This window comes from Triticum urartu, chromosome 2 (assembly GCF_003073215.2).
Source record: "Triticum urartu cultivar G1812 chromosome 2, Tu2.1, whole genome shotgun sequence".
In the NCBI taxonomy this organism is placed as follows: Eukaryota; Viridiplantae; Streptophyta; class Magnoliopsida; order Poales; family Poaceae; genus Triticum; species Triticum urartu.
Window position 1 is genome coordinate 277,535,505 of NC_053023.1, and position 72,089 is coordinate 277,607,593.

Below are 72,089 nucleotides of genomic sequence, written 5' to 3' on the forward strand. Positions count from 1 at the left end.
CATTAGCGGCAAGTCTCTTTTCCCGTTCCGTAATGCATCATCCCGCAACTAACTCATTAGTCACATTGCTTGCAAGGCTTATAGTGATGTGCATTACCTTGAGGGCCCAGATATACCTCTCCGATACTCGGAGTGACAAATCCTAATCTTGATCTATGCCAAGCCAACAAACACCTTTGGAGACACCTGTAGAGCACCTTTATAATGACCCAGTTATGTTGTGACGTTTGATAGCACACAAGGTGTTCCTCCGGTATTCAGGAATTGCATAATCTCATACTAAGAGGAATATGTATAAGTCATGAAGAAAGCAATAGCAATAAAACTTACTCCCTCCGTTTCAGTTTACAAGTCCTGTGCGTATACCTAGGTTGCCAATTTTATCACCGTAATATAACTATATAACACAAAAATTATACCATTTGAAACTAGAACATCTTAAGTTTATAATGGTATGTTTTTTGTAGTACGACTTCTATTAGGTTGGTCAAATTGACGACCTAGAGGTACGCGCACGCCTTGTAAACTGAGAGAGAGGGAGTAACGATCATTATGCTATGCTAACAGATGGGTCTTGTCCATCACACCATTCTCTAATGATGTGATCCCGTTTATCAAATGACAACACATGTCTATGGTCATGAAACTTGACCATCTTTGATTAACGAGCTAGTCAAGTAGAGGCATACTAGGGACACTCTGTTTTGTCTATGTATTCACACATGTACTAAGTTTCCGGTTAATAAAATTCTAGCATGAATAATAAACATTTATCATGATATAAGGAAATATAAATAACAACTTTATTATTACCTCTAGGGCATATTTCCTTCAGTCTCCCACTTGCAGTAGAGTCAATAATCTAGGTTGCATAGTAATGATTCTAACACCCATGGAGTCTTGGTGTTGATCATGTTTTGCTCATGGAAGAGGCTTAGTTGACGGGTTTGCAACATTTAGATCCGTATGTATTTTGCAAATCTCTATGTCTACCTCCTTGACTTGATCGTGGATGGAATCGAAGTGTCTCTTGATGTGTTGGGTTCTCTTGAGAAATCTGGATTCCTTCGCTAAGGCAATTGCTCCAGTATTGTCACAAAAGATTTTCATTGGACCCGATGCACTAGGTATTACACCTATATCGGATATGAACTCCTTCATCCAGACTCCTTCATTTGCTGCCTCCGAAGCAGCTATGTACTCCGCTTCACACGTAGATCCTGCCACGATGCTCTGCTTGGAACTGCACCAACTGACAGCTCCACCATTCAATATAAATATGTATCCGGTTTGCGACTTTGAGTCATCCGGATCAGTGTCAAAGCTTGCATCAACATAGCCATTTATGACAAGCTCTTTGTCACCTCCATAAATGAGAAACATATCCTTAGTCCTTTTCAGGTATTTCAGGATGTTCTTGACCGGTGTCCAGTGATCCACTCCTAGATTACTTTGGTACCTCCCTGCTAAACTGATAGAGGCAAAGGTGTCCCGATGTTTCGATGAGATGGTGGCTATCGTTTTCTGTGGGAGTCGACCTTGATGATACGACTACGAACGTGCGAGACGTCGCGCCTTAGCAATCGCTAAACCAACTTCCGAGGGGTTATTGACCACGCCGGAGCACGATCAACCTGACCACGAGGGCCTATTTCCTGCGAGCAAACGAAGAACAAGCAAGAAACTGAGATTGCAATCTGGATATTCCGAATATAAGATGAAAGCTTTATTGATCAAGGTGGGGTTCTGTGACGTCTTGGTCTGGTCGTTGGACACAAACGAAGTACGCGAAGTTGCAGCTATGGCGAACTTTTAATCTAAACAAAACCCACAGTCTAAACGACGCCCTAAGGGCTGTATATATGGAGGAAGAGAGGGGAATTTCGTGGCCCTTGAGGGTGGGGTCCGAAACCAACCCTAACTCTTGTTTCCCCACACATACGGACTCTAAAAATAGCCTATACTTAAGTATTTCGAAATTACATGGGCCTGGCCCATTAATAAGGTGACGCAGCACCTAGAATAGCCTATGGACGAATATTATGAAGTGGCATCTTGTATATTTCGTCCATGGCTTCATGCACTCCTTATGGCGGCTTCAAAGTCCTGAAATCATCACTTGTAACTCCGTTCTTGATCCCCTTGCGCATGCCATCAACTTCATGCGTGTTCTTGCTCCAATGTTCATCCTTCTCCAAGCTAGGCCCTTCATTTGAAAGCAAAACAAATGTATCCAATTTAGGCAGCATCATAATCTCATGAACATTAGAATCATTACCAAGAAACGAAAGTACCTGGTAATTTAATTGGCGTGCGCGAGCTCTAGTAATTGGTCCAGTATATGTAACAGCAGGGGCTGTGGGTGTAACAATGGTATTGATGTCCTCATCACCAACACCAATGAAGCCACTGACGCTGTCATGGCCGAAGCAAATGTGGAGCCTCCACCAACCCAAGAACCAGAAGTCAGTGAAGCCAATGATGCCACTGCTTCTGTTCCTGCACCTGCTGCTGGTCCTCAGTTTGACTATCATATTGAGCACATGCCTCAAGTACAGAAGCCAATGCCAAGGTTACCCAGGTTTCCAGGTCCTGCATCAGCACCTGGATCCTTCAATGTCAACGGCTTCAAAGCAGACAACACCTTCTTCAATAGCTCCAAGAACCCCTACTCAAGGGAACAAATATCTTCTGATCGGTTCTGGAGCTATCCGCAGCGAAGCTATTACTCCTGCATTCTGTACAATCAAGGTCGCATCTTCCCACATAAGCGTCTTGACACCAAAGCAATAGCTGGTCTGCCTTGTCTGGAAGAAGCTCTGGATTGCTTCAAAGAGGTTGGATTGTTGCCTTTTGTCACCGACCAAGAGCACTGGAACGAAGAGTTGCTGCTCCAATTTTATGCCACACTTCACATCCGTGGTTACAACAGAGATCCGAAGACTTGGGTCCTGGAGTGGAAGACAGGAAATGTTCGTCACGAAGCCAAAGCCTTTGATATCATTGAGCTCACTGGTCTGCCCACTCCTGGAGATCTCTATGAACCTGGCTGTCAGCTTCACAGTGAAGCTATAGAGAACATCTTTCAGAAGCCTGAACCGAACATGAGTCAGATGCTCAGTATGATGAAACCCTTGCCACAAGATGTTGCATATCTTAAGGAGTTCTTTGTTGAAGACCTTGAGTATCTGCCAAGGACTATCTATCACATCATAAGGCGAACTCTCTGGCCCATCAAAGGACACTCTCCACATGCCAAGCTGGAAGGTGCAATGAAGACTTTGGTCTTCTATATTCTTCATGGCAAATGCTTCAATGCACAGGACTTCTTCATCCGCCAACTTGCTGCATCAGGCTCTGATCTTTTTGGCTTGAAGTTCTACGCTCCATGGATAATGCGGCTGATTAAACTCTACTCCGCTATCTCATATCAGCCATCTGCTCGCAATCATCGGATCTTTCTGCCTGATGTGGATATGTCCGTTAAAGCCATTTATCCTGAGCCTGCCAAGGAACCTCTTAGTCTTCAGAATGCGGAGCATCAAAGTTTCACTCAGAACATTGAAGGAGTTGAAGCAGTCACTCATGTTTCTCCTTTGGCTGGAACTACACGTGCACCTCATCGTGCTCTTACTGAAGCCACTGAGAGCACTATTACCCAATGACCCAAAAAGCAATCTCATGTTCTCAATGACCGAGAGCTTCTGGTTGCTCTTCATCAGAAACATGATAGGCATCATGACTGGCAGAAGTGCCAAATGCAAAGCCTCTTGGTGGATGTCAACCGCATTCGCAATCTTGCCACCAAGAATGCCTTTGTAGCCCATGAAACTTGTCGGCGTACATGGAAAGGGCTGACGCTTATGAGCTCTGAGGATGATCTTCAAGAGGATGGCTTCTCTGAACGCTTCAAGTTTGACTCCACACCTCCCCGAAGGGTTATGCTGCGACGAACTCCATCTCTTGAAGACTCTGAGTTTTCTTCCTCTGCGGCAAATGTGAATGCCAGAGTGATCGAGGACGAAGATGATGCCACTTCACTGCCCCCTACTTCTGCATGCCTCGACACTGCCCCAAGTTCTTCTGCACCGCCAAACACCACCGACGACCCTGCTGCTTCACCTACTCTTCATGGGAACGAGTAGATGCTCTATTTCTTCAAACCTTTTTGGTCCTCACTGACAAAAGGGGGAGAAGCATATGAGTTTGATAGTCTTCAAGCGGGTCAATATGGGCAGTTACTTTATGTTTTGCCTAGTGTTTACAACTCTCGTTTTGATACATTTGGTTGTTTGAGTTGTAACACTTAAACTCATGGTCGTCTGCTACTTATTTGCTATTTTGCGATGCGACGATAAATTCTGCACTTAGATCATTTGCAAACGTCCATTTTCCATTATGCATGTCATTATCTTCACATACCTTTACATTCATGATGAATTGTCATCATAAGTTGAAGAGGATCTCCACAAGTACAACCTGCCATGTGCATTTGCATTCCAAAAGCAAATTACTTATATGCACATCTTCAGGGGGAGCCCTTGCCACTTATGAAGACAATTCCTTATCCTTTACAATTTCACATATTATATTCCCCGTTGAAAACTTCAACTAGTTTGTCATCAATCACCAAAAAGGGGGAGATTGTAAGTGCATCTAGTGCCACCCCTAGTTGGTTTTGGAGTATTGACGACAAACCTAGTTGAGGGACTAATGTGTTTGTGAGAATTTCAGGATAACACAGGTACAAGTCCCTCATTGATTCGGTTTTCTTACCAGAGATGACCCATAAAAATGTATGAAGACATTGAAGTCAAAGGTGGTATGTGAAGACATTCACATTGAAGACTATGACAAGAGAAGACATCGCATGAAGACTATGGAGCGCAAAGACTTAGATCTTTCGTAGTTCTTCTTCTTTGTTGAGTCATAGGAACCACCGTACTGTTAAGTGGGGTCCAAGAGAACCAGTCAGAATGACTGAAGTGATGCTTAACCAAAACCTATGTCTTCGAGTGAAGACTATGAGAGCGAATCTTGTTCAGAGTTGGACAAGTCAGCTTTGCTTGTAGCCCAAGTAAAGTTGCCGTGTGTGTTTGAAATCTTGTAGCCCAAGTAAAGTTGCCGTGTGTGTTTGAAATCTGACCGTTGGAACACGTCTCAGTTCCTTAGTGACCCAGGGTCATTTCGGACAAATCAGGTCGGGTTGCCTAGTGGCTATAAATAGCCCACCCCCTACAACCATAAACGGTTGGATGCTCAGAGTTAAAGTACGGCTTTTGTCGTTTGAGAGCAACCCACCTCGAAGCCTTTGAGAGAGAATTCCTTGAGAGGATAAAGCCCTAACCACCCAGAGCCAAAGAGTGTTAGGCATCACTTAAGTCTTCTTGTCTGTGTGATCTAAAGACTTATTACACTTGAGGACTGTGAATCCTCCAGCCGGTTAGGCGTCGCGTTCTGAGCATCCAAGAGTCATTGTGGATCGCCGGTGAACAAAGTCTGTGAAGGTTTGGAAGTCTACCTTGAAGACTTACCAGAGTGATTGGGCGAGGACTGGGTGTCTTTAGCTCAAGGGGAATAAGGTGAAGACGAGGTCTTCTGAGTTGAATCTCAGCCTCCCTAACCAGACGTACAGTTGTCACAGCAACTAGAACTGGTCCAACAAATCATTGTCTTCAACGAGTCACTGGTTTCATCCATCCCTTCACTTTACTTGCTGTTGGTCTTAGTGAAGTTATTGTATGATTGCATTATCTTCTGTCTTCACTGAGTGACTGCTTGTTCTGATTGGCTTCACAATATCTTCCTACCTGATCCTTACTGCCTAGCTGCCATTAGTTATTGTGCTCTCACTTCATTGAATACATGACTATGGTTTACCTAGTGTAGTCTACCATCCGCTGCATGATAATAGGTTTATTTCTATCGTTTGTCTTCGAAACTTACATGTTTTGAAGACTTTCATAAAAATTGCCTATTCACCCCCCTCTAGTCGATCACTAGCACTTTCAGCAACCAAGGACATATATTTGATTTTTCAACCAGTGTATATGCACTGGAGAATGTGCATGTAGTTCAAATTTGAATTATGCACATAAAATGCCTGGAAAACCCAGTTAATGTATAAAAATGTCCAAACGAGCCCCGAAAAAACCAGGTATCTCAATGTTTGCGGCCGAGTGACGGTGGCAGGGTGTTTGAAATTCATTCCCATTTCTTGCATGGGACCTAAGCATGCAACCAAGGACACATATTTGATTTTTCAACCAGTTTATATGCACTGGAATGTGCATGTAGTTCAAATTTGAATTATGCACATAAAATGCCTGAACCAGTTAATGTATAAAAATGTCCAAACGAACCCCGAAAAATTCCAAAATTAAACATCTTGTTGTTCTATGTTGACACTAGAAATTTGAAAGCAATAAGAGGCAACGGATATCGTTTCGTCCCCAAAGGTGGCACGTTCCCTACCGAAACCATCACGCTTGTTGTGAGAAGCTCTGGTTTGTGAGAAGCTTATACCCAAACCTGCCCCAAATGGGACAAAAAATTTACCACGGCATGTTGATGCCGCTCCATGATAGCATGCCAAGTTTCATGAATTTCAGACGAGTTTTGGATTTACTAGAATTTAAAAAGGTATCTCAATGTTTGCGGCCGAGTGACGGTGGTAGGGTGTTTGAAATTCATTCCCATTTCTTGCATGGGACCTAAGCAACCAAGGACACATATTTGATTTTCAACCAGTTTATATGCTATGGAGAATGTGCATGTAGTTCAAATTTGAATTATGCACATAAAATGCCTGGAAAACCCAGTTAATGTATAAAAATGTCCAAACGAACCCCGAAAAATTCCAAAATTGAACACAACACTCTTGTTGTTCTATGTTGACACTCGAAATTTTTTGAAAGCAATAAGAGGCAAAGGATATCGTTTCGTCCCCAAAGGTGGCACGTTCCCTACCGAAACCATCACGCTTGTTGTGAGAAGCGCTGGTTTGTGAGAAGCTTATACCCAAACCTGCCCCAAATGGGAATTTTTTTACCACGGCATGTTGATGCCGCTCCATGATAGCATGCCAAGTTTCATGAATTTCAGACGAGTTTTGGATTTACTAGAATTTAAAAACCAGGTATCTCAATGTTTGCGGCGAGTGACGGTAGGGTGTTTGAAATTCATTCCCATTTCTTGCATGGGACCTAAGCATGCAACCAAGGACACATATTTGATTTTTCAACCAGTTTATATGCACTGGAGAATGTGCATGTAGTTCAAATTTGAATTATGCACATAAAATGCCTGGAAACCAGTTAATGTATAAAAATGTCCAAACGAACCAAAAAATTCCAAAATTGAACACAACACTCTTGTTGTTCTATGTTGACACTCGAATTTTTTGAAAGCAATAAGAGGCAACTGGATATCGTTCTCCCCAAAGGTGGCACGTTCCCTACCGAAACCATCACGCTTGTTGTGAGAAGCTTGGTTTGTGAGAAGCTTATACCCAAACCTGCCCCAAATGGGACAAATTTACCACGGCATGTTGATGTCCATGATAGCATGCCAAGTTTCATGAATTTCAGAGAGTTTTGGATTTTTAGAATTTAAAAACCAGGTATCTCAGTTTTGCCAGAGTGACGGTGGAGGGTGTTTGAAATTCATTCCATTTCTTGCATGGGACCTAAGCATGCAAAAGCACATATTTGATTTTTCAACAGTATATCACTTGGAGCATTGTGCAAGTAGTTACTTTTAATTATGACGAAATCTAACAGGTTATGTATACAAAATAAAACGCATGTAATTCAAAATTTTTTTGACGGACACACTAATCGTTGCATGTTATGCAGATAAGTTAGAATTCAAACACTTTGAAGTTGTGCCATTAATAATTCAAATAGCCGCAAATCAGTGATCGACACAGTTTATTATATCCACACACCGTGTGAGATGTGCAAAATATTTGGAGCATGTGTGTAATAGTAGCCTATGGATTACGCCGAGAAGGTGCGTGGTAGTCCACGGGCGTGTCAGACTAGCTCGACTCAAGATATAATTGACTGGTATCATCCATGCAGTGAAGAGATGGGACGTGGAGACGTGTTGAGGTCAACTTGGGGACCACTCCGGCAGAGGCGGTGAGCGGCAGGAGTGCAAAGTTCGTGAGGGCGACCGTGTTGCGTCGGGCTGGCAAAGGAGCAAGGCCGTTGTTTTTCAGGCAGCGGCAGAGCATTGTCAGGGGTAGCATGGGAGAGTGGAAGAGCTGTCCAGTGGCAGGGCTTAGCTGAATGGAGGCGCTAATGTGAGGCGTAGAGGTGGGTCTTCGACATAACGAGTTCTCTTGACGGTGGCAAACCAGGTAAAAGATGAATCAGGATTTGAGCGCGTGTTCTTGCGGTACTTGCAGACTGGAGCTGTGAGCTAGTGAGGCCGAGCTCGTGGCGGCCTATTTACCAAAGAGATGGCGGACACGGATGGCGAGATGCTTGCCGAGTATGGTGAATGATGCCATGGAGCCCTTCCCCAGGAGACCGTCGGGCGCGAGCTGGACATGGAGGCGGCGGCGGAGATCGACGAGCACCAGCCGTAGTAGTACTCTTTGTTTTGTTTAATTAAGAGTGTCTTTAATTTGTTAGAGTAATGTTTAGGTCAGCTAGCTCTATTTAATTGCTGAACTTGCTCGATTAAGAAGTGTGGGTGTTGTAGTCTCCTTTGTGTACCCATGACATGGAAATCCTTCCCTAGGAGACCGTCGGGCGCGAGCTAGACATGGAGGCGGCGGCGGAGATCGACGAGCACCAGCCGTAGTAGTACTCTTTGTTTTGTTTAATTAAGAGTGGCGGTCTTTAATTTGTTAATGTAATGTTTAGGTCAGCTAGCTCTATTTAATTGCTGAACTTGCTCGATTAAGAAGTGTGGATATGTTGTAGTCTCCTTTCTGTACCCAAATTATGCAATGACGTGGATGACCACTGTAACCAGGGAAATTCGAACCAAAATTTTTCACGTTCAAACTCAACAAACACGGGTTAAGCTATCTGAATCGTTTGTCATGTTCACATATCGTACACGGTTCTGAATAAGGGACCGTGTCTGATGACACTTTGCGCGCCAGTTTTTTCGCTGAAGTGATTCCAAATTTTTGGCTTCCGCGGAAATATATACCTCCCCGCCCCCTCCCCTTACCAAAAGCCACATTTCCCCTGTTTTCGCCTTCCTTTCCAAGTTGAAACCTTCACTCCTTGTTTGAAGCGCTGCCTCCTCACCGGCAACCCTCCTCCACACTGCTCGGCCTCGCCTATCCAGGCAAGTAATCCACACCCGGCCCTATCCTCCTTCTCCTTCCACATCCCACATGCCCCGACCCTCGGCGCGACACCTTCCACCCAAATCACCGACCCCTCCACCAAATAAGTGTCGCCCTAAGCCATGGTGCACGCAGTATAGCCAGGATCCCAAGGACCATTTGGCAGTGGAGAAGCAAATCGCGGCCGCACGCGCAGATGAGGTCGCGATGGCTGCCATTCGTGTCGACCCCCAGATCTTGGAGGAGTACCTCGCCGTCGAGGCCACCATCGACGCCTCGCGCACCGACGATGTGACGCGGTTGGTTGTTTGGTTCAATTCGGCAATGTGATGTTCAATTGTTGTGGATGCATTCTGTTATTGTATACAATGTGAGAAATAAATCAAATTTGGTTGTACTAAATACATCAGAAACAAATACAATTGCTATATTTCCATGTTGTTAAGCATGCTTGGTTTGGTTAACTATCTGATCTTCTATTAGGAGTATTTTATATTGTGCAATGTGGTGCTCAGTTAACGTTTGGTTCATTTGTTGTGGTGTTTAGTTAACTGTTTTGTTTGGTTCAATTCTGCAATGCGATGTTCAATAGTTGTGGGTGCATCATGTTATTGTATACCATGTGAGGAATAAATTGAATTTGGCTGTAGTAAATACATGAGAAAAAATACAATTGCTATATTTCCAAGTTGTTAAGCATGCTTGGTTTGGTTAACTGTCCGATCTTCTATTAGGAGTATGTTATATTGTGCAATGTGGTGCCCAGTTAATGTCTGGTTCATTTGTTGTGGCGTTTAGCTAACTGCTTGGTTCAATTCTGCAATGCGATGTCTAATTGTCGTGGGTAGAATTTTGTATTGTTGTGCATGTGAGGAATACATCGAATTTGGTTGCACTTAATACATGAGAAACATATACAAGTGCTATATTTCCTAGTTCTTAATCATGCTTGGTTTGGATAAATGGGTTTTCCATGTGGCTTGAATTAATCTGATGAATCTGCAATGTGCTTATTTTTCATCAAAATATTTTACTGATAGCATCCGAACCCTTACTTAACCTGATGACTAACTACCTTATATGTGTTGCAGGGAAACAATGGGAAGCACTAAGGTTTACAATCAAGGTTAGCACGTGCATGGTCCATTGTCTAATAGCACATTATTGTGCAATTGCAGGAACCATTCTAATATTTAGGTTTTTAACAATTTAGTCTTGCACATGTAGGTCCTGCTGTCAGAGATTTTGACCCACTGTTCGACCCTTTTTGCATATGAGGAAATGAGTTGTCCATGAATATCAGTCAAGTCAAGAAACTCAGAAAGATTGTTAGGATAAAGAAATTACCGACAAAAAACAACAAGATCTTTGTCTGCACAATGAGGAAGACATCAGTTCACTACAGGATGGTACTAACTATTATACCTTGCCTTTTTTTATTCCTTTGCCCCATTTCCAATATAGAGAAGATATTTATGCACATCCTTGTTTTTAGGCCTTTCCAAAGCAGTTCACTGATGATTACCTCTCAAACCACCTGTATGGTCAGGAGGCGAGGAAGCTATTCATACAACACCCACGGTTCAATATTGAAGTGTTCCTGAAGAGGATGAAGGATGGACGGTCAATCATCCACAGGCACTGGCCTAAAGTTACAAAGACCTTCAACATCAATGAAGGCTCAATATTCGCCTTCTGCTTTAGCAGTTTTCCAGATGAGATACATCTGTGTATGTACCATCTATGATGCTAATTTCGAAAGGTTATAGATGTTGCATGTCAAACTCGGTGCTGGTGTAGTTGTGTAATGGGGTAGCTGAGTGCTGAAGCTATATGATGTTGTACTGTGATGTATTTCAATTATGAAAATGAAATATATTGTGTGCTTAATATGAAATTTCAATTAGATTAATAAATGGATTATTAATAATCGGATAATTAGCATGCTAATTGGGTTTTCTATTGCAAACGGTTATTGAGAAAACACCATGTGCGATGCATTCAATAACACACACAGTATCTAGGAATAAACCGTGTTAGATTAATGAACAATCACACACGACATCCTCTTGAAAACTGTTTGCGTTAGGCCACCTGGCGCAAACGTTTACCACATAAAAACTATGTGTGATGGACAGCCCTTGACACACAGTTTCTTCTAGGCACCGTGTGTGATGCATTCAATAACGCAAACGATAAAATTGTTAATACCGTGTGCAATGGAAACGCTATCACAAACGATTTAACCGGGAAAATTGTGTGTGATGTACTTGCGAACATAAACGTTTTCCTTGGAGCGACTGTGTGGGATGTATATACGAAAAGAAACGTTTAGCGGTGACTGATTATGTGGGATGTACTTATGACCGGAAATGATTTCGCTTGTATAATTGTATTTTTTAGCACTACTGTACGTATTTCTGTATTTGAGTGCTCGACGGTCGCACACGACCTCATTTTACCGAGCGTGTGTGCCAGGAGGGCATATCCCTGATGGTTTCTGGGTCGCGTAGGAAGGACCCCCCTATCGCCCACACTCACTAGGCGACGGTTCCAAATGTCGTCGCGGAAAGGGGTTAAAATCGTTTGTGTAGCACCTCGCTGTACTAGTGCATTCTAGATGTGTTATTCTCAAGATGAGTGTTTATCCACATCAAAAATTCTATTTTTATCACTTCCCTACTCGAGGACGAGTAGCAGTTAAGCTTGGGGATGCTAATACGTCTCTAGCGTATCTATAATTTTTATTGTTCCATGTTGTTATATTATCAATCTTAGATGTTTTATAATCATTTTATAGTCATTTTATATCATTTTTTGGTACTAACCTATTGACATAGTGCCAAGTGTCAGTTGCTGTTTTTTCATGTTTTTTACATCGCAGGAAATCAATATCAAATGGAGTCCAAATGCCATGAAACTTTATGGAGAATTTTTATGGGCCAAAAGGAACACAACGGGCCCTGGCTGCGCCTGGGGGTTGCCCCGAGGGAGGCACAACCCACCAGGGCGCGCCAGGAGGCCCGGGCATGCCCTAGTGGGTTGTGCCCACCTCGGGTGCCCCCGGACCGCCTCTTTGCTCTATAAATACCCTAATATTCCCAAAACCCTAGGGGAGTCAATGAAATATTCATCCAGCCGCCGCAGAGTCCAGAACCACCAGGTCCAATCTAGACACCATCTCGGATGGGGTTCACCACCTCCATTGGTGCCTCTCCGATGATGCGTGAGTAGTTCTTGGTAGACCTTCGGGTCCGTAGTTAGTAGCTAGATGGCTTCATCTCTCTCTCTTGATTCTCAATACAATGACCTCTTGGAGATCCATATGATGTAACTCTTTTGCGGTGTGTTTGTTGGGATCGATGAACTTTGAGTTTATGATCAGATCTAGCTTTTTATATCCATGAAAGTATTTGAGTTTCTTTGATCTCTTTTATGCATGATTGCTTATAGCCTCGTATTTCTTCTCCGATATTTAGGTTTTGTTTGGCCAACTTGATCTATTTATCTTGCAATGGGAAGAGGTGCTTTGTAGTGGGTTCGATCTTACGGTGCTTGATCCCAGTGACAGAAGGGGAACCGACACGTATGTATCATTGCTACTAAGGATAAAATGATGTGGTCTATCTCTACATAGATAGATATTGTCTACATCATGTCGTCTTTCTTATTGCATTACTCCGTTTTTCCATGAACTTAATACACTAGATGCATGCTGGATAGCGGTCGATGTGTGGAGTAATAGTAGTAGATGCAGACAGGAGTCGGTCTACTAATCTTGGACGTGATGCCTATGTAATGATCATTGCATGGATATCGTCATGAGTATTTGAAGTTCTATCAATTGCCCAACAATAATTTGTTCACCCACTGTTTGCTATTTTTCTTGAGAGAAGCCACTAGTGAAACCTACAGCCACCGGGTCTCTTTCTCATATTATTTTCCTTTGTGATCTATTTTCTTTTGCATTTATTTTCAGATCTATTAATCCAAAAATACCTTGCTGCAATTTATTCTTATTTATTTATTTGGCGTTACCCCATGTCTAATTGCCTATCTTGAGGCGCCGTACCCCAGAAGGGATTGACAAGCCCTTTAACATGTCGGGTTGCGAGAAGTTGTTATTTGTGTGCAGGTGTTGTTTACATTGTGTTGCTTGGTTCTCCTACTGGTTCGATAACCTTGGTTTCAGATCTGAGGGAAATACCTACTGCCGCTGTGCTGCATCATCCCTTCCTCTTTGGGGAAATACCAACGTAGCTTCAAGCGACATTAATATACTAGTGGGAATTTTTCATTATAAGAACTTGGCTTGTATATTCCAATGATGGGCTTCCTCAAATTGCCCTAGGTCTTCATGAGCAAGCAAGTTGGATGCACACCCACTTAGTTTCTTTTTGAGCTTTCATACACTTATAGCTCTAGTGCATCTGTTGCATGGCAATCCCTACTCACTCACATTGATATCTATTGATGGGCACCTCCGTAGCCCATTAATACACCTAGTTGATGTGAGACTTTCTCCTTCTTTTTGTCTTCTCCACAACCACCATATTCTATTCCACCTATAGTGTTATATCCATGGCTCACGCTCATGTATTGCGTGAAAGTTGAAAAAGTTTGAGAACACCAAAAGTATGAAACAATTTCTTGGCTTATCATCAGGGTTGTGCATGATAAAATACTATGTGTGATGAAGATGGAGCATAGCCAGACTATATGATTTTGTAGGGATAACTTTCTTTTGCCATGTTATTTTGAGAAGACATAATTGCTTTATTAGTATGCTTGAAGTATTATTGTTTTTATGCCAATATTAGACTTTTATTTTGAGTCTTATGGATCTGAGTATTCATGCCACAATAAAGAAGATTACATGGAAAATATGTTAGGTAGCATTCCCATCAAAAATTATGTTTTTATCATTAACCTACTCGAGGACGAGTAGGAATTAAGCTTGGGCATGCTTGATACGTCTCCAATGAATCTATAAATTTCTTATTGTTCCATGCTATTATATTATCTGTTTTGGATGTTTTATATGCATTAATATGATATTTAATATTATTTTTGGGACTAACCTATTAACCTAGAGCCCGGTGCCAATTTCTGTTTGTCCTTGTTTTTGAGTTTTATAGAAAAGGAATACCAAATGGAGTCCAAACGGAATAAAACTTTCACGATGATTTTTCTTAGACCAGAAGACACCCATAGGACTAGGAGAGGGGGCAAAAACTTCCCGAGGAGGCCACAAGCCTCCTAGGCGTGCCCTAGGGGCGCGCCATGAGGAATTGTGGGCCCCTCGGGAGTCCTCCAACCCTAACCTTTGCACTATAAATTCCCAAATATTCCCAAAACCACCAGAAGCATCCACCAAAATACTTTCCCGCCACCGCTAGCCTCTGCTCCCGTGAGATCCCATCTTGGGGCCTTTTTCGGCACCCTGTCGGAGGGGGATTTGATCATGGAGGGCGTCTACATCAACCTTGCTGCCCTTCTGATGAAGCATGAGTAGTTTACCACAGAACTACGGGTCCATAGCTAGTATCTAGATGGCTTCTTCTCTCTCTTTGATCTTCAATACAATGTTCTCCTCGATGTCCTTGGAGTTCTATCCGATGTAATATTCTTTTGCGGTGTGTTTGTCAAGATCTGATGAATTGTGGATTTATGATCAGATCATCTATGAATATTATTTGAGTCTTTTCTGAACTCTTTTATGCATGATTAAATATCTTTGTATTTTTCTTCGAAATATCGGTTTGGTTTGGCCAACTAGATTGGTATTCCTTGCAATGGGAGAGGTGCTTAGTTGTGGGTTCAACATTGCAGTGTCCTCACCGAGTGACAAAGTAGGGGTAGCGAGGCACGTATTGTATTGTTGCCATAAAGGGTAAAAATATGGGGTTTTCATCATATTGCTTGAGTTTACCCCTCTACATCATGTCATCTTACTTAAGGCGTTACTCCGTTCGTATGAACTTAATACTCGAGATGCATGTTGGTTAGCGGTCGATGTGTGGAGTCATAGCAGTAGATGCAGGCAGGAGTCGGTCTACTTGACACTGATGTGATGCCTATATTCATGATCATTGCCTTGGATATCGTCATAACTTTGCGCTTTTCTATCAATTGCTCGACAGTAATTTGTTTACCCACCGTATGTTTTCTTTCAAGAGAGAAGCCTCTAGTGAAACCTATGGCCCCGGGGTCTATTATCCATCATATATTTTCAAATCTAGAAACCAAAAAAACCCCAAAATGTCTTGTTGTAATTTATTTAAATTTACTTTAATTTGCTCTTTTATTTATCTTTTATACCTATCTCTATCAGATCTCACTCTTCTTCGTGACCATGAAGGGATTGACAACCCCTTTTTCACGTTCTGTGCAAGTGTTTGTTAGTTTGTGCACGTGCATAGATTGGAGGCTTGCTTGTGCCTCCTACTATATTGATACCTTGGTTTTTAACTGAGGGAAATACTTATCTCTACTTTGCTGCATCACCATTTCCTCTTCAAGGGAAAAATCAACGCAAGCTCAAGAAGTAGCAGGATGCCGCGTCCCATCTAAACACATTCGTAGAATTGTGTGATATGCAAAAGAAAAAGTATGTGGACAATGATATTGTGAAGTTGAAATTACTTCCTTTATCCTTGAGGGATCGTGCAAAAATTTAGTTTTCTTCTTTGCCTCGCAGTAGTATCAATTCTTGGGATAAGTGCAAAGATGCTTTTATTACTAAGTACTTTCTGCACGCAAAAATTAATTCCCTTAGAACTCAAATCATGAATTTTAAGCAACTTGAGCATGAACATATTGCACAATCTTGGGAAAGAATGAAATTGATGCTAAGAAATTGTCCTACTCATGGTTTAAATCTTTGGATGATTATACAAAAAAATTATGCGTGATTGAATTTTGTTTCTAGAAATCTTTTATATTCGGTCGTGGGTGGTAGTTTGATGGACATTACTTTGGGTGAAGCTACTAAATTGCTAGACAATATTATGGAAAATTATTCACAATGGCATACTAAAAGAGCAGCTACTAGTAAAAAAAGTTAATTTGGTTGAAGAAATTAGTACTTTGAGAGAAAAAGTTGATGCTCTTATGAAATTGGTTGCTAGTAAAATTACTCTTGTTGATCTTAATGATGTGCCTTTGTCTACTTCGATTGAGCAAAAATAGTGATCCCGTAGATGTGAATTTTGTCTTGTGACACAATTTTAATAACAATGCTTATAGAGGTAATTTTAATCCTAGGCCTTGTCCTGGAAATTCCTCTAATAATTATGGCAATTCCTGTGGTAATTCTTCTTACAATAATAATAGGAACCCCTCTAATCTTGAGAGAAATAATAAAGAATTTATCAATGCTCAAAAGTCTTTTAATACTACGATAGAAGAAAAGTTGAATAAGATTGATGATATGTCTAGAAGCATTGATAGAATTTCCCATGATGTAGAAAATCTCAAGATTAAAGTTTGTGCACCTAAGGTTGATGTCAATGATTAAATCTTTATACGCTTCTATGGATGAAAGTAAGAAAAGAACCGCTATGCTTAGAGCTAAAAGAGAATTTTAGAAAGAGTGTTTTCTATTGGTTGCTTTCATAACAATGATGAAGATCTTAAAATGATAAGTATTTCTTCTATTGATTCCTTGTTTAGTAATATTAAACTTGATGAAAAGAGGATTGAAGAAGAGTCAACTTTAGCTAGAGGGCGTCCTCATAATTCGAAGGGTGAAAATCTTGTTGAAAAAATTGATAAAAGTGGGTTTGCAGAGGTCAAAACTTTCACTAGTGATGTGCCCACTCTTTTGGATTACAAAGATTTTAATTATGATAGTTGCTCTTTGATTGAATGTATTTCTTTGTGTTGACGCTCAAAAGTGGCACAATCATAAAGAGTAGCTTTAAGTTATATCAAGGGTCACCTCCAGATGGCTCTCTTTAAGAAGATCGAGATGGATATGAACATGGTCTAAAACGGAGCTCTTATGCTATAGTTATGACAAGTTCAAAGATGCTCATGTTGACATCAGATTAAAGAATGGCATGGAACTCAATTATGGTCGCCTCTGATGGAAAATGTGTCAACACAAAAGTTGTGCATCTCCTCGAAATTGTTGGTGTTGATATAAAAATCGTCCCAATCCGAGTTTGTATGCAAAAGTTAGAGCCATCAGAATGCAGCCCTGCCAGGAGGCAAAATATGGCGCGCCCCACCAGACACGTGTCTGATGGGTAGCACCACTAATCAGCTATTTTGCATGGGCGATTCGGCCCTCAAGATGGCCTCGACTCGAAAACGTTCAACATGAAAGTTGTTCGCCTCGTTGAAACGATTAAATTTGCTTTTGGGTGGATCTTCAACTGAGGTCATTTGTTACCTATGAGACCCCAAAAACAAACTGATGTGTCAAACTTACCTAAATCCGAGTTCGGTTAATTTTGGAAAGATTTGGACGGGATTTGGAATCCTTTACTTGTACGGGAAGTCCAGTCGCCTCATAAATAGATGAGAGGTGATGGCCGATTGAATAACACACAATCGAACAACACATCTACTACTTTTTCGTGTTCACCTATCCCCTATCCTTGTATCTTTCTTCTCGTTCTTTGTTCTTCAACAATGGAGGGCTGTGAATCAACGAGGCTCTAGGGGTGGTCAGGTCGACCTAGAGTAGCCCATAGCCGCCGCTGGCGCTAACGGGGTCCCTCCCGGGCGTGTGCGGTTCCGGGTGTACAAAAGCGCCCGCCGGATTGCTTGCGTATATACTGCGCTTCCGGTCGGGTCTCCTTCGATGTGAGCTGCGGTGCATCACCCCCGGCGTCGAGGGTACACGATGACGTGTTCGTGTGCAAACACACTTTTTGGCGACTCCGCTGGGGACGAAGCTTCGAACGGTTTCCAGCCCGTTCTTGCTACGAAGACATTGTCATCTACGGTTTGCAATCTACAAAGGTAATATGAATACCCAATTTACTTATGTACATGAAAATAATGCATATGTTGTTGCTAGATTGTTTAATGAGCATAATGTTTCGGCTAGCCCTAGCTTTATCAATGATGCATCTAATTATGTGTAAGTGTCGATGCAACAAAATTTTCATGCATCAACTTCATATAATTTTAGCAACATGCAACATATGTATCCCAACTCCCATGCATCGGCAACCCCACAAATCTATATGCCGATGAACAACATGATGACTTCGGTTAATCAAGTTGACACACCCCATGTAGGAACTTCCAATAGTATGCAACAAAGTGTTTCAACTTTATATTCATCGGCAAATAACTTGCAGTATGTTAATCCAAACATGCCGGTGGATAGGGGAATTGGCCATGCTAGTATAAGTCATTCGGCTAATTACCCTCAAACATCATATGCTACACCTCATGCTACTAATTTTTTGGCACCATATGCAACTGTTGATGTCCATAATTCGGCTCAGCACCTTCATGGTCATGGCCGAATAAGTGAAACTTCTACAGGAGCGTAAATGCATTCACCTACTACCGTGGCATATCATGTTCCCCCCTACACAATTACGGAATTTCGACAACATCTCATTGCCGAAAGAGTCTAAAAGCATCGGGGGTAACCATATCCAGACTGGGTAACTGAGAACAAGCTTACATTCTCTTGGGATTTGTGCAACTCCATTCGATAGGAACTAATAGAAGGTGGGAAGCCTCATGAATTTGTTGCTGTAAAATCTAGAGTTGTGCAAATGGTGCATCCACCCAGTGTTGTACCATCCAGTGTATCCCCTAAACAATTGCAAAGTTTCGGCAACTCATTGCCGAAAGAGTCTCAAAGCATTGGGGGCAATCTCATCAGGAGTAGATGGAAATTAATATGAAAACATTTAAAGCTCGCCAAGCTGAGATGTGGGCTAAAATTAGACAAGAGAGAGAAGCCTTGCAAATTCAAAAAGATAAAAGTACTGATCCAGGTAATAAAGAAAATCCGGTTATTGGAAAAGCCGAATCAAATATTATGTGTGCCGAATATATTGAAGAAAAAGAGGATGCCAAGGCGTTGGGGAGCCAACTAAAGTGGAACAAAGTATCATTCAAATCACACCACTGTCATGCTCTCCCAACATATTCAAAGAGGTATGTCTAGCAAGTGATTTACCTATTTGCAGATTTGGTCGCAACTTTGTTGTTGATGCATCTATTACAAAAAAAATCTTATAAGTAATTTTGAAAGACCAATGAAGAAGGAAAATTTACTTGTTAGCAATAAATTGTTACAAAGCATATCGGTCAATACATTATACCATTCAAAGAGACCGATAATGATTTATTATTGCAGCCAAAACTTTTCCCATTGCTTTATTTAAAGTTCATATCTAATTCGGTAGCTTTGCTAGCTTCATACTTGGCTTATGCATGGTCTCAATTGAGACATGTATGTTCTAACTATTTTGATTTCAGAAATTTAAAGCCAAGGTTATACTCTATTGAGAAAACTGATGGTGGTATAATTTGTTTTTCAAAGACATCGGAGATAGAGTGCAAAACATAATGCATAGCTGAACGGAGTGATGTAAAATTTGAACCATTCGTTTGCTTAACTCCAAAGCCGTTCTCATAGCAAGATCGGCTAGAAAATAAAAGGTTCACCTTTAATTCAAGCATGTTAATCAAATATTTGATTTGTTGCTGAAAACTAATTACATAAGAATTCTTAATCACCATGTCAAGCCATCAATTCAAGGAAGAATGTATTACAGGTTGCATCATTCGTTCAAACATAATTTTGAGGATGCAACATGTTTCATAAAATAGTTAAATCGGTCAATGATAAAGGATGATTAAAATTTGTTGAGACACCAAGAGATGACCAGTCTATTCTAATTGGTCCTGATAGCAAACGATTTTTGCATCGGCTGCTTCAAGCCAATCCATTTAAACATGAGAAGGTAAAAACTATGGATGATGGGATCAAGTTTTTAAGTAAAAAATTGTTCAAGAGCACAATGAAAATATTCTTGAAGGTGGGAATTCCATCAAGGTTGCACAGAAGACGTCAAGTACTGGGGCAACAAGAAAATCCAAAGATCAATGCAAGAACAATCAAAGAAATCAAAGGCCAAGGTAAGCACAAAGGTGAAAAGCCGAAAGTCACTTTCACGTAGCTATTGGAAAAATATCAAAAGAGAAGTGAAGAGAAAAGTGCTTATCGGCCAAGTAATTCAAAAGCATCAAGATCACCTCTATAATGCCCTCGATACGGCTATATCTCCCACGTGTCGAAGCAAGACTTAGAGGCATAACCGCATTGAAAGCAATGTCGCAAATGAGGTAATCTTCACAAAACCCATGTAATACATAAGGGAAAGAGATACATAGTTGGCTTACAATCGCCACTTCACACAATACATGAATAAAGCATTACATCATCCAAATACAATCAAGGTCCGACTACGGAACCAAAATAAAAGAAGAACCCCAAGTGCGACAAAGGTCCCCGATCGACCCCAACTGGGCTCCACTATTGATCAACTAGAACGGAACAACACAAAGGACAAGATCTTCATCGAGCTCCTCCTGAGCTTGGTTGCATCATCTGCACGGACTCATCGTTACCTGCAAGCTGGTTTTGGAAGTAACTGTGAGCCACGGGGACTCAGCAATCTCACACCCTCGCGATCAAGACTATTTAAGCTTATGGGTAAGGTAAAAGGTATGAGGTGGAGCTGCAGCAAGCGACTAGCATATATGGTGGCTAACATACGCAAATGAGAGAGAGAAGAGAAGGCAAAGCACGGTCGATAAAAGTATGATCAAGAAGTGATCCTAGAACAACCTACGTCAAGCATGACTCCAACACCGTGTTCACTTCCCGGACTCCGCCGGAAAGAGACCATCACGGTAACACACGCGGTTGATGTATTTTAATTAAGGTCAACTTCAGGTTTTCTACAACCGGACATTAACAAATTCCCATCTGCCCATAACCGCGGGCATGGCTTTCGAAAGTTCAAATCCCTGCAGGGGTGTCCCAACTTAGCCCATGACAAGCTCTCATGGTCAACGAAGGAATAGACCTCCTCCTGAGACATTCCGATCAGACTCGGTATCCCGGTTCTACAAGACATCCTCGACAATGGTAAAACAAGTCCAGCAAGACCACCCGCTGTGCCGACAAATCCCGATAGGAGCTGCACATATCTCGTTCTCAGGGCACACCGGATAAGCTAAGCGTACAGGAGCCGACGTAACCCAAGTTGCCAAGGGATGGCCCTGCACGGTGCTCTAGGTTGGACCAACGCTCAGAGGAGCACTGGCCCGGGGGTTTAAATAAAGATGACCCTTGAGTCTGCAGAACCCAAGGGAAAGAAAAGGCTAGGTGGCAAATGGTAAAATCAATGTTGGGCCTTGCTGGAGGAGTTTTATTCAAGGCGAACTATCAAGGGATTCCCATTATAACCCAACCGCGTAAGGAACACAAAATCCAGGAACATAACACCGATATGACGGAAACTAGGGCGGCAAGAGTGGAACAAAACACCAGGCATAAGGCCGAGCCTTCCACCCTTTACCAAGTATATAGATGCATTAATTAAATAAAAGGTATTGTGATATCCCAACAAGTAAACATGTTCCAACAAGGAACAACATCTCCATGTTCCAACAAGGAACAAACTTCATCTTCACCTGCAACTAACAACGCCATAAGAGGGGCTGAGCAAAGCGGTAACATAGCCAAACAACGGTTTGCTAGGACAAGGTGGGTTAGAGGCTATTGGTTCAACAATATGGGAGGCATGATAAGCAAGTGGTAGGTATCGCAGCATAGGCATAGCAAAAGAGCGAGCAACTAGCAAGCAAAGATAGAAGTGATTTCGAGGGTATGGTCATCTTGCCTGAGATCCCGCAAGGAAGAAGAACGAGTCCATGAAGAAGACAAACGGACGTGAAGTCGAACGGAATCCTCACAAACGCGACGTTGGGAACCAACCCGAAGAAGCAAACACCGGAAAGAAGCACACAACATAGTAAACAACCATCACATAAGCATGGCACGATGCGCAAACAAGTATGATGCATGTCCGGTTTAAATATGCATGGCATGGCAAGGGGCACAAACAAAACTACAAGTTAAGTGGAGCTCAATATGCAACGAGTTGCATATTAACGGAACACCACATCAATTATTTAGTTCTCTCTCGTTTATGTACCCAACAAGATTAAATGTTGTTAGCATGGCAATAGGGTGAAGCATAATAAAACTATCTAATCTAGGCAAGTTTAAATGAGGCCGGAACAACAAAACAACAAGTCCGGAAACTCCTCATGTGCATATTTTAGGTTTGGTACTGTTCTGCCCTAAACATAATTTTAGAGTTATTAAACATGAAAAACAAGTGCCCCGTGTTAAACTATGCATTTTTCTACCCCATTTACATATAAAGTTTATTAAATTCCGAGTTACGGTTATTTAGTTATGAATTAAAGCATTTTAGCATGACATAGGAGCAAATTTAAACAAACATCATTTTAAGCATTTTAAACATGGGTGAAAGTAGCATATTATGAAACTAGATGAAATTCTAGTCATATTTCATATTTAAAGTTTTTACATGCGATGCTTAGTTTGTGAGATATTAAATGTATGAACATGAGGGTCTTTTCTGCAAAACTGCAATTCTGTAGATAATTAGGAAAAACCTCCAGAACTGAAAAAAAACACAACAGGTCGAATCAGAGGGCGGCTGGGCGCTCACCATGGGCCTTGGCCCGAAACTATGGAGAGGAGGAGGCCGGAGGCAGGGGGCCTGCTGGACGGGGCCCGAGCGGCGCGATGGGCCGAGGACGGCATGGAGACCCACGCGCGGGAGGCCTTTGGGCGCCTTCGTCCCTTCGTCTCGATCCCCCGATCAAGGCAGGGGCCTGTCGGCGGCAGACGACACCATCGACGAGGCAGCGGGGAAGACGCCGGGCGAGGCGGATCTGGTGGGGGCGGCGCCAGATCCGATGGGAGGAGGGGTCGACGACGAGGAGCAGTGCCAGAGGCCGGTGTTGGAGCTACGGCGGCGGGGAGGCCTCGGGCACTGGCGTCGTGGCAGCGGCGATCGCCGGAGGGGCCGGGCGGCGGGCGGAGTGAGGCGGAGGAGGCGGGGTCGGCTTCAAGGAGGGGCGCACTCCGGCAGGCGATGCTTGGTGGCGGGGTCGCGCGATCCAGATCGGCGCGGGGACGAGGCTGGATGCCTCGGGCGAGGGTGAGCTCGTCCCTGGAGCGGGCGCGGGGAGGTTTCAGGCCTGGATGGGCTTGCTCTGGGCTCTGCGGGCCCGCGTGGAGACGTGGGAGGTGGCGGCTGAGGAGTGGAGGAGGCTGTGTAGAGGGCCATGGACGGAGAGGAGAGGAGAGAATTGCAGCCTGACAACAGTTTCCGAAGACCGAAAACGTCCGACGAAAAGACCGGCTATACTGCCGCTATAGTTTAACGGGTGGGCTATCAAACGAACTCCGAACGCGATGAAATTTGACAGGCGGTCTAGCTACACTAAAATAAGACCGCACGCCAACTTTCAACCCAATCCGAGAACATTTTCTGGCCACTTATAAAATAATGTCCCGGACATGCCGCGGGCGCGTGCAAGTGTGTCTGGGGTCAGAACGGACAACAGACGGAACGAGGAGACCGGGACGGATGCAAGTTTTGAAAACATGATGATGCAATGCGGATGATGACATGGAGAGATGCAACACGCAAGCAAATGACAAGGCAACAACAACGAATAAACTGGAGGACAACTGGCACATCAGTCTCGGGGTGTCACAACACTCCACCACTACGAGAGGATCTCGTCCCGAGATCTAGAACGGCACCGGAGGGAAAACGGAAGAGAAAGAGAAGAGGTAAAACTAAGTTGCTTCTTTGACAAACGAGTGAAACCAAAGAACCTTGAAAAGGTTAAGCCAATTTGAGAAAAGAATACAATGGAGATGAATGAAGTTAACAGTCTCCGTCAGAAAAGAGAAACAAGGAAGAGCAACTTTGGGCAGCACTCCGATTGAAAAGAAAAGAAATTGAATAAGAACTTGATAAGATGAGAAGATACTTGATGACATTACAAAACACTGCCTCCGGAACTATTAAATGAATGGAATGAGTAAGAAATATCTCTGACAGCACTCCGGTTGAAAGAGATGCAAGGCTTGATAAGGCGAAAAGAACTTGAGCAGAATGGCACAAAATCCGGTTAAAGGATAATCACGAAAAGAACATGATCTTTGACAAACGAGATGATGGTTGAAAAGAGCAACAACACAATGCCTCCGGAACAAAAGTAAGAATGGAATGAACGAAGGGAAAAACGAGAGCACGCTTACAACACATGCTAGAACGGAATTGTTGGAAAACCAACAACGAAAAGAATAATCTTGATATGGTCTTATGGAATACATCTCAAATTATGAGGTGACAACCTGCCACCCACGGGAAAAAGAATTGGATTGATATGAACGAGGAGACGAGAAACTTATTTCACCGGGAGGATAAATGAAGAACTTGGGACGTTTATAAGCACCATAATTAGCAAAATCCTTAGGGAAAGCTTTAGGTGAAAAATAACCCAAGTTAACTCGAATGAAGAGATTGATGGATTTAATATATCTCATTCTTAACAACATGTGGATCATGGAACATGAACTCAAATTATCAAGAATGACGTAAAACCACCTCCAATGATATTGTACTCCGGATAGCAAGATGAAGAATGCTTGAGCTCTTAGAAAAGAATCTCAATGAACACTTGGAGAAGGGATATAAATCCTTGATGAACCATCATGTAGAACCTTCATGAAGAACTCCGGTAAACAAAAGAATGATCAAACAAAAGAAAGAGAAGTTGAAAATACAAGGTGAAACCTTGCGATGATTTAGATGGAGCTTCGTGGTGATATAATTGCGGGAGCTTGGATCTCCGGGAAAAGAAAGATGAGAACTTGAAACCAAGAATTTAATCATCGTGAACAAACTCTGGGAGAAAAGATTAACATATGGATGAAACAAGAATAAGAATTATGTTATGCGTATCCTTCACCAATTTAAATTGATGACAAGCAACGGATTTGGCATACTACTTATTCTCGTAAAAAGGATTAAGATAGATAATGCGCTAACTTGAAGAGGCCTTCAACGAACCACCGGTAGAATTTGAAAAGCACGAATGCATAGATATGATACACGAAGGAAGAAAAACTCTTGAACGAATCACCGTAAGAATTGAAAATGAACGGAGTAAAGATAAAGAAACACCGGGAAGAATTAGCAAATGAACGAAGATGCTTGAGTGAATTTAGACCCATGAGAACGAAAAGATTACGAGCTGATTAGAGAATCCTTGATTTAGACACCGGTATGATTTAGAGTATGAGAGCTGAAAGCTGGAATGAATAAGTCTTCTTAAATGATGGGCTTCGGGGAAAAGAAATGGAAAACAACTCATGAAATGCTCCGGATGGGTGAAAAGAATTCTCACAATCGAAAAATAATTATGAGAGGATGGCAACAAGCTAGAATCACGAATCTTGAAGAGAATGAAGCAAGATATGGAGGAAAAACTCTTCTTCGGTCTTCAAATCCTGAGAATGACGATGAGAAACACCAACAAAAATTATTTAGACACTCCGGAATGAAGAATGGAAAGGTTGAGCCAACGATGAAAAGAATTTAACCCATCTTGGAGAAAGACATTTGCCTGATGACAATTCATTCTTACGTCAAACTTTAGAAAAGAGTTTGAAAAGCTCCGGAAAAATAAGAAGAGTCAGGTAAGATCCTGGGAAAAAACCTGTGGGTTAGGGCCCACTCAAGAGAAAACACCGTTAGAATGATTAAAAAGAGAGATTTCAACGGTTGAATTAAAAGACTTGAATGAGATAACATCCTCGAAAGAACTTGAACGAATGTAGAGTGGAAAACACGAATCTTCGAGATATCTTGAGCACTCTGGGACAATAGAATAGCGAGAAGTGAACGATTAAGAATTGCACCGGCATGAGAAAACATTGAAACAAGGAGAGGATATGATCAACAAAGCTTAACTTGAAACCACCGGAGATGAAAAATGAGTGAGGAATGACGAACTAGAAGAGCATCTTCATGTGAACCACCGGGTAAAAACATGAAGGAAAAAGAATGGAGAGACTTCCATCAATAAAATGGGTAGTGATTAAGAAATCTGAATCCTTGAAGAAAAAGGGTGGGTGGGTGGGAAAACAAAGACAACTTGGAACGGATGAAGCAAACACCGTTGAGAAAGCTGAGATTGAATCTTGCGGATGTTGAAAATGGACGGATCCGCTTGAAGAGAAGCACACCGGTTGAAAAGGATTGGCAAGACAATCTCGATGATCAAGAAGGATTAATATTCACATAGGAATATGAGAACACCACTTAGACAAGGGATGGAATCAACATTTGACTTCGAAGCAACTCGAATACCACAACTCAAAACAAAACAAAGGATTGGCTGGCAGAATAAGCCGGAACAAACATATGATAGAGATTTCGTCCGAAGTTTTCGTGGTGGGGCCTACACGGGCTCGATCGTATAGCACCATCATGTACAAGGCAGTGCACATGACATACGAAGCGTCCCCGAGTCGGCGTAGCCAAGGACTCTTTAAGACACAACGAGACCATTGTAAAACCAACCGTGAATAGGCGGACCACTAGACGTCGAACCCCAATTTCATATCATATATCCATCGGAAAGATATCCTAAGAGCTACTTGAATTCCCACCTATGAAACTCCCGAAATTTTCCGGTTATGCAATCAGGTGTTGGGGATACAGGGGAAGCATAATATCTCACCCAAACTAACAAATCCTACATCCAGCTGTATCCATCCTTCAACACATAACCAAGAAAAACTTCGGAAATCGTCTACCTCAACCTTTGAAAAGCATCCGTTATACAAGTTATGGCAATACTCACGAACTCCCGCCCCAGTACTGGGTGGTGTCGAGGTTATCTCACCAACGAACTGCATAAAAGAGATTTTCGATGTCGGCGTACTAAACTCAAGTATTCCAGAACTGCAACGATAAAATTATGACGACAACACCTCAGAGCTCAACTCCCCGGGACACTTCCACAAAACCCCTGACAGGAGGCACTAAGACAATGTTCTCGTCACAAAACCATCGGAACGATTCCAAGATACCTGCGTGATCTTAAAAAAATTTAGTGAAATTTGAGAAGAGAAGAGTCAAAACTCTACGTCAGGATGCCTTACCAGAGCGATGAGGAGACTGGGGAGTAAAAAGAATTCCTAAACTCTCCGATATATAATTCCTAAATGACTCAAAACATTTTTCTAGACACAACTCGGCTGCTAAAAACGATCAAGCAATGGGGCTCCTAAGGTCGGGGAAGGCTCGGATTACCAACTTATAACGCCCTCGATGCGGCTATATCTCCCACGTGTCGAAGCACGACTTAGAGGCATAACCGCATCGAAAGCAATGTCGCAAATGAGGTAATCTTCACACAACCCATGTAATACATAAGGGAAAGAGATACATAGTTGGCTTACAATCGCCACTTCACACAATACATGAATAAAGCATTACATCATCCAAATACAATCAAGGTCCGACTACGGAACCAAAATAAAAGAAGAACCCCAAGTGCGACAAAGGTCCCCGATCGACCCCAACTGAGCTCCACTACTGATCAACTAGAACGGAACAACACAAAGGACAAGATCTTCATCGAGCTCCTCCTGAGCTTGGTTGCGTCATCTGCACGGACTCATCGTTACCTGCAAGCTGGTTTTGGAAGTAACTGTGAGCCACGGGGACTCAGCAATCTCACACCCTCGCGATCAAGACTATTTAAGCTTATGGGTAAGGTAAAAGGTATGAGGTGGAGCTGCAGCAAGCGACTAGCATATATGGTGGCTAACATACGCAAATGAGAGCGAGAAGAGAAGGCAAAGCACGGTCGATAAAAGTATGATCAAGAAGTGATCCTAGAACAACCTACGTCAAGCATAACTCCAACACCGTGTTCACTTCCCGGACTCCGCCGGAAAGAGACCATCAAGGTAACACATGCGGTTGATGTATTTTAATTAAGGTTAACTTCAGGTTTTCTACAACCAGACATTAACAAATTCCCATCTGCCCATAACCGCGGGCACGGCTTTCGAAAGTTCAAATCCCTGCAGGGGTGTCCCAACTTAGCCCATGACAAGCTCTCACGGTCAACGAAGGAATAGACCTCCTCCTGAGACATTCCGATCAGACTCGGTATCCCGGTTCTATAAGACATCCTCGACAATGGTAAAACAAGTCCAGCAAGACCACCCGTTGTGCCGACAAATCCCGATAGGAGCTGCACATATCTCGTTCTCAGGGCACACCGGATAAGCTAAGCGTACAGGAGCCGACGTAACCCAAGTTGCCAAGGGCTGGCCCTGCACGGTGCTCTGGGTTGGACCAACGCTCAGAGGAGCACTGGCCTGGGGGTTTAAATAAAGATGACCCTTGAGTCTGCAGAACCCAAGGGAAAGAAAAGGCTAGGTGGCAAATGGTAAAACCGATGTTGGGCCTTGCTGGAGGAGTTTTATTCAAGGCGAACTGTCAAGGGGTACCCATTATAACCCAACCGCGTAAGGAACGCAAAATCCGGGAACATAACACCGATATGACGGAAACTAGGGCGGCAAGAGTGGAACAAAACACCAGGCATAAGGCCGAGCCTTCCACCCTTTACCAAGTATATAGATGCATTAATTAAATAAAAGGTATTGTGATATCCCAACAAGTAAACATGTTCCAACAAGGAACAACATCTCCATGTTCCAACAAGGAACAAACTTCATCTTCACCTGCAACTAACAACGCTATAAGAGGGGCTGAGCAAAGCGGTAACATAGCCAAACAACGGTTTGCTAGGACAAGGTGGGTTAGAGGCTTGGCTCAACAATATGGGAGGCATGATAAGCAAATGGTAGGTATCGCAGCATAGGCATAGCAAAAGAGCGAGCAACTAGCAAGCAAAGATAGAAGTGATTTCGAGGGTATGGTCATCTTGCCTGAAATCCCGCAAGGAAGAAGAACGAGTCCATGAAGAAGACAAACGGATGAAGTCGAACGGATCCTCACAAACGCGACGTTACCGGAACCAACCCGAAGAAGCAAACACCGGAAAGAAGCACACAACATAGTAAACAAGCATCACATAAGCATGGCACGATGCGCAAATAAGTATGATGCATGTCCGGTTTAAATATGCATGGCATGGCAAGGGGCACAAACAAAACTACAAGTTAAGTGGAGCTCAATATGCAACGAGTTGCATATTAACGGAACACCACATCAATTATTTAGTTCTCTCTCGTTTATGTACCCAACAAGATTAAATGTTGTTAGCATGGCAATAGGGTGAAGCATAATAAAACTATCTAATCTAGGCAAGTTTAAATGAGGCCGGAATAACAAAACAACAAGTCCGGAAACTCCTCATGTGCATATTTTAGGTTTGGTACTGTTCTGCCCTAAACATAATTTTAGAGTTATTAAACATGAAAAACAAGTGCCCCGTGTTAAACTATGCATTTTTCTACCCCATTTACATATAAAGTTTATTAAATTCCGAGTTACGGTTATTTAGTTATGAATTAAAGCATTTTAGCATGACATAGGAGCAAATTTAAACAAACATCATTTTAAGCATTTTAAACATGGGTGAAAGTAGCATATTATGAAACTAGATGAAATTCTAGTCATATTTCATATTTAAAGTTTTTACATGCGATGCTTAGTTTGTGAGATATTAAATGTATGAACATGAGGGTCTTTTCTGCAAAACTGCAATTCTGTGGATAATTAGGAAAAACCTCCAGAACTGAAAAAAACACAACAGGCCGAATCAGAGGGCGGCTGGGCGCTCACCATGGGCCTTGGCCCGAAACTATGGAGAGGAGGAGGCAGGAGGCAGGGGGGCCTGCTGGACGGGGCCCGAGCGGCGCGATGGGCCGAGGACGGCGTGGAGACCCAAGCGCGGGAGGCCTTTGGGCGCCTTCGTCCCTTCGTCTCGATCCCTCGATCAAGGCAGGGGCCTGTCGGCGACAGACGACACCGTCGACGAGGCAGCGGGGAAGATGCTGGGCGAGGCGGATCTGGTGGGGGCAGCGCCAGATCCAATGGGAGGAGGGGTCGACGACGAGGAGCAGTGCCAGAGGCTGATGTTGGAGCTACGGTGGCGGGGAGGCCTCAGGCGCTGGCATCGTGGCAGCGGCAATCGCCGGAGGGGCCGGGCGGCGGGTGGAGTGAGGCGGAGGAGGCGGGGTCGGCTTCAAGGAGGGGCGCACTCCGGCAGGCGATGCTTGGTGGCGGGGTCGCGCGATCCAGATCGGCGCGGGGACGAACGAGGCTGGATGCCTCGGGCGAGGGTGAGCTCATCCCTGGAGCGGGCGCGGGGAGGTTTCAGTCCTGGATGGGCTTGCTCTGGGCTCTGCAGGCCCGCGTGGAGATGTGGGAGGTGGCGGCTAAGGAGTGGAGGAGTGTAGCGACCAGACCTCAAACAGTCTGATCTCTGTGCTCCGGTGTCATCCCTGGATCAGTAATGCTGACACCACACAGTACTCGGAGGATTTATAGCAGAGTAGCAATCACACACTTATTACATCGAGTGTCTCAAGAGAGAACTTATTACAGTAAATATGTCTTAAGGCCATCTAGTGACGATAACAGCGGAAAGCTTGGAAGATAAGTGAGTCCATCAACTCCAACGGCATCACTGAGTATAGAACCACGACCTAAAACTCCTTAATCGTCGTCTGAAAAGTCTGCAACATTAACGTTGCAGCCAGAAAACGGGTCAGCACATTGAATATGCTGGCAAGGTAACACATAGAGAATAATGGAATGCAACAACTATACTATATGCATATTTGGCTGGTGGAAAGCTCTATGGTTACAGTTTTTGTGTAAAGCCAATTTTTCCCTACTTCAAAGGAATAACATTAATTACTATCATGGTGGTTGTGAAACATTGAGAATGGTTGACAGCATTCTCAATCCCAATTAAGTAACATCATTAAAACCCATCAAAATTAATTTAGAGTAACATGTTGAGATTCACATGAAAATCCAAGTACTAGATACTCAAGATGTCCATAACCGGGGACACGGCTAATCATGATTATTTTATACACTCTGTAGAGGTTTGCGCACTTTTCCCCACAAGACTCGATCGCCTCCGTTGGTTTCTCGCACTGCAGGGTGTTTGAGAAGACGGATGACCGAGACATAGTCTTTCAGAAGCGCTAGCACCTTACATGTGGGTAGACCGGTACACCTACTTTCCCCTACATCTGCTAGTCTACCCGTAAGAGTTTGCACAACGTAGTCAACTATGCCAGAGCCCATAATGGCTTGTGGCTGCACACGGAAGTTTCTAGTATGAATAATCTCATGATCCCTTTGGGCCTGGGTGGCGGTCCAAATAAAAACAGGCAAGTCTTGGTAGCCCCAGGTGCCTCAATCCACCCAGATGTGTGTTAGGTTGCCACCTTTGATAAACCATTAATTAATAATCTCACATCTGTCATGGATTTCACTCACCCAATCCACGTCTACTAGCATAGCATGGCATAATAAGCAAACGTAGAAGTAACTCCCAAAGGTTTGATAATAAACAGGTAATAGGTACTACCTCATCTACTTCCCATCCCACAATTTAATTAGATCCTAACCATGCAATTTGTGAGGATTGATCTAATGCAATAAAACTGGGTTGTAGAAAAGGTATGATCAAAGTGTTACTTGCCTTGCTAATGATCCGCGAAACCTAGAGATTCAACGTAACAGGCGGCGCACTCCGGGCATTCTATCACAGACAAACAACAATCATATAATAAGTACTCATCTAATGCACAGGTAAAACTCAAATAGAAGATCTAACCAGAAAGTTCAACTTAAGAACTCCGGTTGGCAAAAAGAATCAAATCGAACGAAGCAAAAGAAATCAAACGGCGAAAGAAAACAACTTCGTTCTAGTAATCTGGATCTAGGGCAAATTTTACAGTAGCAAAAACTTGTTTAAGTTGATTATTCGGAAAGAGGGTTTCGAGATAAAACTCCAAGCGCTTGAATCGCCTGATTCCGATAAACGAGCGAAAAGTTATACTAAAACGAAAATCGGATCAGAAATCGTGATCAGAAAATAACGCGGAAAATCCGACGAAAAAGGAAAAACGACGAACAGAATTATTTTTTTAGAAAAAAAACAGCACGGAAAACGAGGCGGCGGCGAACCTTGAAAGGCGCGCGGCTCCGGCGACGGCGGCGGTGGGCGGCGGGGTTGGGGCTAGGGTTAGGGTTTCTGGCGGCGGCTGTTGGGCTATTCGGGCCCCGGGGTGGCGGCTTATATAGCCTAGGCCGGCGGAGTACAGGCCGAATACGGCCCGTAGTCGGTTCGCGTTTTTTTATATAATTCCGCTCGGAATAAAAATAAAAAGAAATACTAAACGGACTCCAAAAATCACGAAATAAATTTTGCTGGGTTCCTAAAATCAAGCCCGATAAAGTGAACATTTATCTGGGCCCAAACTACAACTTTGAAAAACGCGCATTTTTCCTAAATTCAAATAAAAATACCGAAAAACTCCGAAACAAATCTTATTTGATTTTTTTATTAAATCCTCAATATTTTTATATTTTGGGAAAGTCATTTTATTCCCTCTCTCATATTTTTGTAATAGAAATAATTGATGATAAAATAAATAAAATCAAATGATCCTGTTTACATAATTTGAGAAAACTCAAATATGTAAATAACGAAATCCCCAACTCTCTCCGTGGGTCCTTGAGTTGCTTAGGATTTTCTAGGATCAAAACCAAAAGCAAAATAAAATATGATATGCACGATGACCTAATGTATAACATTCCAAATTGAAAATTTGGGATGTTACAAGGAGGCTGGCGGTGGCGCGGATTTTGAGGAGGGAGTTGTGTGCTGCCAAATATGGAAGGGGAGGCTTCCTTTTATAGACAGGGTTAGGGTTTGAGGGGTTAGGAGGGGGTTTTGGACCGTGCGATCGCCATCGGACGGCTCCGGACGCAAGAAGGGGTAGGTTGAGACTAGTGGGCTGTGTAGAGGGCCATGGACGGAGAGGAGAGGAGAGAATTGCAGCCCGACAACAGTTTCCGAAGACCGAAAACGTCCGACAAAAAGACCGGCTATACTGCCGCTATAGTTTAACGGTTGGGCTATCAAACGAACTCCGAACGCGATGAAATTTGACAGGCGGTCTACCTACACTAAAATAAGACCGCACGCCAACTTTCAACCCAATCCGAGAACATTTTCCGGCCACTTATAAAATAATATCTCGGACATGCCGCGGGCGCGTGCAAGTGTGTCTGGGCTCAGAACGGACAACGGACGGAACGAGGAGACCGGGACGGATGCAAGTTTTGAAAACATGATGATGCAATGTGGATGATGACATGGAGAGATGCAACACGCAAGCAAATGACAAGGCAACAACAACGAATAAACTGGAGGACAACTGGCACATCAGTCTCGGGGCGTCACAACCCCTTAGGCGCAAATATGAGGATCAGTATTCGCAAAGTGAGAACTTCAATGCAATATATTCGTATCCTTGTTTTGGGCCGCCAATGCTAATGCCGTGGATGCCTCCCTATGCTCATGTAGATCCATATCCATCATGGGACAGGTATGATACAAGGTCACATTCTCCATCTTATTTTAGACCATCTCACCAATATTGTGCAGCTCCGAGAAGATCAACATTTGAACAAGCACATGTCAAAGATCGTTTCAATCATAAAGAATCGGTCTGAAGCTCAAGGAAGAAGAAAGAGGTTGTCAAACATGTATATCGAGTTTAAAAGGATGGTCACAAGAGTGCCCATTCAGATTTGATTTTAAAAGATAAAGAGCAAATTAAAGAGCTCACATTGGCTACAAAAGGCAAAGAAGTGAAGCAGTCAATTGTTAAGAGTCAAAGTGCCAAGTCTGAAGAAAAGAATTTGAGGGTGCACAAGGCCAAAAAAGAATTGCCATTGGTCGAAACAAAATCACAACCGGGGTGCCAACTCGGCTTATCTTATTGGCAAAAGAAGAAATTGCAAAAGCTAAGTGCATAAGAACTTGAAAATAAGAACATGGCATGGGTTCCAAAAGGAGGCACTCAGAACAAGAATGATATGCAATCTTCCATTGCAAGAAGTGCAACAAAGGTGAAGTAAAGGAAGAGTGAATGCTATGAACAACCAAGCCGAAGGTTAGCGCATTGAAATCTTCGGTTCAACCATTATCCATATTATTCAACTACATGATTGAGACCTATGCCATGGTATTCATCCTCAAGTATGATTGGTTACCCTCCATGGACTTATTTCCATCCATGGATGCAATATAATTTGTTACATCATGCAAAGGTATTACCACATCATCATGCATTTGATTAGCTGCACTTTTGTTGCAAATGGTCGATATATAATTATCATCCTAAGCATATAAATGGCCGATGGAGTGTTGACATCATCCTTAGAACCAGCATGGTAGAAGTTATTTTTCGGCACGCTAGCTTTGCCGAAAAATAGGGGGCAAGGGTTGACGCTCAAAAATGGCACAATCATAAAGAGTATCTTTAAGTTATATCAAGACTAAATTAAACTTATGATTGGAGGTCACCTCCAGATGGCTCTCTTTAAGAAGATCGAGATGGATATGAACATGGTCTAAAACAGAGCTCTTATGCTATAGTTATGACAAGTTCAAATATTCTCATGTTCACACCAGATTAAAGAATCGCATGGAACTCAATTAAGGTTGCCTCTGATAGAAAATGTTTCAACATAAAAGTTGTGCGTCTCATCGAAATGGTTGATGTTGATATAAAAATCGTTCCAATCCGTGTTTGAATGCAAAAGTTAGAGCCATCAGAATGCAGCCCTGCCAGGAGGCAAAATATGACGCGCCCCACCAGACATGTGTCTGATGGGTAGCGCCACCAGTCAGCTGTTTTGCATGAGCGATTCGTCCCTCAAGATGGCCTCGAATCGAAAACAGTCAGCATGAAAGTTGTTCGCCTCGTCAAAATGGTTAAATTTGCTTTTGGGAACATCTTCATCCGAGGTAATTTGTGACCTATGAGACCCAAAAACTGAACTGATGTGTCAGACTTACCTAAATCCGAGTTCGGTTAATTTTGGGAAGATTTAGACAGGATTTGGAGTCCTTTACTTGTACGGGAAGTCCAGCCGCCTCATAAATAGATGAGAGGTGATGGCCGATTGAACAGCACACAATGGAACAACACATCTACTACTTTTTCATGTTCATCTATCCCCTATCCTTGTATCTTTCTTCTCGTTCTTTGTCGTTCTTCAACAATGGAGGGATGCGAATCAACGAGCCTCTAGGGGCGGTCAGGTCGACCTAGGGCAGCCCATAGCCGCCGCGGGCCCTAATGGGGTCCCTCCCGGGCGTGTGGGGTCTCGGGTGTACAAAAGCGCCTGTCGGGATTGCTTGCTTACCGCGCTTCCGGTCGGGTCTCCTTTGACGTGAGTTGCGGTGCATCACCCCCATTGTCCAAGGTACACGATGACGTGTTCATGTGCGAACACTTTATTGCAATCCATGATAAATTCTCCCAATGCTTATGAACAAACTAAAGCTTTTACTTTGTAGAAGCGACGATGAAAGCTTTAGAAGAAAAGTTGGAATTAGAGATTTCAATTCCAAGAAAATTATATGATGAATGGGAACCTACCATTAAAGTCAAGATTAAAAATTATGAGTGTTTTGCTTTATGTGATTTGGGTGCTAGTGTTTCCACAATTACGAAATCTCTATGTGATGTGCTTGGTTTTACCAATATTGAAGAATGTTCTCTTAATTTGCACTTGGCGGATTCTACTATTAAAAAGGCTTTGGGAAGAATTAATGATATTCTTATTCTTGCAAATAGGAATTATGTGCCCATAGATTTTAGTGTTCTTGATATTGGTTGCAATCCGTCTTGTCCCATCATACTTGGTAGACCGTTTTTACGATATAGGTGTCGTGATTGATATGAAAGAAGGGAATATTAAATTTCAATTTCCACTAAGAAAGGGTATGGAACACTTCCCTAGAACAAGAATTAAGCCACCATATGAATCAATCATGAGGCCAACCTATGGACCAAAAACCAAAGATGATAATACTTGAATCTTTGCATTATGCCTAGCTAGGGGCATAACACGATAACGCTTGTTGGGAGGCAACCCAATGAATAAAATTTATTTCTACATTTTTCTTTCTGTTCTTGAGTGTTTGCAGAATTATGCTACAGTTATATTGTGTTTTTTATGTTTTAGTTAGAGTTTGTGCCAAGTAAAGCCTTTAGGATCATGTTGGGTGATAGTTGATTTGATCCTGTTGAAAAATAGAAACTTTTGCATCCAGTAACAGAATTGTTAAAATTCGCATAAGTGACGAAAAATTCTGATTTTTTTACACAAGATTGATATAAAAATTGCCTCTGATGTCCAAATTTTTCATAATTTTGGAGTTACAGAAGTATCAGTAAAATTTGAGTCTTTACAGACTGTTTTGTTTTTGGATAGATTCTGTTTTGTTGCATTGTGTGCTTATTTTGATGAATCTATGGATTTTATCTTGAGGTATAAGCCATGGTAAAGTTAGAATACAGTAGGTATAATGCAACAAAAAAATATGGATGGGTTTGCAACAGTACTTAAAGCAAAGTTTGGTTTTCTTATACTAACGGATCTCACGAAGGTTTTGTTAAGTTTTGTGTGATTGAAGTTTTGAAGTTTTGGGTGAGATCACGATGGATGAAGGAATAAGGAGTGAAAAGAGACTAAGCTTGGGGATGCCCATGGCACCCCAAGTTAATATTCAAGGAGAAGCAAGCAACTAAGCTTGGGGATGTCCCAGAAGGCATCCCCTCTTTCTTCTAACAATCATCAGTAATTTTACTTGGAGCTATATTCTTATTCGTCACATATCATGAGTTTGGCTTGGAGTGTCTTGTATTATATGAGTCTTTGCTTGTTTTTCTTTTTAGTTCGTCGCAATTATCCTTGCTGGACACACCTATTTGAAGATCCATAATTATGCCATGATTTGTTCGAATTGCTCTATGTGCTTCACTTAAATTTTTTGAGCTATGGAATTGCTCTAGTGCTTCATTTATATATTTTTTAGCACAGTGGTGCTTTAATTTTTGAACAAATACTCTCATGCTTCACTTAGATTAATTCTAGAGTTAGTAATTTTTTGAAGAAATTCTCTCATGCTTCACTTATATTATTTTGAGAGATGAATTTTTTTATGCTCATGTTCTTCACTTAAATTTGTTTGAGCTTGTCAAAAGCAATTGCAATATATGAAATTAGTCCCAAATTGATAGATATTCAAGAGGGATATAATAAAAACTTTCATGAAGATCACTGGACAAAAAAGACTTGATTCTTTGTAATAGTTTTGAGATATGATGATAGTAATATATGAGTCATGTTGGTGAGTAATTATGCTTTAGTAAGAATATTGCTGTTAAGGTTTGTGATTCCCTATGCAAGCACGAAAGTCAATAGTTATGCAATGAAATTACATCCTACTTGTGGTGCATTATTCGGTGTTAGTTATGCTTAATGCTCGTTTATGTGAATTTTCGTTTCTTGGTTGGTTGCTTCTCAATCTATTTGCCAGCCTTTCCTTGTACTAAGTGGGAATACTACTTGTGCATCCAAAATCCTTAGACCCAGTTATGCCATATGAGTCCACCATACCTACCTATATGTTGTATTTCTGTGTCATTATAAGTAAATTTGTATGTGCCAACTCTAATTTTCAAGATGAATTTCCTTTTTGTGTGCCCGTACCACTCATGAAGTGGCAGGATGATACCTCTTGAGCATGTGTTGGTTTTACCTTGAAGAGGAAAGGGTGATGCAGCAAAGTAGCGTAAGTATTTCCCTCAGTTTTTGAGAACCAAGGTATCAAACCAGTAGGAGACTACACGCAAATCGCCTAGTACATGCACAAACAAATAAGAACCTTGCAACCAATGTGATAAAGGGGTTGTCAATCCCTTCACGACCACTTGCAAAAGTGAGATCTGATAAAGATAACAAGATAAACATTTTTGGTATTTTTGTATGGATTAGAAAGTAAAGATTGCAAAATAAATAGTAAACGACAATTGTAGATTGGAAACTTATATGATGTAAAGTAGACCCGAGGGCCATAGGTTTCACTAGTGGCTTCTCTCAAGATAGCATATATTACGGTGGGTGAACAAATTACTGCCGAGCAATTGATAGAAAAGCGCATAGTTATGAGAATATCTAGGCATGATCATGAACATAGGCATCACGTCAGTATCAAGTAGACCGAAACCATTCTGCATCTACTACTGTTACTCCACACATTGACCACTATCCAGCATGCATCTAGAGTATTAAGTTCGTAAGAATAGGGTAACGCATTAGGCAAGATGACATGATGTAGAGGGATAAACTCAAGCAATATGATATAAACCCCATCTTTTTATCCTCGATGGCAACAATACAATATGTGCCTTGCTGCCCCTGCTGTCACTGGGAAAGGACAACGCAAGATTGAACCCAAAGCTAAGCACTTCTCCCATTGCAAGAAAGATCAATCTAGTAGGCCAAACCAAACTGATAATTCGAAGAGACTTGCAAAGATAACCAATCATACATAAAAGATTTCAGAGAAGAATCAAATATTGTTCATAGATAAACTTGATCATAAACCCACAATTTATCGGATCTCGACAAACACACCACAAAAAGAGTTACATCGAATAGATCTCCAAGAAGATCGAGGAATACTTTGTATTGAGATCCAAAGAGAGAGAAGAAGCCATCTAGCTAATAACTATGGACCCGAAGGTCTGAGGTAAACTACTCACACATCATTGGAGAGGCCATGGAGTTGATGTAGAGGCCCTCCGTGATTGATTCCCCCTCCGGCGGAGCTCCGAAAAAGTCCCCAAGATAGGATCTCTTGGGTACAGAAGGTTGCGGCGGTGGAAATAGGGTTTCGTGGTGCTCCTAGATGTTTTCGGGGTATATGTATATATAGGAGGAAGAAGTAGGTCGGTGGAGCCACGAGGGGCCCACGAGGGTGGAGGGCGCGCCCAGGGGGTAGGCGCGCCCCCTGCCTCGTGGCCTCCTCGTTGGTTTCTTGACATCCACTCCAAGTCCCCTAGATCACGTTTGTTCCAAAAATAACTCTCCCGAAGGTTTCATTCGGTTTGGATTCCGTTTGATATTCCTTTTCTGCGAAACACTGAAATAGGCAAAAAAACAGCAACTCGCACTGGGCCTTAGGTTAGTAGGTTAGTCCCAAAAATAATATAAAAGTGTATAAATAAGCCCATTAACATCCACAATAGATAATATAATAGCATGGAACAATCAAAAATTATAGATACATTGGAAACGTATCAAGCATCCCCAAGCTTAATTCATGCTCGTCCTCGAGTAGGTAAATGATAAAAAAAACAGAATTTTTGATGTGGAATGCTACCTAGCATAATTCTCAATGTAATTTTCTTTATTGTGGCATGAATGTTCAGATCCGAAAGATTCAATACAAAAGTTTAATATTGACATAAAAATAATAATACTTCAAGCATACTAACTAAGCAATCATGTCTTCTGAAAATATCATGGCAAAAGAAAGTTCATCCCTACAAAATCACATAGTTTGGTCACTGAGGGAGTCCTGGATTAGGGGGTCTCCGGACAGCCGGAATATATTCTTTGGACGGACTGTTAGACTATGAAGATACAAGATTGAAGACTTCGTCTCGTGTCCGGATGGGACTCTACTTGGCGTGGAAGGCAAGCTAGGCAATACGGATATGAATATCTCCTCCTTTGTAACCGACCTTGTGTAACCCTAGCCCTCTCCGGTGTCTATATAAACTGGAGGGTTTTAGTCCGTAGGACAACACACAATCATACCATAGGCTAGCTTCTAGGGTTTGGCCTCTCTGATCTCGTGGTAGATCTACTCTTGTACTACCCATATCATCAATATTAATCAAGCAGGACGTAGGGTTTTACCTCCATCAAGAGGGCCCGAACCTAGGTAAAACTTCGTGTCCCCTGCCTCCTGTTACCATCCGCCTAGGCGCACAGTTCGGGACCCCCTACCCGAGATCCGCCGGTTTTAACACCGACATTGGTGCTTTCATTGAGAGTTCCTCTATGTCGTCGCCATTAGGCTTGATGGCTCCAATGATCATCGATAGCGATGTAGTCTAGGGTGAGACTTTTTCCCCAGACAGATTTTTATATTCAGTGGCTTTACACTGCGGGCCAATTCGCTTGGCCATCTGGAGCAGATTGAAAGCTACGCCCCTGGCCATCAGGTCAGGTTTGGAAGCTTAAACTACACGGCCGATGTCCGCGGAGACTTGATCTTCCACGGATTCGAGCCTCTGCCTTGTGCGTCACGCGGTCATGATGAGTACGATTTAGCTCTACCATCAGACAGTGTTCAGGAGATCGCACCAGCAGCCGCTCCGACCCTCAATTCGGAGCCAGTTGCGCCGTCCATGGACGGGTGGATGGACCCCACCACGGAGGCCTTACCCTCATCGGTGATCGAGCCGAACATCGACCTTACTCTGCACGAGAGCCGTGTTGACAAACTACCGGATCTCTCTCCGGCCACGGACTCCGAACCGCCTGCGCCTGTTCCTAGCGAATCCGATTGGGCTTCGATCATGGAGTTTACCTCCGCGGATATTTTTCAGCACTCGCCCTTTGGCAACATACTGAACTCGTTAAGGTCTCTCTCCTTGTCAGGAGGATCCTGGCCGAACTATGTCCGGCAGGATTGGGATGCGGATGATGAAGAAATTCGCGGCCCGCCCACCACCCACTTAGTAGCCACTGTCGATGACTTAACCGACATGCTCGACTTTGACTCTGAATACATCGGCGGTATGGACGACGATGCGGGAGACGAAGATGAACCACTGCCCATAGGGCACTGGACAGCCACCTCATCATACGATATATACATGGTGGACACACCCAAAGAAGGCAATGGCGACGAGACGGCGGAGGATGACCCCTCCAAGAAGCAACCCAAGCGCCGACGTCAGCAGCGCCGTTCTAAGTCCCGCCAAAGCAAAAGTGGTGATACTGGCACAGGAGATAATAACACTCCGGATAGTGCCAAAGACAACAACAATCCCCTCCAGCAAGATTTAGAGCAGGAGGATGGAGAAGCCAGCCCTCCTAAGAGAGTGGCAGATGGAGAAGCGGAGGATGATAATTACATGCCCCCCTCCGAAGACGAGGCAAGCCTCGGCGATGACAAATTCGTCGTGCCAGAGGATCCCGTCGAACAAGAGCGCTTCAAGCGCCGGCTTATAGCCATGGCAAATAGCCTTAAGAAAATGCAGCAGCAGCTTCAAGCTGACCGAGATCTGCTAGCTGACAAATGGACTGAAGTCCTCGCGGCCGAGGAATATAAACCCGAGCGCCCCTCCAAGAGTTACCCAAAATGCAGGTTGCTACCCCGACTGGAGGAAGAAGCGTATGACGCGGCTGATCGGCCACCTCGTGGCCGCGATAGAGAGGCATTCCAGCCAAAAACTCAGCCTGCACCCCGACGCCATTCAAATAAAAAGGCATGGGGAAATACGCCAGACCTGCGAGACGTATTGGAGGACAAAGCAAAACATGCAAGATCGATCTACAGATCACGAGGGCGCGCCACTATGCGAGACGATAAACGTCATGCCGGATACAGTAAAAGTCAATCCGGTCGGGCCAAACACAGCGGGCAAGACCCATTCGAGCTGCGTCGTGATATAGCCCAATACAGAGGCGCCACACACCCCCTATGCTTCACAGACAAAGTAATGGACCATCAAATCCCAGAGGGTTTCAAACCCGTAAATATTGAATCATACGACGGCACAACAGATCCTGCGGTATGGATCAAGGATTTCCTCCTCCACATCCACATGGCCCGCGGCGATGACTTACACGCCATCAAATACCTCCCAGTAAAGCTCAAAGGACCAGCGCGGCATTGGCTTAACAGCTTGCTAGCAGAGTCCATTAGCTGTTGGGAAGATCTGGAAGCCGCATTCCTTGACAACTTTCAGGGCACTTATGTGCGACCACCAGACGCCGATGACTTGAGCCACATAATTCAGCAGCCAGAAGAATCGGCCAGGCAATTCTGGACACGGTTCCTACCAAAGAAAAATCAAATCGTCGACTGTCTGGATGCAGAGGCCCTAGCAGCTTTCAAGCATAACATCCGCGACGAGTGGCTTGCCCGGCACCTTGGACAGGAAAAGCCGAAATCTATGGCAGCCCTCACGACACTCATGACCTGCTTTTGTGCGGGAGAAGACAGCTGGCTGGCTCGCAGTAATAACATATCAAAAAACCATGGTACTTTGGATACCAAGGACGGCAATAGCAGGTCACGTCGCAACAAACATAAGTGCCGCATTAACAGCGATAATACTGAGGATACGGTACTCAATGCCGGATTCAAAGGCTCTAAACCCGGTCAGCAGAAAAAGCCATTTAAAAGAAGCACTCCAGGCCCGTCCAGTTTGGACCGCATACTCGATCGCTCATGTCAAATACACGGTACCCCTGACAAGCCAGCCAACCACACCAACAGGGAATGCTGGGTGTTTAAGCAGGCCGGCGAGTTAATTGCCGAAGACAAAGATAAGGGGTCACACAGCGATGACGAAGAGGAGCCCCGGCAGCCGAACACCAAGGACAGAAGAGGTTCCCCCCACAAGTGCGGACAGTGAACATGATATACGCAACCCACATCCCCAAGAGGGAGCGGAAGCGTGCGCTCAGGGACGTATATGCGTTGGAGCCAGTCGTCCCAAAGTTCAACCCATGGTCCTCCTGCCCGATCACCTTCGATCGTAGGGACCACCCCACTAGTATCCGTCACGGCGGATTCGCCGCACTGGTCTTAGACCCAATCATTGACGGATTTCACCTCACTTGAGTCCTTATGGATGGCGGCAGCAGCCTGAACCTGCTTTACCAGGACACAGTGCGCAAAATGGGTATAGACCCCTCAAGGATCAAACCCACAAAAACGACCTTTAAAGGCGTCATTCCAAGTGTAGAGGCCCATTGCACAGGCTCAATTACACTGGAAGTGGTCTTCGGATCCCCGGATAACTTCTGAAGCGAAGAATTAATCTTTGATATAGTCCTGTTCCGCAGTGGCTATCATGCACTGCTCGGGCGAACCACATTTGCGAGATTCAATGTGGTACCGCATTATGCATACCTCAAGCTCAAGATGCCAGGACCCCGGGGGGTCATCACGGTTAACGGAAACACAGAGCGCTCTCTCCGCACGGAGGAGCACACTGCGGCCCTCGCAGCAGAAGCGCAAAGCAGCCTCTCAAGGCAATCCACCAGTTCGGCGTTTCAAGACCCAGACACCTTCAAACGCGCTCGGAGTAATCGGCAACTAGACTGCCTGGCACGGTCTGAGCTCGCATAGCAATGCGGCCCCCACCCCGGCCCAAGCCAAATGGCAAAATTCGTGCCACGCGTACATAATTACGCATTAAAAATACCATGGGCACAGGTGGGGAGGGGGCACAACTACGGCACACTCCAAGACGCGGCCTAAACCGCACTAGGGGCTTCCCGCTTTGTTATTTTTCTCTTTCAGGACTTTAATCACTGGAAACCTTGTCCGGCAGCATAATTGCCGAACACATGATGCAGCAACCAAGAGAGGCAGAAAGCTACGTCACACCACGGAACTCCCAGGTGGATTACGATAACGAGTGAAATATTTTCTTTAATACTATTCCTCAGCTTGCCCTTGGAAGGGACATAGTCCTACTTTTTTCTTATCGCACTATCTGTATCATTCTGCTTTAACGCACCTCTTTGAATAAACAACGCATAACATTACGAATATTATTGCATTCTTGTTTTATATATGTGTTCATTAATGACGCCTTGCAACCGTACACTTTGGTACGGCCAACACACCAGGGGCTTAAGTACCCCCACAATATGGTGTGAGAAGTCCGAACACTTTCACAAGTGCGGCACCCCGAACTTATAGCATTATATGCATCAGCTCCGAATCATGTCTTTGGTCAAATGTTGGGTTTGCCCGGCTCCTATGTTTTGGTACCTTACGTTCCGCTCTATCGGCTAAGGTAGCGCTAGGAGAACTACTGCGATTGTGCCCCGATTCTGCTGGGCTAAGCACCTCAGTAGAGAAAGCTAAAACTGACTATCATGATAAGGCGAGAGACTGGTCGCTGTTCGGTGAGGTTTCGAGTCCCTAAAGACTTATGCCGCTTAGAGCGAGGAGCCGGTCCTGTCCGGCTTAAAGGCATGTATCGCGCCCCGAATTCGGCCTTCCGGATACCAGGGGCTTCGCCGAAATTTAAAATTATAGAATTCTATGGCTAAGTGAGAGTGATAAAGCATTATTAGTCCGGTTGCCTTGTTCGTTGTGCTAAGCACCTCCCTCGAAGGACCCAAAAATGGGAACAAGAGTGCTCAGGTTTATCCCAAACACACCAGCACTTGTGGCATGGGGGCAGAAGCCGAGGACTAGCCATCTCTCAGATTGGATAAACAGCCAAATAGAAGGTAATATTTTAAATTCAAACAAGTGTTGCATAGCGCATATGAAACAAGTTTTCATCATACAGGATCACACGAGCAAGTTTACTCAAATACATCCTTTGAACATTCGTCCGCTACAAGACGGGCACCCTTCAGGACACCCTCATAATAAATTTCGGGGGTGCGATGCTCCTGCCCTGCGGCGGTCCCTCCTTGATCAGCTTCACGGCGTCTAGCTTGGCCCATTGCACCTTCACGCGGGCGAAATCCCAGCGTGCACCTTCGATGCAGACAGACCGCTTGACGACCTCTAGCCGTAGGCAGGCATCCACAAGCCGCCTCACCAGGCCAAAGTAGCTGTTCGGAAGGGCGTCGTCAGGCCATAGCCGGACTATAAAGCCCTTCATGGCCTGTTCGGCTGCTTTGTGTAGCTCGACCAGCTGCTTCAGCTGGTCGCTCATAGGCACCGGGTGTTCGGTCCCAGTATACTGAGACCAGAACAGCTTATCCGTTGAGCTTCCCTCCTCGGCCTGGTAAAACTGTGCGGCATCCAACACGCTGCGGGGCAAATCTGTGAATGCCCCTGGAGAGCTCCGGATTCGGGTAAGTAATAGGTAATTTACTTACACATGCTTGCTTTGCATATAGAATGCCTTACCCGCCGCTATTTTCTTCATCGCATCAATCTCCTGGAGGGCCTTTTGGGCTTCGGCCTTGGCACATTTTGCGCTCTCAAGGGCCGCGGCAAGCTCAGACTCTCGCGTCTTCAAGTCAAGCTCCAACGCCTTGTGCTTCGTCACGAAAGCCTGGAGCTCTTGCCGCACCTCTCCCACCCGAGCCTCTTGGCTTTCCCGCTCGGTGCGCTCCTTGGCCGCTTTATCTTCGGCCTCGGACAGCGCTTGCCTTAGGGTCGCCACTTCGGTCGTGGCCCCTGGCAAATTCATGATGACCCTGTCATTTTGCAATCGCATTCTTTTTATACGTATCCATAAACTAGGTATTACTTACCTTTGTTCTCCTCGAGCTGACTCTTGGCAAGGCCGAGCTCGTCCTTGGACACTTTAAGGTCCTACTTCAGTGCGGCGACCTCCGCAGTCGGTGGGGCAGATGCCAGCAGCGAAGCCTGCATATGCATATTGACATACTTATATTAGACTCCTGCGATGTTGTTTGATCCTCTGTTCGGCTTTTCTTTGTGAACACCGAACAGAGCATCAGGGGCTACTGTCTATGCGGTAATATTTTTCCTATATTTTAAACACTTACCTCAAAGCCTGTTAGAAGGCTGGCACAGGCTTCAGTCAATCCGCTCTTGGCGGACAGAACCTTCTAGACCACCGCACTCATAATAATACGGTGCTCCTCGTCGATGGAAGCGCTGCGAAGCGCTCCCAACAGATTGTCTGGCGCCTCTGGATGGACAGAGGTCACAGGCATAGGCGTCTCGCCCCTCTTGGAAGGAAGCCGCCTGCCTGAGTCCGGAACCACTGGAGGTTCCGGCGCGGTGTTCGGCTGAGGGCCGAACTCGGAGCCCTCAGGGGCCTTGTCCCCTCTGCTCCCGGAGTCCGGAAGGTCGCCTTGAGGCGCCTCCGGGACTGTCTCCCCTCGACCCTGTGCCTCTTGAGACAATACCTCGGCGTCGTCCGCAAGGCAAGGGGAGGTGGCGGTCGGAAGTGGGTCGCTATCCATATCCGACGAGCCCAGGGAGCCATCCGACGATACATCGATACGGGCTCGTGGCGGCCTGCATAATCATATTCGGCGTTAGGGAAAGCAGTGCGACAAAGGAATGCTATGAGTTACTCTGGTATCCGAATACTTACGACCTCCCCAGGGGCTTGGCCCTGGGCAACCACTCGTCTTCGCCTTCGGCGGCGGCGGTGGAACTGTCCGGAAGGAGAGTCCTTCCCTTCTTGGACCCTTCGGCGGCCTTCCTTTTCTTGTCTCCCCCGCCTGGAGGGGGAGCATCTTCTTGTTCCTCCTCATCTTCGGGGGAGGAGTGTGCCGAAGAGTCATCGGACGGTGAGTCCGATGACGCCTGGCGTCGGGAACTCTTTCGGGTTCCCTTGGCCTTCTTGGTCTTCTCCGGCACCGTGTAAGGAGCCGGAGTCAGCATCTTCGCCAGGAAAGCGTCTGCTGGGCCTTCAGGCAAAGGAGCCGGACAGTCGATCTGTCCGGCCGTCTCCTGCCAGTCCTGTCAAAGGTACAGGAGCTTAGATCCCGCATAGAGTCAAACTATGAAAAACAAGTATCCTGTGAGAGGTAAAATAGCTTACCGCTCTGGCTTGGCGCTTCGCACAGAATCCGCGGTCCTCGGTAGTGGGAGGGGGAACCTTGGCACTCTTGAATAGCACCTTCCAGGCTTCTTCGTGAGTTGTGTCGAAGAGCCTGTTTAGAGTTCGGTGCTGGGCTGGGTCGAACTCCCACAAGTTGAAAGCCCGTTGTTGGCACGGGAGGATCCGGCGGATGAGCATGACCTGGACTACGTTGACGAGTTTGAGCTTCTTGTTCACCATGTTTTGAATACATGTTTGGAATCCGGTCAGCTCTCCCAAACTACCCCAGGACTGGCCCTTCTCTTGCCAGGAGGTGAGCTGCATGGGGAAGCCAGATCGGAACTCAGGAGCCGCTGCCCATTTAGGGTCACGTGGCTCGGTGATGTAGAACCACCCCGATTGCCACCCCTTTATGGTCTCCACGAAGGAGCCCTCGAGCCATTAGACGTTGGGCATCTTGCCCACCATGGCGCCTCCGCACTCCGCCTGGCGGCCGCTCACTACCTTCGGCTTGACGTTGAAGGTCTTTAGCCATAAGCCGAAGTGGGGCTTGATGCGGAGGAAGGCCTCGCAAACGACGATAAACGCCGAGATGTTGAGGATGAAGTTCGGGGCCAGATCATGGAAATCCAGGCCGTAGTAGAATATGAGCCCCCGGACGAATGGGTGGAGAGGGAATCCCAGTTCGCGGAGGAAGTGGGTAAGGAACACTATCCTCTCATGGGGCCTGGGGGTGGGGATGAGCTGCCCCTCATCTGGGAGCCGGTGCGCGATGTCGTCGGGCAGGTATCCGGCTCTCCTCAGCTTCTTGATGTGTCCCTTCATGACGGAGGAGACCATCCACCTGCCTCCCGCTCCGGACATGGTTGGAGAAGGTCGAGGTGGGAAATGCGGACTTGGGCGCTGGAGCTCGAGTGTGCGAAAGTGGATGAGCAAAGGAGGAAGAAGGCGTGGATGAAAAGGTGAATTCTTATCCCTTTATATGGGCGGCCGAAACTATGCGCCCCCACTAGCCTGGTAAAACTCGCTTATCCCCCAAGTGACGAAATCAATGGCGCGGTTGGGTTACCCACGCCCGTATTGATGATAATCCCGTGATAAGGGGACATGATCTCTGCTTTGACAAGACGTGTCAAAAAACTGCCTCGCGTTATGTGCGGGGCTAGTTAAAGGAAACGGTTCGAATAATCACCAGGCCATGGCATAAGGTCGTGTTGCCAAAACAAGTCAGCAAATTAGATTTGTGGAAATATTATTCTCTCTACGGTGGTATGTGGAACTTATTTTGCAGGGTCGGACACTATCCTTGTATTCAAATTCTTCCTTGATGTATTCGGAGGAGGAACCCGCCTTGCAATGCCGAAGACAATACTACGTGCCGGACTCATCGTCATTGAAGCCTGGTTCAGGGGCTACTGAGGGAGTCCTGGATTAGGGGGTCTCCGGACAGCCGGAATATATTCTTTGGACGGACTGTTAGACTATGAAGATACAAGATTGAAGACTTCGTCTCGTGTCCGGATGGGACTCTACTTGGCGTGGAAGGCAAGCTAGGCAATACGGATATGAATATCTCCTCCTTTGTAACCGACCTTGTGTAACCCTAGCCCTCTCCGGTGTCTATATAAACCGGAGGGTTTTAGTCCGTAGGACAACACACAGTCATACCATAGGCTAGCTTCTAGGGTTTGGCCTCTCTGATCTCGTGGTAGATCTACTCTTGTACTACCCATATCATCAATATTAATCAAGCAGGACGTAGGGTTTTACCTCCATCAAGAGGGCCCGAACCTGGGTAAAACTTCATGTCCCCTGCCTCCTGTTACCATCCGCCTAGACGCACAGTTTGGGACCCCCTACCCGAGATACGCCGGTTTTGACACCGACAGTCACGCTCCATTTTCGTCACACAAGAATGCTCTCATCATGTACAACCCCGATGACAAGCCAAGCAATTGTTTCATACTTTAGTAATCTCAAACTTTTTTCAACTTTCACACAATACATGAGAGTGAGCCATGGATATAGCACTATGGGTGGAATAGAATAATGATAGGGGGTTATGTGGAGAAGACAAAAAAGGAGAAAGTCTCACATCGACGAGGCTAATCAACGGGCTAGGGAGATGCCCATCAATTGATCTCAATGCAACGAGTTGGGATTGCCATGCAACGGATGCACTAGAGCTATAAATGTATGAAAGCTCAACAAAAGAAACTAAGTGGGTGTGCATCCAACTTGCTTGCTCACGAAGACCTAGGGCATTTGAGGAAGCCCATTGTTGGAATATACAAGACAAGTTCTATAATGAAAAACTCCCACTAGTATATGAAAGTGACAAAACAAGAGACTCTCTATCATAAAGATCATGGTGCTACTTTGAAGCACAAGTGTGGAAAAAGGATAGTAACATTGCCCCTTTTTATTTCTTTTCTTTTTTGGGGGGCCTTTCTTTTTTTGGGCCTTTCTCTTTTTTTCTCTTTTTCGGACAATGCTCTATTTAATGATGATCATCACACTTCTATTTATTTACAACTCAATGATTACAACTCGATAGTAGAACAAAATATGACTCTATATGAATGCCTCCGACGGTGTACCGGGAAGGGCAATGAATCAAGAGTGACATGTATGATAAATTATGCATGGTGGCTTTGCTACAAATACAATGTCAACTACATGATCATGCAAAGCAGTATGACAATGATGAAGCGTGTCATGAATGAAACGGTGGAAAGTTGCATGGCAATATATCTCGGAATGGCTATGGAAATGCCATAATAGGTAGGTATGGTGACTGTTTTGAGGAAGATATAAGGAGGTTTATGTGTGATAGAGCGTATCATATCACGGGTTTTGGATGCACCGACGAAGTTTGCACCAACTCTCAAGGTGAGAAAGGTCAATGCATGGTACCGAAGAGGCTAGCAATGATGGAAAGGTGAGAGTGCGTATAATCCATGGACTCAACATTAGTCATAAAGAACTCACATACTTATTGCAAAAATCTACAAGTCATCAAAAACCAAGCACTACGCGCATGCTCCTAGGGGGATATATTGGTAGGAAAAGACCATCGCTCGTCCCCAACCGCCACTCATAAGGAAGACAATCAAAGAACACCTCATGTTTCAAATTTGTTACACAACGGTTACCATATGTGCATGCTACGGGACTTGCAATCTTCAACACAAGTATTTCTCAAATTCACAACTACTCAACTAGCACACCCTAATATAACCACCTTTATATCTCAAAACAATTACCAAGTATCAAACTTCTCATAGTATTCAATGCACTTTCTATGATAGTTTTTTTTATACCCATCTTGGATGCATATCATATTAGGACTAATTTCATAACCAAAGAAAATTACCATGTTATTCTAAAGGACTCTCAAAATAATATAAGTGAAGCATGAGAGATAAATAATTTCTATAAAATAAAACCACCACTGTGCTCTAAAAGATAGAAGTGAAGCACTAGAGCAAAATTATCTAGCTCAAAAGATATAAGTGAAGCACATAGAGTATTCTAATAAATTCCAATTCATCTATGTCTATCCCAAAAGGTGTGTACAGTCAGGATGATTGTGGTAAACTAAAAAGCAAAGACTCAAATCATACAATACGCTCCAAGCAAAACACATATCATGTGGTGAATAAAAATATAGCCTCAAGTAAAGTTACTGATGAAAGAAGACGAAAGAGGGGATGCCATCCGGGGCATCCCCAAGCTTAGGCTTTTGGTTGTACTTGAATTTTACCTTGGGGTGCCTTGGGAATCCCCAAGCTTAGGCTCTTTCCACTCCTTGTTCCATAATCCATCAAATCTTTACCCAAAACTTGAAAACTTCACAACACAAAACTTAAACAGAAAATCTCATGAGCTCTGTTAGTATAAGAAAACAAACCACCACTTTAGGTACTGTAATGAACTCATTCTTTATTTATATTGGTGTTAAACCTACTATATTCCAACTTCTCTATGGTTCATAACCTCCGATACTAGCCATAGATTCATCAAAATAAGCAAACAACACACGAAAAACAGAATCTATCAAAAACAGAACAGTCTGTAGTAATATGTAGGTTTTGAATACTTCTGTAACCCCAAAAATTCTAAATTAAATTTCTGGACGTGATGAATTTATCTATTAATCATTTTCAAAAAGAATCAACCTAATCGCACTCTCTAGTAAAAAATGGCAGCAAATCTCGTGAGCGCTAAAGTTTCTGTTTTTTACAGCAAGATCGCAAAGACTTTCCCCAAGTCTTCCCAAAGGTTCTACTTGGCACAAAAACTAATTAAAAGCATAAAACCACATCTAAACAGAGGCTAGATGAATTATTTATTACTAAATAGAACCAAAAATCAATAAACAAAAATAAAATTGGGTTGCCTCCCAACAAGCGCTATCGTTTAACGCACCTAGTTAGGCATAAAAACAAGAATAGATCTAGGTATTATCATCTTTGGTATGCAATTCTTCAATGGAACACTTATAACCCTTGGAAGTTTCCTTCTTTTTATTAATTATCAAACTCCTAGCCAAGAAATCAAGAAATTCATTTGTAGCAAAAGGTTCCTTAATTATATTGAAGAAGTTGGGGTGAACACTTATTGATTTGAGATCTGCATTTTCCTTACTAGAAGATTCACCCTTATTTTTAGGAACATACATTAATTTAGCAATCTTGGTAGTAGGAGGATTTGGAGTGCTTTTTATGGATGAAAAGGCAGACCCTAAATTAGTAATGATATCCTCAAGTTTACCTATTCTTGTGGAATCTAGATCTATTCTTTCGTTAAATATAGGTTCTTTTTCTTTAAAAAAATTCAGAGTAACCCCTACCTTAGATAATCCACAGAGGCAACTTTATTTTCAATAATTTCAAGCCTTTGCATCACATGTTCCAAAGTTAAACCAGTTCCATTAACCAAAATAGGTGGTGGGCCAAACAAATCTATCATAGCATTATAAGAATCAAAAGTATGGCTACCCAAGAAATTCCCTCTGGTAATGGTATCAAGAATATATCTGTTCCAAGGAGTGATGCCTACATAAAAATTGAGAAGAAGAACATAAGTGGAATGCTTCCTGGTAGATATATTCTGAGCATTGCAAATTCTATGCCAAGCATCTTTTAGATTTTCTCCCTCCCTTTGTTTAAAATTAAGAACTTCATGATCGGGAGTACTAACAATAATAGAAGGACTAACCATGATGACACATGGCAACACAAGGAGCAAGAGAAAAAGAGATGAACTAGAAAAGAGAAGGGGAACGGAAAAGAGGGCGAATAAAACGACAAGGGTGAAGTGGGGGAGAGGAAAACGAGAGGCAAATGGCAAATAATGTAATGCGAGGGATAAGATTTTGTGATGGGTACTTGGTATGTCTTGACTTGTGCGTAGATCTCCCCGGCAATGGCGCCAAAAATCCTTCTTGCTACCTCTTAAGCACTGCGTTGGTTTTACCTTGAAGAGGAAAGGGTGATGTAGCAAAGTAGCGTAAGTATTTCCCTCAGTTTTTGAGAACCAAGGTATCAATCCAGTAGGAGACTACACGCAAGTCCCTCGTACCTACACAAACAAATAAGAACCTCGCAACCAACGCGATGAAGGGGTTGTCAAGCCCTTCACGGTCACTTACGAGAGTGAGATCTGATAGAGATAATAATAATAAGATAAATATTTTTGGTATTTTGATGATATAGATTGAAAGTAAAGATCGCAAAGTAAAATAGATTGGAAACTTATATGATAAATGATAGACCCGGGGGCCATAGGTTTCACTAGTGGCTTCTCTCAAGATAGAATAAGTATTACATTGGGTGAACAAATTACTGCCGAGCAATTGATAGAAAAGTGCATAATTATGAGAATATCTAGGCATGATCATGTATATAGGCATCACATCCGCGACAAGTAGACTGAAACGATTCTGCATCTACTACTATTACTCCACACATCGACCGCTATCCAGCATGCATCTAGAGTATTAAGTTCATAAGAACAGAGTAACGCATTAGGCAAGATGACATGATGTAGAGGGATAAACTCAAGCAATATGATATAAACCCCATCTTTTTATCCTCGATGGCAACAATACAATATGTGCCTTGCTGCCCCTGCTGTCACTGGGAAAGGACACCGCAAGATTGAACCCAAAGCTAAGCACTTCTCCCATTGCAAGAAAGATCAATCTAGTAGGCCAAACCAAACTGATAATTCAAAGAGACTTGCAAAGATAACCAATCATACATAAAAGATTTCAGAGAAGAATCAAATATTGTTCATAGATAAACTTGATCATAAACCCACAATTCATCGGATCTCGACAAACACACCGCAAAAAGAGTTACATCGAATAGATCTCCAAGAAGATCGAGGAGAACTTTGTATTGAGATCCAAAGATAGAGAAGAAGCCATCTAGCTAATAACTATGGACCCGAAGGTCTGAGGTAAACTACTCACACATCATCGGAGAGGCCATGGAGTTGATGTAAAGGCCCTCCGTGATTGATTCCCCCTCCGGCGGAGCTCCGGAAAAGTCCCCAAGATGGGATCTCTTGGGTACAGAAGGTTGCGGTGGTGGAAATAGGGTTTCATGGTGCTCCTAGATGTTTTCGAGGTATATGTATATATATAGAAGGAAGAAGTAGGTCGGTGGAGCCATGAGGGGGCCACGAGGGTGGAGGGCGCGCCTAGGGGGGTAGGCGCGCCCCCTGCCTCGTGGCCTCCTCGTTGGTTTCTTGACGTCCACTCCAAGTCCCCTGGATCACGTTTGTTCCAAAAATAACTCTCCAGAAGGTTTCATTCCGTTTGATATTCCTTTTCTGTGAAACACTGAAATAGGCAAAAAAACAGCAATTTGCACTGGGCCTTGGATTAGTAGGTTAGTCCCAAAAATAATATAAAAGTGTATAAATAAGCCCATTAACATCCACAATAGATAATATAATAGCATGGAGCAATAAAAAATTATAGATACGTTGGAGACGTATCAATCTCCAAGAACATCGAGGAGAACTTTGTTTTGAAGATCAAAGAGAGAGAAGAAGCCATCTAGCTAATAACTATGGACCCGAAGGTCTGTGGTAAACTACTCACACATCATCGGAGAGGCTATGGTGTTGATGTAGAAGCCCTCCGTGATCGAATCCCCCTCCGGAAGATCGCCGGAAAAGGTCCCCGGATGGGATCTCACAGGTACAGAAGGTTGCGGCGGTGGAAAAGTGTTTTCGTGGCTCCCCTGGATGTTTTCAGGGTATAAGCGTATATATAGGCGAAAGAAGTAGGTCGGTGGAGCTACGAGGGGCCCACAAGGGTGGGGGCGCGCCGCCCTACCTCGTGGCCGCCTTGTTGCTTCCTTGACCTCCACTCCAAGTCTCCTAGATTGCGTTTGTTCCAAAAAAAGATCCTCGCGAAGGTTTCATTCCCTTTGGATTCCGTTTGATATTCCTTTTCTGCGAAACACTGAAATAGGCAAAAAAACAGCAATTTGCACTGGGCCTTTGGTTAATAGGTTAGTCCCAACAATAATATAAAAGTGCATAATAAAGCCCACTAAACATCCAAAACAGATAATATAATAGCATGGAACAATCAAAAATTATAGATACATTGGAGACGTATCACAGGGGGTGGCCAATATTTTTCCATTGTAGATGTGTTATTCTCAAGATGAGTGTTTATTCACTTGTCATTGCACGAGAGTGTGGCGGTAATAGGGATGCCCAATCCCGAAATGAAAAATAAATTTACTTTATGTTGTCAAATAATAAATTCCTTGGAAAGTGTTGGTATGGAAGGCACCCGTGGATACGGCTAGCCATGGATTATGAAATAATGGTGGAAAAAGGAATAAACTTTATTTTATGTTTGGGAACCGCCTATGATGTACCTAGCATGGAAATTATTGTGAACTACTCAGTCATTTTCATTGACGGGAACAGCATGCTTCTCAAAATATTGTATCTCTCAGTTTAAGCTTTCAGCTCTGGCACCTCTACAAATCTCTGCTTCCCTCTGCGAAGGGCCTATCTATTTACTTTTATGCAAAAAAAATTATTTGAGTCTCCATCTTATCTTATAAAGCACAAACTAGGGAGCACTATGATCATACTTGTGCATTGGATGTAGTTAATATTCGAGTGTGTTAAGTGAATGGATCAATGATTGAGCATGATGGGCTAGGGATAAATTTCTTTAGTGTTCATATTTTGGAAGACATGGTTGCTTGTTGATATGCTTGAGTATTGAAGTTTTCATGTCAAATATAGACTATTGCTTTGAACCATCTAAAAGTCCAAACGTCCATGCTACAAAAGAAAAGAATATGGATGAACATGTTAGGCAACATTGCACATCAAAAATTCTGTTTTTACCATTTACCTACTCGAGGACGAGCAGGAATTAAGCTTGGTGATGCTAATATGTCTCCAACATACCTATAATTTTTTATTTTTCCATGTTTTTATATTATCATTCTTGGATGTTTTACATTCATTTTATATCAACTTTATATCATTTTTTGGGACTAACCTATTGACATAGTGCCCAGTGCCAGTTGTTGTTTTTTGCTTGTTTTTTACTTCGCAAAATATCCATATCAAACGGAGTTCAAATACAGTGAAACTTTTTTTGGACCAAAAGACAACTTGGGAGCCAAGGAAGCACCAGAGGGGAGGCCCGTGGGGCCCACAACCCACGAGGGCGCGCTAGAGGCCCTGGCGCGCCCTAGGTGGGTGGTGAGGCCCACGGGAGTCCTTTCCACCACCTCTCAGCTCTATACATTGCCAAATATTCCAAAAACCCTAGGAGAGCGATCGAAACACAATTCCAGCCGCTGCAAGTTCCAGAACCACGAGATCCAATCTAGAGCCCTATTCCGGCACTCTGCCCGAGGGGGACATGATCACAGAGCGGTTCATCATCCTCATTGGTGCTCCTCTGATGATGCATGGGTAGTTCACCATAGACCTACGGGTCCGTAGGCAGTAGATAGATGGCTTCTTCTCTCTTTTTGATTCTCAATACAATGTTCTCCTCGATGTTCTTGGAGATCTATTTGATGTAATGACTTTTTGTGGTGTGTATGTTGGGATCCGATGAAGTGCGAGTTTATGATCAGATCTATCTATGAATATTATTTGAGTTTTCTTTGATCTCTTATATGCATGATTGTTATAGCCTCATATTTCTTCTCCGAATCTTTGGTTTAGTTAGGCTAACTAGATTGATTTTTCTTGCAATGGGAAGAGGTGCTTTGTGATGGGTTCGATCTTGCGGTGTCCTCAACCAGTGACAGAAGGGGTAGCGAGGCATGCATGTATCGTTGCTATTAAGGATAAAAATATGGGGCCTATTCCTACATGAATAGATCTTGTCTACATCATGTCATCGTTCTTATTGCATTACTGCATTTCTCCATGAACTTAATACACCAGATGCATGCTGGATAGCAGTCGATCTGTAGAGTAATAGTAGTAGATGCAGGCAAGAGTCGGTCTACTAATCTTTGACGTGATGCCTATATACATGATCATTGCCTTGGATATCATTATAATTAACTTTTCCTTCTATTAATTGCCCAACAGTAATTTGTTTACCCACCATATGTTATTTTCTCGAGAGAAGCCACTAGTGAAATCTACGGCCCCCGGGTCTATCTTGTATCATATTGTTTTCACATCTATTATTCCAAAAACCCAAAAATACCTTGTTGCACTTTTTCTTTACTTATTTTATTTTGTGTTTTTACTATACCTATTTATCCAATCTCATGCAATTTAATCTATCTTTCTACCGTAGAGGGATTGACAACCCCTCTTGCATGTTGAGTTGCAAGTATTATTCTTTGTGTGCAACTACCGTTTACATAGTGTTGCTTGGTTCTCCTACTGAATTGATAACCTTGGTTTCATAACTGAGGAAAATACTTACCGTAGCTGTGTTGCATCATCCCTTCCTCTTTGGGGAAATACCAACGCAGATTCGGGCTACCATCGCATGCCTCCTGCATACGGCCTCCGGAATCCATCTTGATCACGAATGAAGGCTCGTTGGCCCAACTCGACGAGAACGGGCCGACTAGGTTAGTACCCCCTTATCCAGGACATCGTCAATTAATAAATATAGATATCTACTTGAGTCATCCTTGAAGATAGATAAATCAACTACTTGCAATAATACTTATTGGACTACATACATCAATATTCACATTTCCATTTATTTTGTTGCTCGTTCTTTATGGCCTATGAACGGTATTTTAGTTTACTTCACAATTTGGACGAAACTTGCGAGTGTCAGATGATTCTTAATCATATGACTCCCAAATCCATCACTATGAAATTTCTCCATGCGGGTTTCTCCAATGTGACTAAATGCAATGACATACATATGTGGTATTCTTTTAGTCTTACGACATTTAGCATCAATGTTATGGATGTTCAGTCATCAATATTAATAACTTACATCCTATTCATAATAGAAATATAGCCCTTTTGTTCATCACTTCGATCAATTATTGTTCTCTTATGAACAACCTCCTTGCAACTTCTATGCAATGGGCTAGAGTGTACAAAACTCTAAAATGAATTGTAACTATAAATTCAGAGGTAATATGTTGATGAAAAACTACCATAACTTTTACAAATTTTTCAACACATGTTTTAACCTCATTAATTTGTTGGTCATTAGGCCATAGTTATTCTTGCATCGATTCGCAACAACATGCAATCGAGTCAGTATCCTTGTGATCAACTTTTAACCACAATTCCCCGAAGAATTTAGTGTTTAACAATTTGATCACACTTCTAAAAAATCACACTTTACTTGACCGACTTTCTTAACATCTTATTACTTGTACGACATTCATACCTGAGCTAGACATTCCAGTCTTCTTTTCTTTCCGCCTCTAAACTTATAGTTTTACTTTCAATATTTCTCCCACTCAATAAAGAATCATTTAACTTTTAAGAGTGGCATGAGCGCGGAACTTCCCTAGGCATCTAAGTATCATTACATCATTTGGTTTTGTTCTTTCTCTTTAAGTTCTCACCATCAACTCATGACTGGTGTTCTTCTGGATCATTAGCAGGAGAGCATTGAAAGAATGCAGTAGAAAAAAATCCTTCTTGGAACTTTTAGAGGATAATCCTTTCAATCATAAAAGATCAACTAGATAAACAACAGTCAATCAATTTCGCAACAAGGGTGGAACTGTGAGCCATAATTCTACAACTATAATGCAAACTACACTTAGACATTGTTCATAATTAATTTGCAATAGTGACTAAACTAAATTAATAAATAACTGTGCTCCCACTCAAATCAATATCTCTCATAATTGATAGTGAGTGATTCAAGATCCGAATCTAGTTATCAGCCATTGATGTGGTGATGAGGACATGATTACCTTGGATACGACCAAAAATATTGCATACATGCATATTTGTCAGGTGATTTCTAATGCAAACTATTCAATAATCTATTTATGTTATCCAGAACAAAAATACTTCACACACTTTTGTGTTTTGTCTAAGTGCAGGTGTATGGGACATTTGTACAATCCACATATGAAGACAAGGGAAAAGGAGAAGTTTAGGTTGTGTTCAAAAAGTCCTCTCACGTCACTTTTGGGCCAAGAGAAGATAGAGTCCAAGTCTCTCACGTTCTGGATTCAGATTCGGACTGCACAGACATACCTGACTCAAAACGCCAACAACTTTTTCATACAGACTCCGAATTGGGTGATTCTTTTTTTGTTGGAAACTAGATTTCGTGCTCTTTCCAACCCAATTGGATTCACCTTCAAATTCGTCCGGAGCGTTGAGTTCGGACGAAACAATCTGACATTGCAGCAGAATCCGAGTCAAACTACAAGCCCAAAGGTGTTGCATCACCTCCACTTGGGCCCATGAGCCTTGTACGACCTAGGGTTAGTTTTAGGCTGCCTTGGGACGTCCTCCCACCTCCTTGGCCGCCACCCCTTGCTCCTATATAAGTAGATCCATCTAGTAGCTTTTTCCTTGGGATTTGTTTAGTTAAAAGTTAGCCATTGCAACTTCGTGTACTTCGTTTGTGTCCAACGACCAGACCAAGACCGCTTACGGATCCCCACCATTATCAATACCTCATATATATTTGCAATATTCAGATTGCTTTATCATATTCCTGCTCGTTCTTCGATTGCTTGCAGGAATAGACCTTCGTGGTCAGGCTGACCGTGCTTCCGGCATCGTCAGTAACCTCAGGAGATTGGTTTAGCGATTGCTAAGGCGCAACGTCGTGCACGTTTGTAGTCGGATCGTCAAAGTCGTCTCCACCAAATCGATAGTTATCATCTCATTGAAAGATCAGGACACCTTAGCCTCTATCAAGTGGTATCAGTTTTCAGGTTGCTCGGTGAGAATTTCCAGTTTTCCTAGATTAGATTTATTTTCTTACCTATTGTCCAAGAAAAAGCCACAAAAAAGAGTTAGATCTATTCATCCTTGGTCCAAGCCAGTCTGAGCCTTTGCAATTTTCTTTTCATTGCTTGCATAGTTGACTTATCGGTTGCATCGTCGTGTCGAGTTGCTGGTCTTAGTGTCTAGTTCGTTTAGAGTTTCGAGTTCTGTTCACATTAGTCACGCCACCGCTGCATCATTATCTCTTCCGCTGTCCACCACCCATCCATCAATTTCCACCACGTGCTACCCACCATTCATTGTCATAATAATAGTTGAGATCGTTCACATCTTCACTTGATCCAATCTGCATCTTATCTAGTTTGTTTTGGAAAGAGGGAGAAAAAAAAGAGAGAAAAAAAAACGAGAGAAAAAAAGAGAAAAAAAAGTCAGAGAACAAAAGGAGAGAAAGAAAAAAAAGTGCAAGAAAAAAAAAGAGAAAAAAAATTCGGATCTTTTTAGACTCAATCTCGTAGTTGAATTCGGATTGAAATCTGTTTTGTGCACTGTTCAGTAAAACAGCTTGGCTGTTGTTTCACATCATTATCTTTACTGCCGTTGTGATCTTCACTTATATCTTGCTGTCCAGAGCTACTTAGTATCCTTCATTGATGCTGGTTGTGCTACGACGTGACCTCATTAGTGTTCTAGGCTCGCGTCTCTAGTTCGGTCTAGCCTAGGACCAGCACAGTACCGTCGTTGAGCGTTTATTCAACATTGCATCTCTGAATTGATTATTGCTAATCTTTTGCTACCATATATAGCCAACCCAGCTCCACATATTTCTACACCGTGTATACGCACGTTCCCCTGGCAATCGCTTTACACAATCTTCGGAGTTATTTGACACCGCTGGTTGCCTGTCACCACCTGCCGCATGGTAAGAACTTGTAAGATATTGATATTTGCTTTACTGTGAGCACTTTACAACCACATCCTAGTAGTTCATAGGAACATTATTCTCGAATTTTGGTTCTTGTTTCTACTAATCATGACAGGTTCCAGAGATAGAAGTTCTTGGACGACGGACACATCTTCACCATCACGAGAGTTGGGACAACACACACAAGCATATGGTCAGGTTATCTCTTTACCATCATTTGAGGGTAGATTTAATCCTTCTATTTATCTAGCTTGGGAGCTTGAAGTAGAACAAGTTTTTAGTCACCATGATTTTTCTGAACTTGAGAGAGTACGAGCTACCATTAGAGCATTTACTGGTTTTGCTTCTGTTTGGTGGAGTGTACATTGTAAGAAAAACATTGATAACCAACCCACAACTTGGAAAGTTTTGAAAGCTGTAATGAGACAACAATTTTTTCCTCCTTACTATCGTCGTGAATTGCGTTGCAAATTGGAGCAATTAAAACAAGGCAGTAACACTGTTCATGCTTACTATCAAGAGTTCAAATCTTATATGCATCATTGTGACATAGAAGAATCTGAGGATGATACAATGAATAGATTTTTTGGTGGTTTGAACCATGATATTCAGGCAAGATTTCGGGATATTGTAAACATGTAAATCGTTGTTCAGTTTCTAACTCCCAAGTAAGGTATATATCAGGAACATATCTACCCTCAAATGGTGGAATATTCAATTTTAGTTTAGGGAGATGGTCATGATCTCGTACCTGAGGGTGAGCCCTATAATGACGAGAATTTTGACCGGTGGGCAAACTATTGCCGATCATATCACCATATGACTCTTGTTCATCTTTTGATGCTTTGTGCTTCGAGCTCAAAACAATTCTTCTAGAACTTCAAGATAACAGAGTGCCATCTGCACACATGGTCTGACCATCTCCGTCTTACATCCCTCATCTCGTTTGAACTCATGTGGACATGACGTACTCCGAGATGTCAGCATGTCATAGACGGTTGAAACACTAGGAAGGGCACCTTTTAACTTGATATTTAATGTGAGAGATCACCCAAATAATTGTCTATTGCGCATTCAAAGGGTGCAAACAACAAAGGGATAAAACATCTCAGGCAATTCATAAAAGCATGATATGGTATAGCCCTGGGCGCCGGGAATTTCCGTGACCATCTTCAATCTCTAGTTGAAGCATCATGACGGCCAATATTTCATTGTCGTGGCAACCTTTTCAAAAACGTCGCCGTGGCAGCAATTTCAAAAAATGTTGTCGTGTCTACTATTTCAGAAAACGTCGCGGTGGCACCAAATTCAGAAATTTTGGCGTGGAACAAAATTATAGCTCCTCGTCCCGCGCTTAGCAGACCTTCTCCTTGTCGGGGTCCTCCGTGTATGGTTGCCATCGTCACCTATAACATGTAGGCTATCTCTACTATATTTGCATTAACGTGGCAATCTCGTGGCTCCAGCCATCGTGCCGTGACACACATGCCACTTAACATTACAACATATAGCCATCTCATACATAAACTCATTATCATGACGAAGGCTATACCACATCACATGCATACCCTGCAAAACCAAGTTAGACGTCCTCTAATCGGTTTTAGCAAAACTTTAGTTACGCGGTCAACCAGTTTTAACAAGTAATACTAGCTACCTACGTCCATAATTTAGGCGATGATTCTTGATGCTAGATTAAGTTTTGGGGTGTGTGAAGGAAGAGACTTAATCAAAAGTCTTGTCCCCACACTAAACTTCGTCTAATACGCATGACCCCCTAGAAGATCATCCATCTTCGGCACCCTATTATGTACGTGGTGCTTCACTATTCTCAACTATGGTGAAGCCCAAGGAACTATTAGTAGATCGTCGACAACCAGAGACGATCGATTGTCAAAACCATGTATAAAGAGACACCGTGTCGTTGATGAATTGAACTAAATCAAAACTCGAGGGAAGCATAGTGTAACGAGCGCATCTTGGGCGCTACACATAGCAAGAACATCAACCCGCACAATCACACGTGATCTAGATCGCAACCTACACCTACTCATATAAATACTCATGATGCCAATGTTGGGAAACGTAGTAGAAAACAAAAAAAGTTGTGCATACGCACACCCAAGATCAATATGAAGATGCATAACGGGTTAGGGTCACGATCGTTACTGTCACCGAGTTGCATCAGAAGAATAACATGTCGGTGTAGATCGTACTTGGAGTCCCTCGAATAATCAATGAACGATCCTTGCGTCGCTCATGAACAGTCCCTCGAACCGAAGACTGAAAGCACGACCTCTCTATTTGGTTGCAAGCGTGCAGCCTTCATGATCCGACACCTCTTTGCTATCCAGAGCTAATCATCGCCGGAGAATTAGAAGGAGGAGATTAGAACCACATGGGGCTTCTAATTATGAGGACAAGAGGATTAGCCTAGCTCTAATTAGTCAACTAGGACCAACTAGAACTAGAACTAGAAGATCTAGAGGAGGCTCTAAAACTTATATGACAAAAGAGCACAAATCCTCAAGTATATATAGATTAGAGAGGAGAGTGAGGACTGCCACCAAGGAGGGAAAGCCTCCTTGGGGCGCCGGTCAAGGGGGAGGAGGAGTTGGACTCCTCCCCCACTCCTATTCGGCCTCCTACCTTAGGGAAGGGAGGCGCCTTCCCACTTGGGCCTTTGTGGCCCAAGTTGCCTTCCACCTCTTGGCCTTTTTAGGCCTCTTGATATAAAATTAAATACAAAATTATTCTAAATACTTTGAGATCATTTTATGTATAATTTAACATCCCCAAAAACATTTTCCACCTATATATATATATATATTTTTATCGGTAATACCCGGTATTACCCGATATTCACCGAAACCCTTCTGGTGACCCCGAAATGCTTTCGGATCCTCTCGAAACTATTCCGAACATTAATGAAACAGTTCCACAAATATATATCATCACTCCCATCCTACTAACACTCAACAAATCATGATTGCCTTAAACTTGTGACCCCGTAGGTTCGGCAACTCAAATACATGAATGAAACCATTTGTTCAATGACTGATAGCAGGACCTTGGACGTCCATATCGATCCCTATGAGCGCACAAATGATATTCGAATGAACCTTTGGTCATCATGTGATGTCCCTTTGCTTTGCAATACTTCACAAAACCCGAGATGCGTCGGTATCCTCCTGAGTCATCACTATGCCCACTATACAGAAATCCTCGTTACCGATTTTGTTCTTTTTTCTCGTTATTGTGTTCGGGATCCTCGTGATGTAGTCACCTATGTCTAGCCAGACGATGATGGATTCCATCACACCGAGAGGGCCCTAATAATATCTCTTCATCGTCAGATGAGCAAATCCCACTCCTAAGCTATCCGACCACTTGTTAAACTTTACGACGAGCATGTAAGTTGTCGTTATGATCACAGTGTTACAGGTGACGTTTGAGCAACCCCAAAGTCCACCATACGGTAAGAAGTGACCATGATACTCTCATGGTCTAAGGAGCAAAATCACATGTTAACACTCCATATTATTACAATTGATTACAGATGATATTATCTCAATTCATAACAAACAAGTTTGGGTCGATTCAATATGATCATTCTTCCAACGTCATAATCTCAATGTTGTTTTAGGATATCGTTACACTCAATGATATCCTAAGATCCGGAGAACATGATCAACGACAACACTTGAGCTAATCCTAGAGACAAGACTAGGAACCTTTTATTTAACTACTTATCATTCCACACATGCATATGAGTTTTCCATTAAATCATGTATTCCATGATTATAGCAGTTATAGCATAGAATATAAACTATATAATTATGAATATGGAAATATAATAATACAAATATTATTGCCTTTAGGGTATATTTCCAACACTAGCAACGACTACAAGCATTGAATTGAGCCAAAGGCGCACCGCCGTCATCGCCCCTCCATTACCGATCAAGGAAATCTTGTTGTAGTAAACAAATGAGAGGTCATGGTGCTAAGGCCCACAAGACCAGTGCATCAGAGCGGCAACCATCATCGATGAATATAATTGTAGATCGAAAGATCAAACCTCTAAAAACCCAAACGATTATCAGATACATCAAAGACCAACATTGAACGAATCCCGTGAGATTCACGGAGACACCCCAATAATGAGCAACCACCAACATTGGAGCGCCCCTCCAGCGAAATACTGGTTTTCTATGAGAGGCCTCCCCCAATGAACATTTTCATTCACCACCAGGAGCCCCCCGCACAAACTACTTTTACCAGGGTTTTAGGCCCACTTAGCATTACCTTGTACAAAAATAATAATTAAAAAGGAAGATTTGCTATGATGTATGCAAGACATCGTTTTGAATAGCTAAAAAACACAAAATTGCCATGATGTACATAACAAAAGCACAAACAAAAATCATCATGCTCTAAAAATAAATAAAAATTTCCATAATGAACTATAGAACACATACTAAAAATTGCCATGGTAGCCTACCAAAAAACACAACATGGTAAAAAGGACATGGTAAATCTAGAAAAGAAACCAACAAAAAAATACCATGATCCAAAAATGCAAGAAGAAAGACCATACATGAAAAAACTGCATATTAAACAAAAAATGGTACTCCCTCTATAAACTAATATAAGACCATTTAGATCACTTTTTTGTGAATAGAGAGAGTACAAGGAATTTTCCATGCTTTATATTTTCATTTAAAAATAATAATCTGCACACAAGAAATTTCCAATATAAAAATTTAATAAGATTGCCATGCCATTAAAAGTAAAAATGCCATGTTACTAAAAAAATCGCCATGCTCTTAATAATAAAATCCCATGTTATTATTCTTTTTTGCCATGCTCTTAATACTAAAATCCCCATGTTATTAAAAAATGTGCTCTTAATAATAAAATTGCCATGTTATTGAAAATAAAAATTGTCATGTGAGAAAGTAGAAAAATATTTCCCAAATTGCCATGAATAAAGTGATAAAAATTCCTAAAGTTTGCCACATGAGCGTTAGAAAATAAAACTAAAATTGTCATGTTTGAAAGACAAAAAATGTTATGAATTTTCCATAGGTCAAGAGAAAGAATTAAAAAAAATTGTACAAAACAATTTGAACATTATAAGAAACACTGTTGATGCTTTAAGTGTCTTTTTCTTGTTCTTTTTGAGGTAGATGTTTAACATCTTGACTTAAATATAAGGGAAAAGGTGTTGTAATTATTAACAACTTTCAATTGATGTAATTCCTAAATAAATGATGAACATGGCATTAATGGGAGGAAGCTCGTTGATATCTAAACATGTGAGTAGGTATCAAACATAGAATCGAAACATCCATGCACATGGTAACTACGGCTAGCATATAAATGAGTAAATAGGGGATGAAAATTTCATACCCTTCCTAAGGTCACGATGGCGGCTACGGCTTCCTCCGCAACCTTCTTATTGGTGGAGGCGGCGGCCATCGGGTCGGGAAAGTAGTCAAAGTAGAGAGCAAAGAAGAACACAAAGAGGGGGCAGTCACGCTGAGGCGCTCCCCAAAAACCTTATCATCCTTCTCTCGATGCAGGATCGCAAAGGGCGGGGTTTCAAAGGCTTACTCTCCCGAATGGTTGTGCATGCGGTCGACGAGATGGGATCACGGGAAGTAACAATAGTGAGTGAAACGATATGTGATAGCTAGGGTTATGCGCAAAGAGGAACTTAGTGTTTTCATTGGAGTGGCCAACACCTCCAATATATAGGTTGTAGTAGGATTTGTGGGCCTAGGCTTAGGCCCATGCCCGAGTTGGTAAGCAGCCCACGGACCAACATCTCGGACAGTGGTACATCTATTAGTGACTTGTAATTAATCTTGGATTAATTAACCATTCATGACCGATAAAAAAGCGCATACATGACATAGGTCTGAGATCAGCGATCACGAAACACGATGAATGCGTGGGTGTGGCGTCGCAAGGCGAGGGGTGGGGGTGGAGGAGGAGCGCGTGTACCACTCCTCTTCTCACGCTCCAATAGTAACTAGAAGAGAATCCCTTATGAACATGCCTTAACTCTCTTCCACTAATGGTATGGTACTAAACTTCATCATGACATGCCATCTCATATGGGACATAGAAATTGACCCGAAATTATTTTTTATATGCCCAAGACCCATGTATAATTCAACAATCCCCCACTTAGTTATAAAAAAATCCCCCACTAGATCTCGAGGCACATTATGTTGTCCTTTGTTTCAAACAATGTTTTCATATATCATAATTTTTTCGGGGACCAGTTAAGGTTGAACATTCACCTAGAGCAAAGAGCTAGACTTCTTCACAACTAAACAATGGACCATGCCTTTTAGTTTGGCTTTAGAAGTTCACCAATTGGCTTACTAGTACTAGGCTACCGAAGGCTAACCTCACTGTTGGAGCATATTAGTCACACTCCTGACCTTTTCATGACCTTGCTAGAGATTAGCCTATCTCATAGGTTATGACCAGCAGTCAGGCTCACATAGATGTGTTCTTCCAAAGATTGCTCTGTAGTATAACATCTTGCTTTTACAAGTTTTAAAACATATTAAGACAAACATCAACATGCCTTAAAGATTACGAGAGTACCGCATCTCCAACAGAGTGGGTTGGTAAGGTTACTCTCCTTAGTTAACTAGTAGTTTGTTTTCTCAGCTCCTATTTCACGGGATCTCCAATCACATAAGTTAGGTTACTACCGTATGGCAACTCATGTGCATCTCATACCCATCTCACTTGATGCATTTTTTATCATAATTCATGATAACCCTTCCGTAAAGGTTCCGCCAGGTTCTTAGCCCATTGGATGTAATTGTAACACCCCGGATGTAACTTTCCCTATTTGTACTCCAACTCTTGCCGTTTCCGGCGTTAAGTTATTTTATTTTCTCGGGTTCGGGTTTTGCCTCCGTGTGTTGTTGTCGTTGTCATGCATCTCATATCATGTCATCATGTGCATTGCATTTGCATACGTGATCGTCTCATGCATTCGAGCATTTTCCCCGTTGTCCGTTTTGCATTCCGGCGCTTCGTTCTCCTCCGGTGGTCATTTCTAGCTTTCTTTCCTGTGTGGGGACTAAACATTTCCGGATTGGACCGAGACTTGCCAAGCGGCCTTGGTTTACTACCGGTAGACCACCTGTCAAGTTTCATACCATTTGGACTTCGTTTGATACTCTAACGGTTAACCGAGGGACCGAAAAGGCCTCGTGTGTGTTGCAGCCCAACACCCCTCCATTTGGCCCAAAACCCACCAAACTCTGCTCCATGTCCTAGAGCGTTCGATTACGATCGCGTGGCCGAAAACCGCACCTCATTTGGACTCTCCTAGCTCCCTCTATGCCTATATATAGGTCCTCCTCGAAAATTCTGGATCAAACCCTTCCCCCTCCTCCTCCAGCCGCCGGACAAAAATCCGGATGGCCGGACGTGTCCGCCCGATCCGCCCGGGCCAATCTCGCGAAGCCACATGGCGCCGCGCCCACTTCGTTGCCTCCCGCCGCCGCCAGCCCGCGGGGCCCGTTCCCCTCCGCCCCTCCGCGCCAGGCTCCAGGGAGAGGAGCTCCCGAGCCGCCGCCGGCCACCTTTGCCTCGCCGCGCCGCCGTGAGCGCAATTGCCGGCCGCCGGAGCAAGCCGCCGCGCCCCGCGCCGCCACCGCGCCGCGCCGCCGTGAGCGCAATTGCCGGCCGCCGGAGCAAGCCGCCGCGCCCCGCGCCGCCACCGCGCCGCCCCGCTGCCCCGCCGCGCCGCCCAGCCGCCGTCGTCGCCGACCAGCCCGCCGGCGAGCTCCGGTGAGGATCCGGCGATCCTCGGGAGACGCGCCCCGATCCAAATCCAAGGCAGCTACAGTAACCCTAGGAGGTGTTTTTTTTTGCTAACTCTCGAAATTGCAGATCCAAGTGCCTCTGTTCGGGCCCCCATAACTTTGCATCCGTAGCTCCGATTTGGGCATATGGCATATCAAAATGTTCATCTCAGAGAGTACATCATTTCATTCCATTGCATCATTTTCATTTGAGCTCATCTTGATGCCCTAAATGCTGTTAGAAGAGGGCTACTTGAGTTAATTGTCAGATCTGCTACTCCGTTTAGCACTTTTGACATTTTTGCCATGATTAATGTGTGCATGATATGCCCGTGAGTTCTTCATATGTTTTGTTAAGGGTTTTGTCATCTTTCCAGAGGTGCAACCCATGTATTTTTAGGATGTGTGTGGTGACTTGTGCAAGCTTGCAAAGTGGTGCACTTGCTAATTCTGTTTTCAGGGACTTAGTGATTTCACTAAGTCCTGGGATTGTTTATCTCATGATGCCATATGTTCATGTTGTTTCCTAGTGATCCGTGCCTCTTTTGAGGATGATCAGTAAGGGAGTTTTGTTGATATTGTAGTGATCTATACATCCATGTCTTTGTTTGCAATTATGGAGCACCCTTGCTTGAGTCAATCGAGCTCTACTTTTGCTTCGTTGCGAATCTGGGCAGATCGTCAACTTGTTTGCGATTTTGCCGATGTTATTGTAGTTGATCCGTGCATGCTATGCCATTGTTCTTGCCATGTATAGCTTGCATTTTGTGCCTCCTTAAGGGATGTATGATTTTCTTGCCATGACTTGCACCGTGGTGAGTGCATCGAGCTTGTAAACATGCCTTCGTGAGTTATGTTTCAGCATGTCCCAGTTTTTCACTGTCTGAAAACTGATTATGTTTTTGCTATGTTCGTGTGCTTGTTAGTATATTTTGTGATCCCTTTTGACTCAAGGTCACTAAGGGAATTTTGTTAAGCTTGTTGAGTAGCTCCATGTCATGTCTTTATTTGTCATGTTCAGGTCCTGTAGCATGTTGTTTTGTTGCTCCGAAGAGGGTTATATGATCTGAAATTCCAGACAAGTGTTAATTTCACTAAGTCTGAGATCTGTTTGTCATTTGCATTTTTGCCATGCTTGTTTGAACCTGTTAATGGATGATTTGGCCGTAGCTCAGTGCTAGACTTTTGTTAGGCATCTTGAATGCTTCCCTGCCATGTATTTTCTTGTCATGTTTGGTGGCTGTAGCATGTTCATTTCGTTGCATTTAGATGCCTACTTGCTGTAAATCGCAGACCGGTGTCATACTTGAATCGCTTGCCATTTCCAAACTGTAACTCCGATTCCGGCGTTCTTTATATCGTTTTCAAGCGATTTCATCTCAAATTTCCAGTGGCACACTTGGAATTCCAAGTTGAGGCCAGGTTCATGCATTTCCTGTCATATCTTGCATTTTGCATCCCGCATCGCATCCCGCATAGCATATCATCTTTGCATCGTGTTGTTTGAGTTTGCACGTGGTTGATTGTATCCTTGTTGCTTGTTTGTCTTGTTTGGGTAGAGCCGGGAGACGAGTTCGCTAACGAGGAGCCCGTTGAGTTTGCTTTCAAGGATCCAGTCAACTCTGACAACTGTGCAGGCAAGATGATCCTACCCTCGAAATCACTACTATCTTTGCTATACGATGCCTACCACTTGCTTGCAAACCTCCCAAATTGCCATGTCAAACCTCTAACCCACCATTGTCCTAGCAAACCGTTGATTGGCTATGTTACCGCTTTGCTCAGCCCCTCTTATAGCGTTGCTAGTTGCAGGTGAAGATTGGAGGCCGTTCCTTGTTGGAACATCTTTTATTTACTTGTTGGGATATCATTATATTGCCTTGTTATCTTAATGCATCTATATACTTGGTAAAGGGTGGAAGGCTCGGCCTCTCGCCTAGTGTTTTGTTCCACTCTTGCCGCCCTAGTTTCCGTCATATCGGTGTTATGTTCCCGGATTTTGCGTTCCTTACGCGGTTGGGTTATAATGGGAACCCCTTGATATTTTGCCTTGATTAAAGCTTTTCCAGCAATGCCCAACTTTGGTCTTACCATTTGCCACCTAGCCTCTTTTTCCCTTGGGTTTCCGGAGCCCGAGGGTCATCTTATTTTAAACCCCCTGGGCCAGTGCTCCTCTGAGTGTTGGTCCAAATAGAGCCACTTGCAGTGCCACCTCGGGGCAACTTGAGGGTTGGTTTTAGTTGTACGTAGTGTTCATCTGAGTGTGCCCTGAGAAAGAGATATGTGCAGCTCCTATCGGGATTTGTCGGCACATTCGGGCGGTGTTGCTGGTCTTGTTTTAACCTGTCAAAGTGTCTTGAATTACCGAGATACCGAGTCTGATCGGAACATCTTGGGAGGTGGTCTATTCCTTCGTTGACCGTGAGAGCTTGTCATGGGCTAAGTTGGGACTCCCCTGCAGGGATTGAACTTTCGAAAGTCGTGCCCGCGGTTATGGGCAGATGGGAATTTGTTAATGTCCGGTTGTAGATAACTTGAACCTTAATTTAATTAAAATGAATCAACTGAGTGTGTTACCGTGATGGCCTCTTCTCGGCGGAGTCCGGGAAGTGGACACGGTGTTGGAGTAATGTTTGCACAGGTTGTTCTCTAGCTTCTCGCTCGTGCTTTGCCTCCTCTTCTCGCTCTCTTTTGCGAATAAGTTAGCCACCATACTTGCTAGTAGCTTGCTGCAGCTCCACTCATATTTTACCTTGCCTTACCTATAAGCTTGAATAGTCTTGATCGCGAGGGTGTGAGATTGCTGAGTCCCTGTGACTCACAGCTTACTATTACACCAGATGCAGGGCCTGATGATTCCGCTCCAGGAGACGCGTATGAGCTCAAGTGGGAGTTCGACGAAGACTCTCAACGATACTATGTTTCCTTTCCCGACGATCAGTAGTAGTGCCCAGTCGGGGGTGAACGGGACCGTTGTCGCATGTTGGGTTCTCTTTATTTTGGCGCCGTAGTCGGGCCATGAGTGTTTGGTTGATGTAATGTTATTTATGTACCTGATTGACGTGGCGAGTGTAAGCCAACTATGTTATCTCCCTTTTTATTATTATATTACATGGGATGTTTGTGAAGATTGCCTAACTTGCGACATATGCCTTCAATGCGATTATATCTCTAAGTCATGCCTCGACACGTGGGAGCTATAGTCGCATCGAGGGTGTGACAGTAATCCAACGACACTACTTCGGAGTTTCTTATATGCCTAACATATTTCAATCTCGTTATATGCTTTGTGGATTAGATATTATCCCTTGACCTCTTTGCCTTCGCAGTTACTATCTAATTATCACAATTCATAAGAATAGCCGGAATTGGCTTTTCAACCACCGACAAGTCCATCAAAAGCTCTCGAAGTCATTCTGCTTCGACACATGATTTGTCTAATGTTGTGAGTTCAGCTTCCATTGTTAGCTTCGTTAAGATAGTCTGCATGCAAGACCCCCAGGAAACACCACCACCACCAAGTATGAACACATATTCACTTGTGACTTTCGTCTCATCAATATTAGAGATCATATTCGCATCATTATACCCTTCAAGTACCATCGGGTATTCAGTAAAGTGAAGTCCATG